The sequence below is a fragment of the Dipteris shenzhenensis genome, chromosome 17, assembly GCF_047967505.1.
Source record: "Dipteris shenzhenensis isolate YYH24624 ecotype China chromosome 17, Dip_SZ_1.0, whole genome shotgun sequence".
In the NCBI taxonomy this organism is placed as follows: Eukaryota; Viridiplantae; Streptophyta; class Polypodiopsida; order Gleicheniales; family Dipteridaceae; genus Dipteris; species Dipteris shenzhenensis.
The window spans coordinates 38,246,159-38,318,247 of record NC_141612.1 but is presented as its reverse complement, the minus strand read 5'-3'; the positions used below and the strand labels follow the sequence as shown (position 1 = coordinate 38,318,247).

Below are 72,089 nucleotides of genomic sequence, written 5' to 3'. Positions count from 1 at the left end.
TGTTTTCACTAATTTGAAGGCTTCCATTTCCAACCTGAAGCTTCCAAGAACAGAATGAATCATTATCACTTATATCATGTCTAAGATTTCTTTGGACACGCATATTGCGTGTCAATTGAGGAACTTTTACATGATTCCAGAAGCTTGATTTTACCAAACATGCATTTACAATGTCTTGACGTGATCCCTTGCGTACAACTGGTAATATTTGACGAAAGTCACCTCCAAAAAGGATCACTTTGTTTCCAAATGGCTTATAAGAGTCTGAGTTGCTATTGCTTCAAATGCATATCTATGTGTCATGGGCGCTTCATCGCAAACAATCAAAGATGTATTTCTTATGAGTTTTGCCAGATGGCTATTTTTAGATATCTTGCAAGTAGAGCTCTCATCTGGATTTAAAGGTAGTTTAAATTGAGAATGTGTAGTACGACCACCAGGCAATAGTAATGCAGCAAGACCTGAGGATGCAATTGGCAAGCAAATTTTTCCAATCCCTTGAAAGTAGGCATCTATAGACAAATGTTTTTCCTGTGCCTCTAGGTCCGTCTAAGAAGAATAGACCTCCTTGCTCTTTGTTTACTGCATCTACAATAATATCAAATGCCGTCCGTTGATCTAAATTGAGTGTTGAACACAATTTGCGAGCTTGAAGGGACATCTCCTCATTATTATAGCCAAGTTCCTCAATTATCAAATTGTTATTTGATTCATTTGAAATGTTCTCATCAGGCAGTGGTAGATCAGGATAGTCATTAAGGCTTTTATTGCTTGCTTACATTATTCTTTGGAGATCTAATAATGCACCATTGATAGCCATATTTTCAATATCTCTAACATCAAGATAATTATTTTGTTGTTGGAACTTATAAATAAAATCCTCAGAAAAGAATGCATTGAAAGAATTCCATAAATCTTTGGGATATTTGGTTCACAAAAGAGTAGTATAGTAGCAAATAATTGTCGTAGTTGTTGCCCTAATTGTACTTGAGAAGCCTCGTGCAGACATTCATGCGACTCTTCATCGGATTCTAATAATCCCCTGGTTGCACATGCCTCTTTGAATGTGTTATACATAACACCTTCAAAAGTTCAGAGATATTCAAAAGAGGTGGCTCCTATAATATTTTTGTAAAATAATCTATTAATATCTATAAACTATCTATTTTATAGGAAATTAGTTTTTAAAATGTATAGCTTTTATATAATTAACATCTTTTCTTAAAATGTAACATTTATTAATAGTTTTATACTAATTGATTATAATTAATACTTGGAACAACGCAAAGTAGCATGTGTAAGTAGTAGCGCTCTCCTACTGAAGGTGGTACAAAATACATCCTACCAATTGTATTTCCTTGTCTTCTGAGTGTCCACACTCTATCCTTGGTTAACCAAACCAAATATTTTGGAAAATCTATGTATAATGTTGACCTTTCTTGTATATGCATTGTATTACAATGAAACCATCCTGTTACTGTTGTATGCTTCCCTTCTTCATTCTGAATAACATCATGAAGATTTTCATTGTCTGCAAAAGTCACATTCTGCTCATTTGGAAGATGAACTTGAAGCCTTTGAATGTCTGGTTTCTCATCATGCAATGGAAATCCATAAATTCTGCAAGTTGCTTCTAGTGTGGACACATAGCATGCATCAAGATATTGCTTAATTTCATCATTTTTTTCAATTGTTTCTGTCTCTCGATCACCTCTTTGTATTTGCACAGTTGCATGCTCATGTCCCTTGTAAACATACTTGTAGACATATTTAATGGCAGATTTAGTTGAACAGACTTCAACATTTATGTGTGCATTATATTCTGTAGATAATGTTGGATTGTATGGCACAACCCAATGATTATCTATAAGAGGCCCTCTTACTTCTGTTATTCTTCCATTTGAACGTCTATAAAGTGGGTAGCCATCTGAATCAACAATTGTGGATTCTAAGAAAGTCTTAGGATATCACTTTGAACATTTTCCATTTTGCATGCAGCTTGATTTTGGATTAAATGATCCACAAGGTCCATGGATAGAAGTCTTTAAAATGGTCTCATATAGCAGTGGGTAACTATTGTGGCAAGGAATCTCTGCACAAACAAATTTATCATAGTCATTCACATTCTTGAGTTTTTGCACACTTTCTAGAATTACCAAGATGTGAGAATGTGGAAGGCCAGGTTTCTGGAACTCTATGACGTAAACATGTCCTTTCACTTTTCCAAATAGTTCATTCTTTACAGTGTCATCCATAAGAGTTTTTTGTTTTTGAGCAAAAACACGTGCTATTATATCAGGACGATTGTTAGCCGTTTGTCCAAACAACAATTCACGTTTGATTTCTGGCCATTGTGGGTTACAAGTGAATGTGATAAACAAATCTGGTTTTCCACCATATCTAACTATAGCCATTGCATCCTGATGTAATTGATGCATTTGTCTTGGTCCGCCGAAAAAAGATGAAGGCAACACTATTTATTGCCCTATAGTGTTTCCAAGGATAGGAAGATGACTGTATGCTCTAGAGATCATGTCTTGAAGTCCTCTATACATTTCAACTCGCAGTTTATGTTCATTGTTACAGATCCAATTCAATCTACATTGTTCGATGCTAGCATATGCATCAACAATATATTGTTGTAGCAATCTTCTTGCTAATACTAGACCTTCACAGTCGTCTTAACGAACTTGGAGCCTTGCAGAATAGAATTGCATTTGTGGCACATTATTTCCTGCACTTGAACTTTTTGAGCAATTTGATGTATTTAGAACCAATTCTGGGTACCATCCATCATCTCTATAAGGGAATAAAAGAGCATAATGTAGGGCCATGTAAGAGGGGTGTAAACTTGACACATGATGCAAAACATTGTCTTTTGTTTCGTAGCACTATATCACGATGGTTTGTTGTTTGATCATTTTCTCCAATCATAAGAACAACAATTTCATTATTTGTTGCAATATTATATTGATGATTACCTCTTTTTGCCAAGAGTACAAGTTTCAACGATTCATTAGGCTCTTGTTCCAAAATATCTCTCACTTGGCGAAAAAAACGTACATAAGGATTTACTTCATGCATCATGTTTTGTAATGACTCCAATACCACAGGGTCCAATGTTGGCATCAAAGACATTCTGTTTTCCAATTCATGTTTAGTGTCATATATGTACATTTGTGCAAATCTTGGACCTTGAAATTGGGGTTGATTTTCATCTGTATTCAAAGATGGTATCAATGATCCAATGCGATGATACAATGATCCATGTATCTTGAAAGTGTATATTCCTCCGTTCCAACAAACACTTTCATCTATCCTTGCTCCCAATGATGAGAAAGCTAGAATGCTATTGTAAGCTCGAATTATATTTTTGAAATCTTGGCTTTTTCTATCATTACCACACACACAATAGCATCCACAATGAAAGTGGAGGTCTTTTGCTGTATGCAAGATCACTCTTCCATCAAAGCAACATAGCTTTCCAAAGCATGTATCATTTGATGATTTATTATGTTTCTCGCCTTTCCAGAACTTGGCTCCACAAAGTAAGCAAATTAAGTTCATTCCACCAAGATCATTTCAACCATTGACATTTTTCAACTATTCAAATGAAGGATGTGATTGTCCCATGGATGGATTTGTGCTCGTTTCCTGTCTTGAATAAGTTTCTTCTCTTTGGGATTCTTTAATCATTCTATAGAAGCTCTCGTATATATTTGTACTTTGTGAAGGGCCTTGAAAGTTGTTTATCTAATTTCAAAGAAAGATATTTCTAAATAAGGGATTAGAATATCTATTTAATCTTTAAAAATTTATATACTGTTAGATGAGTAAGGCTCTAAATATATTTCTATTCATCTATACTACGAATACTGATTATGTGCAATATGTATGAATAATATCAGTCTTGGCATATATATAGACCTCATCTTGCATATTATTGATGATATCATTGCTATTGTATATATCGTTCAATTGTCTTGAGCGTTGTCTACGTCCACTTTGGGATGTTATATTAGCCATTTGTTTTGATTGATACAACTCTCTACGTCTTTTGTTCCTTAAATTTCGATCCATGTCTTTTGTTCTGTGTGAAAAAAATATTTATATAAATTTTCAAGTTTTTTTCTTAAAAAAATTAGAATATATATGAAATATATATATATGTATATGTATATATATATATGTGTGTATATATATATATATGTGTGTGTATATATATATATATATGTATGTATATATATATATATATGTGTGTATATATATATATATATATGTATATATATATATATATGTGTATATATATATATATATGTATGTATATATATATATGTGTGTGTGTGTGTATATATATATATATATATATATATATGTATATTAGGAATGATTATGAAATTCAGAATTCAAAATGAATATCTTTTTTGAAATTTTATTTTTTAAACCTTATATTGGATAACAAAAATGTGCATCTCTTTTGAGTTTATTCAACATATAACTATGAATCATCAATTTCTGATTGAATAAGATTATTCTCTGGTTTAGATAAATTTTGTAGAGGTATCCTTTAGTGTTGAAAACCAACTAAAGGTACATATTTGGGTCCATTGTAGAAACGTAGCTTTATATTTGGCAAGAAAGTGCAAAATAAGTTCAATGCCTCTACCATGGTTGGATTGCTCCAACCATCAAATGAGCATTTTATGTCAATCCAATTAAGTACTCCAAGTTGTTCTATGGTCATGATTGTACCTATGTATGGAGCCACACTATAGTTCCATTCTAATTTGTCAACATCAAATATCAATCATCCTTTGACGCATTTGAAGCGTAGATGCACATTCTCTCACCAAGTAAGTTGCTTGGGTAAGAGATATACAATGAGAATGATCATTGATTTTGTGGACAATATGAAATTTTTTTTTGTGAGAGATCAAGGTTGTTTTCTTTTGTAATATGTTGAGCTTAAATTTTCCTACAATATAAATCTTCTTCCAATTAAGCTTCATGAGGTAATTTCCAAATTTAAGAGCTAAATGCTTAGCTAAATTCTTAATCCTCTTGAAAATATTTGTAAAATGGTGAAAAAGATTCCTAGTTATTTTTGTTTTATTATTTTTCTTCTCTCCAAGGACTTTTTAAGTCTTCAACATATGAACCCATGATGGGTTCTTCCACTTCATCCTTGTTAATGAAGGACTCTTACTTGTCTTCCTCACATATCTCTTTCCTTTATAAAGTAACATCTTCCTATTCATACAGATAATTTTTTTAGTCTATATTTGAATGGAATAATAATCTAAGTCATAATTTTTTGGTTTATTATTTTAAATCTAGCAACCACGTTGGATCTATTTGGTGTTTTGGTGTTGTGTATGTTTGTTGGTCTCTTTAACTAATCTTAAAGAAAGTGTTTATGTGTTTTTATAATTTATATATATATATACTTATTTCTTTTTATCTTTATTAATCTTTTTTAATCTCTTAGTATAGATATGTATATTTACATGGCACGTAGGTTGTTTTATTAAGGAAATATAATATAATCATAAATCTTTTTATAATAATGAAACAAACTAAAATTTACCTAAATAAATGAATTGCAAGAAGGCAAGTATTATTTATGTTTAAAATGATATCTTTTAATATATTTCATTATTTTTAAACGCAATGTATATATATTTTTAAAAGATACATTTATAAAAAAGAAAGAAAGAGAGAGAGAGAGAGAGAGAGAGAGAGAGAGAGAGAGAGAGAGAGAGAGATGTCTAAAAAATTTGTTTTGTTTTGTTTTTTGTTTGTGTGTGTGTGTGTGTGTGTGTGTGTGCATGCGTGCATGCGTGTGTGTGTGAGAGAGAGAGAGAGAGAGAGAGAGAGAGAGAGAGATGTCTAGCAAAATTTGTTAAAAAGAAAGAGAGAGAGAGAGAGAGAGAGAGAGAGAGATGTTTATTAAAAATTTGTTTTGTTTTGTTTTTTGTTTTTGTGTGTGTGTGTGTGTATTTGTGTCTTTGTTTGTGTGTGAGTGTGTGTGTGTGTGTGTTTCTATTTATGTATGTTTGTGTTTTTTTTTTTATGTGTGTGTGTGTGTATTTGAGAGAGTGTTTGAGATAGATTGAGAGAGAGAGAGATTTGTTTCACCAACTCGATGTAATGAAGGAGGCAATGGGATGTAATGGTTTATTGAGTGCTAGAGATCCAACAATGTTTACACGAGAATAACTACAATAAAAAAATAATAAAGTTAGAGCTAAGTTGATTATGAAGAGATACATATAAACATGGCATCTTTTTTGTAGTAATTAAGAAATAACTGATGGAAACAAAATAAATAAATTTGAATTGCAAGAAGGCAAACATTATTTATGTTTAAAACTATTTATTTTACTACATTGTATTAGGGAATCCTTTATTTTATATATCACTGATGGTGAGTATACGGGAGTACCTACATGTAAAACCATGCATTTTATGTTGTGCCAAAGAACATTAAAAAAACCACAATTTCCTATAAAAACAACATTTGAAAATACATTTGAAATTACAATCGCTTACAAAAAGCCAGTAAAGGTGACGATCATGCAAAGCTCACCTAAATTTTATTTTATGAAAACACAAATGTTAGTCAACTGGCTGCATATGCTAGTACATGTCCTTCTAAGGTGCTTACCTTTAGTAGCAAGAATTGCTACGTATCGTAGCAAGGTGTACTTGAGGTAGAAATGGCAGGGAAAGCATGTTCCCGTGAAGTATTTCTCATGCCAACATCCATTTACGTGTTCAATGTTCATAAGATAGTTAATTCCGCTCTCTATGGATTCTACCTTGAACTTTCCCAGAGCTTCTCCAGCAGCCATAAGACCCTGGACTGCCTATGCAGTCTGTGATGCGTTGCTGTCACAGCCTTCGGCCCATCCTCCGTCAGCTGTTTTTTTTTCCCTTTGCGACTTCACCAACCACCTCGCTGGGTGCCATCACTGAGAACATGATTTGAACTCACTGTCATGGGAGAGTGGACAAAGCTATCATTCCGCTAAGCCTTAAGCTTGCCCATCATATCTATCACCCTGATCATTGTCTTTGTCGAATGCTTCCCAACCTCCCGCTTTGCATTGCATGCTATTTATTCATTCCACCGCCCGTCCTATAGCCTCTTGCTTCAGGGCCTTGTTGGGAAGCTTTATGGCAAGATGCATTGCGCTCCTTGCAGCTCAATTTCACCACGTCGATCCCTGCTCTACCTCGGAAAGTACCCTGCTTTGTTGTTAGGATATAGATAAGACTAATGTCTTCACTCACCTTCACATACACTTCCGGGTGTAAACTCACCCTTCATAACCAATCATAACCACTCCTTCTATAATAAGATGTAATTGCCTCATGCAATACAATAATCGAGTTCTTTGTGTATCTGCGTCTCCTTGCATGGTCTCTTCTCGTCATGTCGTTCCTGCTTAGTTCCTTGAAGCCTTATGCTTCTCACATGGTATCAGATGTCCAACAAAAGATCCTCCCTGTGGCAACCCCCACGCTTCCACAAACTACCTTTGGTTCTGATTTAGGCGCCACTCTTGATGAGCACCAGCAGAATTGCTACATCGTCGCAGATTTCATCGCATCTCTCTCTCGGGACATTGAAGAACGTCCCGTGCTTGAAGCAAGCGCACGGCCCTTGATTGAATCAACAGCGCCAGATTTTGGAGCCTCTCAAGCCATGCATGAAGCTTCTCCGTAGGCTCCAGCGCAAATGACTGTCGACCTCGACGTCCCAGATTCTTGGACCTCTCCAACCCGGACCGCTGCTCAATTCTATGCTAATCCTGCTACTTCCAAGCTTCACGCCTCTGTGTCCCTCGCACAATTATGTAGGCCAGTCTCCTATCTGAGACAAATTCGAGGTTCCTTCCCATGAAAGCGATCCATTTGACGGTCATTCGGCAGCCTTTCCTCAGGCCTGTGCCCAGCCCATCTCTCCCGTTGTTCCTGACAGGCTTGTGGCTATACCCTCCCTCACTGATGCACTGCGCTCTTTCACACGTAACTCCCTACTTGTTCATGCAACTCCCTGGCGTAAGTTTTCCAGCCCGCATGACGTTTCATATAGGTCTTGCTTCAGCCACCTTTGTAGCTTGCCAAGATGGACCTTCTTTACTTCCATCACCCTTCCAGCCTGCGAAGACGGACATTCTTGCTAAATTGCCTCTACAGCAAGCCTTCGGAGGCAGCATAATTCTGCAAGGCACATCCTTCGACAGCCTGCCTGCACTTGCACCCCATGCCAGCCATGCCCTTCCCATCATAGCGTCCTCCAAAGACCATGGCGTCTCTCTCCACGGGCTCAATTTCTTGCATCTCAAACCTAGCTATTTCGGGCATACACCAGATGATCTTTTCCTGGCTTGTGATCTTGCTCACGGAATACTTCAGACATGCGCTGCCTTCACCACCTGCCAAGGCAATTCCCTCCCCAACTATTCTAGAATGGTGTGGAGCACAAATATTACAATTAATTTAAGGCAATTCCCTCCCCAACTATTCTAGAATTGCATATGCTGCTTTCAACAACTTAATCGCCCTCTCCAACGACACAGGCACTCTGGCTGTCGACCACTTCCTGCCTGTGGGGAAAATTATCATGTTCGACGGTCTATTCTTAGCATTAAGTTCTGCCTCCATGCTATCGGCCAAGCTGTCTTCTCTTGTTGAGTTGCTCCTCCCTTGCGCGACAGACAACGGATACAATAATTTCTTACTCGACAAATATCCTGGGATTAGCCCTCATGGGCCAGTCTGCAACGACAACCATAATCTTGGTGGATCGACCTTGTTGGACGAGTGTAAAGTAAGTCCATCGAAGGCTTATTGGATCAAATTTCCACTGCAAGCGTTTCCAATAGCAAAGACATTCTCTCCTTTGACGGATCTAATGGCAATGCTCTCGGCCTTGATGGATTGCTCCAACATTTTTGGCAACTCTCCTTTGAACGGAGTTCCCCTGATAAGCAGATCTCCCTTCAACAGTGAAATTTTTGACAATTTCTTTGTCACAAACAAAACTGCTTCTTGCATGACAGAAATGTTTCCTGAAGATGGCAGTTTTCTTTGCAACTCCTTTGCATACATGCCTCGCAATGAGAAGATATGCTGTGACAACACAATTCAAGCTTCAACTCGCCTTATGCATGTGAATACCTCCATGCCCTCAATATTATGCAGATGATCATGTAGACATCGCTAGAGCTTTTGCAGCTGCTCCTGCACTTATGGACTTCCTGGTGGTTCCGCTTCAAGTCCACATTGATGATTATACTATTGAGTTTTCACTCCTCTCTCACTTGCGGGGGAGCAATGATCGGGTTCAAGTTCGAGTGAAGCTCATTCTAACAGTAGCTCAAAAGAAAAGAGCTAAAATGAAATTTAAATTAATTGTAATATTTGTGCTCCACACCATGCTAGACCCTGGCTAGATAGTTGTAATCATCAATGTTATCAACCAAATCTTGAGCACATGTGCACTCACATGCTTCATTACTCGTTCAGACGTTTAGTCTTACGGGGGAGTGTTAGGATATAGATAAGACTAATGTCTTCACTCACCTTCACATACACTTTCGAGTGTAAACTCACCCTTCATAACCGATCATAACCACTCCTTCTATAATAAGATGTAACTGCCTCTTTTGAAGTATGCTGCCTTTGCTCTGTAGTGTGATTTCTCCATTCCTTGAGTATTCCAAATGGACAGAGGGCCCCATTGCTCCACAAACCATGGTGCATGTGCGTAAAGAATATGCTGTAAAGAAAAACATGTGAAAAGAGTGGGAGAGAAGGAAGGAGTCTCACGTGTAGCTTTCTCACATACACAATGGGGGAATATACACAAAGGTGGAGGTTGAAAACAGTTTTCCTCTTCTTAGTTGTGAAAGCCAAAAGAACTCTCTCTTAGTACAAAAGCATAGGTGAACCCTATATGTGGGTCTCAAACCAAAGTCAACTAACTAAGGTGGCATACTAATTGAGCCACTAACTAGAGTACATAAAGATAGATGTCATCCAGCTATTAAAATAATTCATGGGCGGTGTACCAACCGCATCTGTAGCCAACAAGTCGGTGACATAAATGCACAATGGTCACCCTGGCATATCACGAGTGTGGAGCTCGATATCTCAACACTCGCCCTTGAGCTCAATCCCAATTCTTGCACACCAAGGAGGTCTTTGAACTTGCGCAACTTCTCTGCACCCAATGCCTTTGTGAATATGTCAGCTACCTGATCCTCTGTGGTGACATAAACTAGATCAATAAAACCTACTAGAACCTTCTCTCACACATAGTGATAATGCACCTCAATGTACTTTGTTCTAGCATGATAGACTGGGTTATTTGCCAAGTGTATACTGCTCATTTTGTCACAATAAATGACAACTGGCCCATCTGTAGACTGATGCATATCATAAAGTAGCTTATGCAACCAAGCTACCTCACATCCAGCCATTCCTGCACCCCTGTACTCAACCTCTGTGCTCGACAAGGCAACTGTAGGCTGTTTCTTGCTGCTCCAAGTGATTGCAGCACTCCCAAAAGGGAACATATATCCACTTGTAGATCCTCTATCAGAAATAGTACTAGCCTAATCAGCATAAGTGTATCCATGCAACTGTATCTGAACTCCAGTTTCATAAAATAGTCCATACTGTAATGTGGACTTCACATATCTCAGTATGCGTCTAGCCGCATCCAAATGCGACTTCCTTGGAGCCTGCATAAACTGACTTACCAACCCAATAGCATAGCTCAAATCTGGCATGGTAATAGTCATATAAATTAAACTTCCTACTATGCATATGTACATAGTAGGGTCTTCCAGAAGCTCACCTACATCTGTGCTCAACTTCACATTCTGCTCCAAAAAAACTGAAATAGGCTTACAGCCTGTCATCCCATATTTGGATAGCATGTCCAATCCATACTGCCTCTGCAAGAGCCATATCCCACTTGTGGATCTAATCACCTCAATGCCCACCTTTCCTAGACCATTCAAGGTCACAGAAACTAAATCATCATCTTCCACTGGTGACCCAATAGAAGCAAGTGCATCTATAATCTTCTTCACCTTCATGTGGTAGTCATTGATGCTCATATTTTCTCTTTGGACATTATGCAACTCCTGCTTGAGCTGCATTTTCCTGGCTTGCGTATTTGTGCTATACATTTTTGTCAAAGTATCCCACGCCTCCTTCGGTGTGCTTGCATCCTGAATATGCACAATCATAGAATCTGAAATACTAATAGACAGCCAGTACATAACATTTCTGGCTCTCTCATGCCAGCCTTTAAATGCCTGCAACTCCTGTTGATTGGGAACATTAGGAATAACTGGTTCTTGTTCAGCTCCAGTAATGAACTCCCAATAGCCCTTTCCCTTAAGGAAATTCGTTATTCTAAACTTCCATTCTTAGAAGTTGTTCTTGTCAAGCTTTTCAGTGACAATCTATGAAAGAGCATCAGACGCCATTACAGAACACTGCAAAATATTCTGTCACTGCAAAAAAAAAACACAACTTCTGTCTCACAAGGGCAAATCTGCAAAATTGACGAGAGTGGTATTTGACCACACAGTCACTTCCTAGTGACGATTATACATCAACAGGTAATAAGAATGATTCTGTCACTCCCAATATCTCTGTGCACAGGCATACAATGTAATTTCTACGATAACTTTTCACCGACCTGCAGAACAGTGGTCGCACAACAAAAACGGGGCACTTTCCTGAGTGCCTGCGGAAAACTTCTGCCACCAAAACGGGCCCCAAAATGGCCTCGAATCAAAAAAATAATTTCACCTAGGGCTTTGCCCTATCCCATAGCATATATTGCACCCTTATCACACCGCGAAGGGTGTCCCAATCTGAGACAATGCACTCTTGCACTTTTCGAGTGTGCTACCTGTAGAGATTTGCTTCCAAACTCGAAAAAAAAGAAAAGCAACACTGATCCTCTTACTAGGACACCGCGAACTCAGTTTGCTTTCTTGAGTTATGCCATTATCCAAGCCACAGAGAAAGGCTCACAGATTTCATGGGCCAATGTCATCTACAAACGGTTGATGGCCAAGGTGACCAAGAAGGAGTTATCTCTGCCTCCGACCAACACTCCAAGATCAGGCCATTTATTTTAGCTCTCCTAAATTCCATTGGTAGTCATTGGTGTGAATCAAGGAAATTCCAAACGTAGAGGTGCGCTCCAAGAACAAACAGGATGCAAACAGGGAGGCTAGGAAATGGGAGACAGTGAAAGACCTCACAGCCACCACATATAGCACCAAACAAGTGCATCAGATGGTCTTCAATAGAACTTTGGCAGAGTCCCTGTGGGAACTACCACTTGGAGGAAGAGACCTCTTGATAGAAATGCCAAGCACCAAGAAAGACAAACAGATTAGAATTAATCTGAAGAAATCTATAGCAAGCAACCTTCATGCCAGATTTTGAATGCCCAGAAACTTGGTGAAATCCCAACAGCCCTAGCTTCTGACCTTCAACCTTGACACCTTCAATCGATATTAGCTTACTAGACACAGTGTCTAGAATAGAGCTTGAATGTGCAATGGGAATTGTCCACAAATTCCACGAGCAACAGAACATCATCCAGGAAAAATTCATCATACAGATGTAGACCTACAAGGAAGAGAAACAACAATTGCTATCCCACATTGCAGAATTAGAAAAGCAGGGTGATCAGCTGGCCAAGATACAAGAGTAGATAATGACACAGACAAAATCCCATGAAGAGGCAATGGCAGCCAAGTAGATTGCAGCAACTTAAAAGTCAAGTGACCGTGCAACAACAGTGCCTCCCAACAATCACAAGATGGCTTGTTGAAATGAAATCTGAGTTTTTTCTACAATTTGAAAGGCTCACAAGTTATACATGCACATCCAGGTGGAGAACACATTACTGAAGGACAGGGTCAAGTCCTTGGAAGCTACCAAACAGTAGCTTAAAGCAATGGTGGCTGAGGAAGATGTGAAGATTGATTGTGTCTTTATGTCACCAACGGAGCTGAATGATATGAGGGTCCAACTATTGGAGACCTCACAAGAATTGTGGGACACCATCAAAAGCAAAATGTTGATTATTGCTAAGAGGCCTTATGAAGAGTTCTCCTCGACTGCCTACACACATGACATCATGGCCTCACAGATAACTGAACTGAAAGCAACAATTCAACATCTTACTGATTTCCTTACAGACACTAAAATAGACTAATCCTATTGATTCAAACAAGCTAGAAGTGTTAGTTGCTTATACTAAAGCCCAGGAGGACAACACAGAGGAGAATATGCACATCAACATGTTCATAGCAGAACAACCCCACACTGTAGATACAATGCACAGCCCATAATCCATGGTAAATTTTAGAGATGCTTCACCACCAACTCAATGGGAAGAGATTTAGAATGACACAGAGGGTCCTGCACATAAAAAACTTGAGGAGCAAGAAACCTCGGATGGGGGAGTGGTAGACACCAATTCAGTGGACTAAAGCATGGACACAGGACAACAGAGTGGACCCTCTATTGCAGCAGTCCCACATCCAGAGATGCCCATAGTAGAACCAGCAGACCTGCTAAACATAAAGGAAGCCCTTAAATCACGTGCACCCACACAATGGACTTGAAATATGTCAAATAATATTTCATGTAAAGAACATTTTTTGAGGGGTTCGAGTCATCACTTTTTTGTTCCAAGAAAAGTGGTCCACCGGGAGTGCCAAGTGTTAGGGGATAACCTAGCACCAAGTGGAACACACTTTTGCAATCAACATAAGTAATAGTAGTAGCTTGGAAGAACAACCATATGGGCAGTTATAACTATTTGGACTGTTACAAAACATAGTCATGGTAATATGATAAGGATTAGACTGAAGTGTAACAACCTTCTCTCTTCACTAGTTGAAAATTATGAGGAGAAGAGCAAGTTGTATTGTTGGTTATTGGAAGAAGAGAGGCTTTTTCTCCTATCTTTCTTTGTTGTATTAACTCTTACCTTGAATGATACATTTTTTAGTTAATACACAATCTGACTACCTTCTATTTTTTGCATTATCATGTTACCTTGCATAGCTGATATATCTTTCTGTTCTCGGTACGGTTAGCCCATAACAATCTTTCATACAGAATCATCTAGGTAAAGATGTAAAACATATTTTTACATTTTCCATTGATTTTGGGAAGGGATAATGATAATACTTTGTTGTGTTATGTAGGATATTAATTTCCATTAATTTTGGGACATGTTAGATATAACTTCATAAAATCCTAAGTCATGAAATTAATACATTACAAGTTCAAGCATAAATAATAGTCGTGAAGTTAATGCATTAAATATTCAAGCCTAAAGAAGCATTAATCAAGACTTAATGCACTATACCAGTCTTTGGCCTTACCCTCATTCCATAGACTTGCCAACGTAAGGCCAAAATTTTCATTCTTAAGAATATGTGGAAAGACCTTATGTTTGGCCCACTTTTGGCAAAAAAATTTCATTCTAAAGAATAGGTGGAGTGAAATTGTGTTTGATAAATACAAATCAATGCTCAAGTCTGGACATAAATAAAGGTATCCTTTTGAAGATATTGGAACACATGAGAGAAATAATATTGAAGATACATGAATTTTTAGACATACTATTAAAGATAAATGAACATATAATGGATGAAATCCTATTGATGATACATGAATTTTCAATAGAACTGTCATTCAAAAGATTTGATGGATTGAATGTAGCTTTAACACATTATCCCTTTTACAAGGGTGTTTGAGTTTGAGGCTTGAAACATAAGAATGAATCTGTGTTGAAGCCTAGTGGTTTGTTAAGGATATGTGAAACTTATAGTAAAAGTACTTACAATGGAATGGATTATATCAAGATCCTATTAAGGACATGTGAACATATAGTAGAATAATTCTACATAAAATCAGTGGATCAAACTTAATGGCTCAAAAGCATAAAAGGATGATGGTGCAACCTAGGGGCTACTCTATGGCACTATGGTAGCAATCTTTGTAGTTACTATCAAAGGTAGTGTAACTTTTTTATCAAGGAAAGAGACACGAACCACTCCACATGACCTAGATCTGTATGACCTAGGTTGTACCGACTTGTTTCTTTCATGGATAAAAATTGATCCTACTCCCTTTTTTGGTCCATTATTATAGCACAATTGGGGCCTTTTGACCTAATACTAGCTACCCACCAAATATTTGTTGTAGATGTTAGGGGTAATTACCAAACTACTAGTGGTAGTTTTGTCACTACCATTAGTAGTTTTATTAGAGTGTTCCTTAATGGTAGTTCTCCTACTACCACATACAATATTACCAATAGTAGTCCTAATCCCAATGATAGTACACATAATATTATTACGACCGTCCAACTTTAATCATCATTATATCTATGAATGCATATGTATAGGTCTATCTATATCTATACCTATTTATTCCTCATCCAATATGTTTGCTTTTATATTTGGTGCTTTGCTTGCTTTGAAACTAAAGATAATGTGATTTCATTATTGTTTGCATTGTTGTTAAACATGAGGAGTTGGAACGCACAAGAGTTAGGAGGCACATTATAATTTCTGTGCAGATTTGAGCCATTGAATAGCCTATTGATTTTGATTGTTTTCTTTCTTATTAAATCCTTAATTTGGTTATTTCACACCGAACATCGCCGTATCAATTCATATATTTTTTGTTCTAGTAATGTTCTATCACAACATAGTCCAGTGGTGCTCACATTTAATATATTTTTGAGAGTCAGAGGATAGTGGCTGTAGACTACAAAATCATCACTTTGAATAAATTTGGAAAGATTCTTCTGATAGAAGGAATAATTTCTATTGCACTAACGATGAAAGAAAATTATCGAAAGGCTGATACAAGGCTCAAAATCACACTAGTGCTACTAGGCTTAATAGTCATAGGCTAGTAGTAGTACTAGTGTATTTACTAAGTAGTGTGCGTGCCTCTCCTCATTAAAATTCATAGTCTTCAAAAATATATAATACATAAGTCAAAATATTCTAATTAGTTTTATCATCCTAATGTTGAAATTGACTTAAATTCATAGTCTTCAAAAAGGTATAATACATAAGTCAAAATGTGTTCTATAAAACTATTAGATACCTCTTAGTGGTTAAAGGGAAGGGGTTGGAAGTATGGGCAAAATCTCTAGGAACTATAGGATGGTTGCAAGATTAATTTTGAATGTCATAAATGACACTTGGGTTTTTCAACATATGGGTGAACTATTTTTAAACATTCACTTCTTTCATGGTTGATAACACTTTTAATAAGAAGAACCATTTTGAATGTCATAAGTGTTGATGCAATCCCATGCTATGAAGTCTACAGACAGTTTTTTTTCCCCGCATATAGGTGAAGTGATGTTTACGTTACTAAGTTCAACATATCAAGCAACGCATTTGTTTTGATTATTGAAGGAGTTTGATAATAAGACCCATTTCAAATGCAAAAGAATTGTTATATCAGTAATGGAATCCGCTTTAGAGTGGAAATTCGGTTTCTTTCAAACCCACATACTATTGTTGCATAATGTGAGTATGGCTCCAATTGGAAGTTAAGGTAGACTATAATTCACAATGTTGGTATAGTTACACATAGTAACATAAGTTTTATTTTCGAGAATCTTCCTAAATAGTGGTTTTCACAAAGCTATGTTGAGTACCTCGATAAGGAAATTGTGGAAAAGCTCACTCGCTTTTTTGGGCCCGCTCGCTTTTCCTCGCTCGCTCTATCGACTACCTCACCAAAATATCATTGGTATGTCTAGGAGCTTTGGAAATATCAAAGACCCGCACTCCTCTCCATAATATCTGTAACTCCTCTATCAAAGGTGCCATATACACGTCCATATTTTTTGCTTTGTACTTCCTTGGCACAAGTAGTGCAAGCATGAGGTGTCCCTTTTTTATTGTTAGCCATGGTGGGATATTGTAATTCACCATGATTATGGGCCATATCAACCAAGATGTCGAGCGTAATCCGAAAGGATTCACGCCGTCCATGGTGAGCCCAAGATGTAAGTTGTGTGGCTCCCTCGCAAAGTCCGGCCACTGATTGTCTATGTGCTTCCAAGCTGCACAATCTGTGGGAATCCTCAATGTGTCATCAGTGGACCGATGAGATGCATGCCATGTCATCAACTCCGCTATGGATTTGCATCGGAACATGTGCTGTATTCTTGCAATGATGGGAAAGTGTCTCAAGACCTTTACCGGTATCTGCTCATTCTGCAAGTCATCTCTATATCGTTGTTCCCCACACTTCGGACAACTAGCCAAATCTCCATGCTCACGACGAAAGAGAATACAATCATTACGGCAAGCATGGATGGTATCATAATCCATACCCACCGTTGTTAGCATCTTTTTTGCTTCATCTCTTGATGCGAGCATGGTATTTGGTGTAGGCAACATCTTCTAGAGCAACCTAGCATAATTTAAACATACAGAGGCTTCGAATAATGATGATTCGGTACACTAATCCATACATGATGATTCTCAAAACAAACAATATCCAAATAATGAGTTAAATTAATGCAAGAGCTAACCTCGTTAAGGCCGAGACACTTGTATTCAACCACCCATACTTTACTTACAGATTCAAGATTGAGAGACAAGCACGTAGTTTAGACATCCTAGCACCCTCGTACAATTGTGTTGATTGCAACTCTCGCATTTTGACCTCAGACTCTGACATCACATGTACATGGGATGTAGTGCCCCTAAAAATAGAATCCATCATGTCGACCATACCCTCATCATCATCCGCGGGAGACTATAGTCTTGCTCAAAGTGTGAAGGTATATGCGTACCCTCGTCAGCCTCCTCATCCTATTTTAAGATTTCATGTAAATATAAGATCTTGTCTCAAGGTTTCGTACCATAATGGTATCCAATATTAACTGCAAACTTAAATAGCTTTGACTTACCGATAATCCATCAACACGTGTAACACCAACGGTGGGTACTGGTTCAGGCTCCTCCCCATACATCCGCAAGTGGCACATGATAATATGACGTTGATGTTGTACTTCTCGCTTGCAATGAGTGCAATGACAATATAACCTCTCCGTAAGCCACTTTGTACTCCCAGGCATTGGCGCATCATCGGACGAGCTTCCACTCGTCCCTTCCATCTGCACTTATAAAATCACAACATAAGTTGCAAGGAAATATATTAATAGTTATAAAACAGCATCTATGAGCTTCTTTTTTAACTTTAAACATAAAGTGTCCTGAAGCGTCACTATATAGCGACGTTTTAACCTGTTCCGTTGCTATATAGCGACGATTTGCTCTGTTTCGTCGCTATATAGCGACTGACCAGCATTGCTATATAGCGATGATGTGGGGTTAAAACCCGAACCTCACGACGCGCAGCACTTTCTTTACAATCTCTATTGTAAGCTACAATCTCTCCTCCCACCTATTTCCGATGACTCCCACTCTATTCTCCACTCCTCACCACACCTCACCCCTCTCCTAACACTTGTGCTCCCTCTCCACCCTTCTCCCTCTTTCTTTTCTTGAAAAGAAGTTTTTCAAGAAGGTGAGTCTCTTTGAACAATGTAGGCTCTTTTTTTGTGAGATTTCGTTTCGTGAGTGTTGAAGGATGTTTCTCCTTGTATTGCTAAGGCTATGTGTGTTGAGAGTTGTGGTGCCATGAGCACTTGTAGAGCAAAGGTATGAGCAAAGGGTAAGCTGCCACATGGCATGGAGGAGATATCCCACATGTGTGCAAGCAAAATGGATGTAAGTACCCTCACCTATAAAAGGGAGGTTTATTTGAAGTAATTCAATCAAGCACTTTGCACTATCTCAAGATTCTCTTTATGAGTCCAAGCTAATCTATCTTGGAACCTAATTGACTTGAGATACATGTCATGAGCACTCTCTTCATCATGTTTCCACACAGGTTCCATCCACCTTAGAGTGCTCCATAGATCCTGAGGCACACATGTTTTGTCATGGTATCAGAGCATAGGTTTAGCTCTCCTAGTTTAGCTCATTAGTAGTTCACTAGGATTGCTTCCATTTCTAGATTAGTCATAGGCATGTCTTAGGAGCTCATGTTTTTCTCCTATGTTAGTTTTAGTTTTAGATTAAGAACAAATTTCCATCCCTTGAGAGAGAGAAATTTCCATCCACTTTGAGAAAATTTCCGTCCATATTTTCATTCATCGCTTGAGTTGTTTGTGAGGATTTCTCTTCATTCCATTGAGAGATTGTGAGTGATGCTTTGAAAAGAAATATAGGGAGAGTTTGAGAGTTATTCCGAGAGAATTCCGAGAATTCCTTCTTCTCCAATTGTGAAACAGAGCCTGAGAATGTTGAGAAAAGGGGAGATAGAGCTTGTTCCTTCATCTACTCCAACTATGACTCTAAGCAACTACTATAGCTGCGACCAGCCAACTACAATGACACTCTGCTTCTACGTGCAAGCAGGCTCGTGCAAGCAGGCTGCAGGAAGCGCACACAACAACAAGGGATGACCTCTCAGACTTCAGCCTAGCACACGAGCTCTAGAAGCCAAAGAACGGCGGCTCTCTCTGCCCGTGTGCTCCATCTCTTGGAGACCCAACTCACTAACAACTCTGGTGCCTCCATACTCCTCTCCAAAACCTGTGCGTCACAAGGGCGGAGTTCAGCATTCTGTTTGGACGCTGCGGGAGCTGCAATGGAGGAGTTAGGTGGCGAAGCATCGAAGGCAAGCAATGTGGGAAGCAAATGTTGTGAATATGGAAGATTTGAACACGAGAGCAAGTGAAATCCTGGCAGAGGAAGAGACGAAGCTGGCAGCAAAGAAGACGAAGACTAAGGCAGAGGCGATGGTGCTGGGGAAGAAGGAAGCTAGAGCGTAGGCAACGAAAAATCGTGAGCTCTTTTGAGAAGAAGAGGTCATCACGAAGATGGAAGCAGCAGCAGCAAGGCAAGGCGGCCTCTACGAGCCATCACACCGCTCCTCCAATTGATCTCAGCCAGCCGCGGCGTAGACGAGATCTCTGCTCAGACTTATCTTCTCTTCACAAAGTCTCCCAAAGTTTTCCACAATTAGACACGTGGCAGAACATAAACCGTGGTTAATTATAGGTTTAGTTTAATGATGTTTGGTCAAAGTTTTGCCACATGGCAGATAAAACTTAATCATGGTCTGGTTAGTTTAACCCACCATAGTTAGAGTTAGGGTTGGTTAACTGCCACATAAGCATGCACAGTCAGCAGTGCCTTCTAAGCACACAGCCTCTTGTTAAGCACAGTTTGAATTCTGCATGTGAATCCCTGTGCCACATCATCAAAGGTCCTCTTCTTCACAGAACCTTTGACAAGCCATAACTTCCAATCCAGGAAGAATTTGCACACGCTCCAAAAAGGAAAAGTGATCGTCTTTCCGAGCTCTACGCGCCTGTCAGATCAGAATCATTGTATGCAATTAGACACTGCCAATATTGAAAGAAATCAATTGGTAAGACCTTTGCAACCATTGGAAAAAGCAAAGCATGAATGCAAACATCGATGTAAAAAGCAAGCCAAAAGCACAAGTACATGAGATGACCATAGCAGGTAGCATGGCATCCACACACAAAGCATTAAGGCACATGGAAGAAGAAAGCATCATGCAGGTAGCTACACCAAGCAAAGAAGCAAACGTATCGTCATCAAGCCATGAGCCAAAAGATGACATCAATGGAATGTATTGAGAAGCAAATACCTTGCCAACCTTGCCTATTATGTTTTGTAATCAAACCTGACCACCTGAGAGTAGCTATGAAAGCACCCAGGGGAGGTATAGACATGTAAAAGCCACACTTGACCACCTTAAGTAGCAATGCATGCACTAAGGGGAGGTGATGGAATGTAACTCACATCTGACCACCTTGCAGTAGCCAAAGGATCATGGCACCAAGGGGAGGTGTTGAGAGTTGTGGTGCCATGAGCACTTGTAGAGCAAAGGTATGAGCAAAGGGTAAGCTGCCACATGGCATGGAGGAGATATCCCACATGTGTGCAAGCAAAATGGATGTAAGTACCCTCACCTATAAAAGGGAGGTTTATTTGAAGTAATTCAATCAAGCACTTTGCACTATCTCAAGATTCTCTTTATGAGTCCAAGCTAATCTATCTTGGAACCTAATTGACTTGAGATACATGTCATGAGCACTCTCTTCATCATGTTTCCACACAGGTTCCATCCACCTTAGAGTGCTCCATAGATCCTGAGGCACACATGTTTTGTCAATGTGCTAGTTTTCATGCTTGATTTCAAAGGATTGAAGCCAAAAAATGAGATTTTGTGAAAAAAAGAAGACTCACCTCCTCTAGTCTTTTTTGTATTTCTCTTCCTTTACTTTCTCCTTGTCTCCTCAATCCAATCTCTTTAAGAAATTGCTTCTTTAACTCCTCCTTCCTCTAACTAGTTATTTGAAATGGTATGTTTCCTCTCTTTTGTAGGGCCAGTCCACAAAACACTGAGCGAGACGTACTATTCCAGGTAAGAAAGTGCTTCCTCTTTTTTCCTTTTGTTATTTTTGTTATTTGCATTGGCCTGCAGCTAGCGCATTAAGTGCTAGCTGCAATGATGGGCGTAGGAATTCTCTCTTCCCTCTTCTTTCCCTCTTCTCTCCTCTTCTGTCTCTTCTTTTTCCCTCTTCCTTTTCCCCTCTTCTTTTTCCCCCTCTTTTAATCTCTTTTTCCCTCCTTTCCTTCTCTTCTTTTTTTCATCTTTCAATCTCTTTTCCCCTCTTCTTTTTTTCCCCTCTTTTAATCTCTTTTTCCCTCCTTTCCTTCTCCTTCTCCTTCAATCTTTCAATCTCTTTCCCCCTCTTTTTCCCTCTTTCCTTTCCCTCTTCTTCTCTCTTTCCCCCCCTCTTTCCCCTCTTCCAATCTCTTTCCCCTCTTTCATGCTCATGCTCTTATGCTCATGCATAAGCATAAGCATAAGCATGAGCATATGTCTCCTTCTCTTATGCTTATGCATGAGCATATGTCTCTTTCTCTTATGCACAAGCATGAGCATAAGCATAAGAGAAGGAGACATATGCTCATGCTTATGCTTATGCATGAGCATAAGAGACATATGCTTATGCTTATGCTTATGCATGAGCATATGTCTCTTTTTCCCTCTTTCCTTTCCCTCTTCTTCTCTCTTTCTTTCCCTCTTTCCCCTCTTCCAATCTCTTTCCCCTCTTTCATGCTTATGCTCTTATGCTCATGCATAAGCATAAGCATAAGCATGAGCATATGTCTCCTTCTCTTATGCTCATGCATAAGCATAAGCATGAGCATATGTCTCCTTCTCTTATGCTTATGCTTATGCTTATGCTTATGCAGGACTCAGTAAGAAAATCTGCAAATATCTCTCTTCTACTGAAACTCCAAACAAAAGTAGTCTTGTTGGGGCATATTGTGTCTGAAGAAGGCCTGCAAATGGATCCTCACAAGGTTCAAGCAATCATGGCATTGCCAAGTCCTGAGAGTGTCACTGGTGTTTGTAGAATTCTAGGAAAGAGCAAGTATTATCAACGCTTTTGTGATGATTTCATAGAGATAGTGCATCCCATGAACTTGTTGACAAGAAAAGGAGTTTCTTTCCAATGGGGTGTGGAGCAACAAGAGTCTTTCCAGCAACTTAAGGAGGCCATGAGTAAGGGCCCAATATTAAAGCCCCCTGATTGGTCTCAAGACTTTTATGTAAATCCAAGTGTATCTTTGCATTCAGTTGGTGCTGTATTGCTACAAAAAGGAGAGGCAGGTAGAATGCAACCCATCTATTATGCGAGCCGACAACTTACAGATGTGGAAACAAGGTATGAAGAAATGGAGCAACAAGCTCTCTCTTTGGTGTTTTCAGTTAGAAAGTTTCGCTCCTATTTATTACCTCGACCATTTTTCTTCCTTACCTCTCAGTCTGTATTAGCATATCTAGTTCGCAAGCCTAATCCTAGGGGGAGATTTGCAAAATGGTTGTCAGAGCTTCAAGAGTTATCTTTCTCTTTGCTGTATTCAGCCCTTTGGGCATTCATTATTCAGTTGTATCTATCTTCTTTTCGGAGGTCCACTACATTCTCTCACTCACATCCACATCTCACTTTGTGTATTGAGTGCATCATCTTGTAGTTGCAGTTAGTATTGAGCAGGAGAGAGAGTGAGGATAGTCTATCTCCTGCTACATTGGTACATTGGTATCACAGCTTCAGATTCTTTCCTGAGACAGAGCGTTATCCTACAAAAAATTATTTTTATTTTGTATTTTGCTCCTACCTTGGACTAGTGGTAGTACCATACTCCATTAGCCGCTCCCTCTCTTACTTCATTGCACATCTCGTCTTCACCCGCTGGTCTTTACACCTTGCATTGTGAGGGGAAAGTTCGTTTCCAAAAGTCAAGGGGATCAATTCAACCCCACCGTTTATGGTCCAGACACACCATGAGCACCAGTGAGCTGTCCAACATAGGGGGGGAGGGTTCAGTGCCTCCACCACCGCAGAACCCTACAGACACTTCCATGTCTGCCATGACAGCCATGTTGCAGGCTATGATGTAGATGCAACAGCAATAGTCCGAGGCTCTCTTCACCCACATGACGTAGGCTTAAAGAGATGCGAGAAGATCGTGAGCAAGCCGCCAGAGAGAGTGAAAGCCTAGCTCAGGAGGAAAAAGAAGAACGCGATCGGGAATATCGGGAGGCAAAAGAAGAACACGGTCGGGAAGTTTGGGAAGCAAAAGAAGAACACGATCGGGAAGCTCCAGAAGTCGAAAGGCTAGCTCGGGAAGCAAAAGAAGAACGTGATCGGGAAGCTCTAGAAGCCGAAAGGGCAGCTTGGGAAGCAAAAGACGAACGTGATCGAGAGGCTCAAGAAGCCAAGGAGCTCCAGGACCCATGAGGCTCAAGACGCCAAGGAGCTCCAAGAACATACTGTTTGAGAAGAGAAGGAAGAACGAGATCGACAACTTCTCATTTCTCTACTCCGACCAACGGGGGGAGAAAAGGAGAGACTTCCACCTTCAGCTAAGCCTTCCTTTCCAAGGAAGCTCAACTTCACATGGTACGATGGTAAGAAAGAACCTTTAGTGGTGACTTCATGGATCAATCAGTTTGAAAGTTGTTTTTTAGTGATGCCTACGAAGGACAATGAGCGGTGCATCCTAGCATCCATGCACGTCATAGGTGACGTGGCCACCTGGTGGCTCAAGTGGTAGAAGAACCACTATGATACAGATGAGGAGACATCTTTCTACAGTTAGACGAAATTCATGAAAGATCTTTAATCACGATTCTTGCCACCACAGTACCTGGATAGGCTTCAGGGTCAGCTCTACGAACTACGCCAAGGAGACACCGAGACGGTGAATCATTATGCCAATAAGTTCACTCAGGTGTTCATACAGTTGCAGCTCGAGGAAAATCAGAAGCCAAACAAGTTTCTTCATGGGCTGCGATAAGACATTCAGTGGTATGTCCATAGTTTTCGGCCACAGAACTATGAGGGTGCATACGAGCTTGCTTAGAACTTTGAGCTCATGCACAAGGGTCAAGGACCAAAGCCATTCAATAGTAAGAAGCCCCTGGACTCCTCTGCCATAGATGGAGGAAAGAAGGCCACAGGGCAACAAAAGAAGAACTTGCCAGAAAAAGATAGCAATGGCTCTGGAGGATACTTAGATGCAGCCACCCGAACGACCTATGCCAAAGAGAACCGCTGCTTCTTTTGGCATGAATAGGGCACAAAAAGAAAGATTGCCTGCATTTCAAAAAGCAACAAGCCATTGGATCCATGTCTAGTGGACCTTTTACAACTTTAACTCTAACCAAGACAACCTCAGTGGTTATAGAGGAGATTGAAGAAGATCAGCAGAAGGGGGACTCTCACCAATTTCCCACCATGTTCCAGTTATATGGACAAATCAACAGCTAGAAAGTCCTCATCCCCATAGATTCAAGGAGTTCTGAGGACATCATTTGTACCAAAGCTCCTCAGCAAGCCCGGTTGACTCTCACCCTGTTAGGTACCATCGCCCTAAATGGGGCATTCATAGGACAGTAGGCGGAGAGCAACAAGGTGGCCGCAGGAGCCACTCTAAAGATAGGAGGATGGGCCGACACCCATAACTTTAGGGTCGCACCAACTCAAGCAGCGGACATCATCTCTCCATCATCTTGGGAGCCCGATGGTGGCACCAATTCGAAGTTCACCCAAACCATCAGAACCAGGGTTTGGACCTCAAAATTCCAAACCATGGGGGCAAGTACATCGGTTGGCTCAACGACACTTTGCCTTGCCCTTTGATTTCCACAATCCAGATAGCACACGAGATTCAGAAGGGAGGAGAAGCATACATCGTCTATGTCAATGCGACCAATACGGAAGTTCCAAGTAGGACCCCCGAGTAGCAGGAAGCTTTATTTCAGCAGTACTAGGACATTTTTCTCACATCGAGCTTGCCTCCAGCCTTACCACCCAGTCAGCCAGAGGACCATCGTATTGAGCTTTTGCCTGGATCATCACCTCCCAGCAACAAGCATCCTTACCGTCTCAGCAAGACAATGGAGGAGGAGCTTGAGTAGCAGTTAGAGGAGTTGTTACGCAGTGGCTTCATCCCTGCCCTAGTAACTCACCATATGCAGCTCTGATCCTCTTCATCAAGAAGAAGGACAATTCAGCTTGGATGTGTGTGGATTACCACGCACTGAACAAGGTGACCATCAAGAGCAAGTTTCCCATGCCACGGATCGACTACATCTTGGAGCATCTGAACAGAGCCAAGATGTTCTCGAAAATTGATCTGAAGAGTGGATACCACCAAATTTGGATTCATGAGCTGGCTTTTCGCACAGAAAAAGCCCAGCATGAGTTTGTGGTGATGCCCTTTGGTCTCACAGGGGCACCTCCATCCTTCAACCATATGATGCTTGGAATCTTCAAACCATTGATTGGTAAGAATGTCTTTGTATTTCTCGATGACATTCTGATTTTCTTGAAGGATCTAGCACAGCATGTGAAACATGTTCAGCACGTACTTCAACTTCTGAAGGACACCAATTAGTAGTTTTTTCTTGGAAGAGATACATTACTTGGGCTACATCATCACTCCAACAGGTGTTCGCCTGGATCCAGCCAAGGTGAAAGATATTGTGGAGTGGGAGGTGCCTACCACAAAGCAAGAGATTCTTTTAGTGTAGAACACTAAAAGAGCTTCAAATATGTCTTTACACCTTGAAATTTGGGTAACACATGAAAAAGTTACATTAATTTGAAAGATGGGTTTTCATATTTTAGTGTGTTTTTTGTTTTACCCCCCTCATCCAAAAGACCGCCCCCCTTGGGCCTCACATATTATGAAAAATATGTACAAATCTAAAAACCTTGCATATTTTTCAAGGTATATACCTTATATTTTGTGGGAGGGGGGACATGAAATTTTTATATTTTTCCCTTGCATATATGAAAATTTTAAAGAAAATACATGCATATTAAATATAGACCTTGTCCCCCAATAGCCTAGATTTGCGGACGAGGGTAGTAACATATTACATATTGAGTTGGCGCCCCAGGACACAACCATGTTAATTTGAATAATTTCTACTCATGGCATATTGTTAAATTCATTTCATACTCAAGATTTTGATAGGATTTCTTACTAAAGGGACTTGGCACCCCCACAGATCATCAGGCCTTGCAGTGGCTTTAGACCATGCCTGCCGCTCAGTGGTCCGATCGACGAACCAGATGGAGCCAAAGTTTTCAACATTTTGGCGGCATGATTGAGTATCAGCCCGGATCAGAGAATGTTTTGGCAGATGCTCTTAGTCGATGAGCAGGAATGGTCACCTCTATTTCCATAGTCCAGGAGTCTTCTATCGAAGAAATGCGCAACCGGTGATTTCAAGACACCTTGGTACAAAGTCATGCTTGACGAGCACCCAGGCGACTATGCTATACATGACGAGTGGTTATTCTTCAAAGGATGACTTTGTGTGTTGCCCTCATACCGTGCTACCATACTCCATGATATGCATGATTCTCCAAGCAGACATAGAGGCGTCGTAGGCACTCTCGAGAAGATAGAGCACAAGATTTTTTTGGCCTCATTTGCACAGTGATGTTCATCAGTATGTGTCTCGTTGCCAAGTGTGCCAACAAGTGAAGGTGTCTCACGGGAAGCTACCAGGATTACTCCAGCCCCTTGAGATTTCGAACCAACCCTTTGAGCAGATCAGTATGGATTTTGTTATCGACCTTCCACCGGCTATATGTACCAGGAAGAACATGTGCCTAACCATCATGGACAAGTTTAGCAAGTTTATCATGCTGATTCCATGCAAAGGTACCATCGACGCACATGGCACAACTCGTTTATTTCTCCAATGGTGGTATCCGATGTGTGGCATGCCCCGTATCATTGTGTCCGATAGGGATTCCAACTTTACGAGTCAGTTTTGGAGAGCCCTGTTTGACAACTTTGGTACCAAGCTTAGTTTCTCCAGAAGTTTTCATCCGCGGTCCGATGGCAAGACAGAAGTCTACAACAAGTTAGCTTTTGATATTCAGAAATGCTATGTTGCGGATGCTTAGCCCTGCTGGGAACAATACTTACCCCTAGTTCAAGGGATCCTAAATGACACCCATTCTTCCAACATGGGTCGGACTCCCTATGAGGTATATTTTGGCAAGAGGTTCAAGTCCCTTCTCACCGGGACATCCAAGAAGGTACACGAAACCGATCGCATCACATAGACCTATGAGCAGATCATGGAGTCTATAAAAGACCGCATTGCAAAAGCCCAGGAGATGTACTGGATGCAAGCCAACAAGCACATGTGTGATGTAAGCTACAAGGAAGGGCAGTGGGTTTATCTACAGATCATGAAGAAACGTCTCAAGCAGATGGGAAGGAAATGTCCGAAGCTTTCTCATCGAAGTTTTGGATCCTTTCAAATCATCAAGGTGGTGAACGACATGAAGTTGTAGTTACCTTCGACATGGACCATGCACCCAGTCTTTCATGTGTCCTAGCTCAAACCACATATGGTCCGGCACTCACCACAGTACCAGATGTGGAGCAGCCTAAAGTTGTGCTAGATATCAATATCTGCAACTACACCGGTCCCATGTGCAAACATTGCTGCACTCAATTCAGGCATGTCCGCATCCAACGTAAACATCCTGCCCTTCTTCTTCCCTTTTGCTATCAAGTGATCTTTATTTTTCATATCCTCAACAAAGCATCCATGAGGATTAAATCTGACCTGCAAGCCCTGCTCAACCATTTGACCAATAGAAACTAGGTTCTTGGTCATATTCGGGACATGAAATACATCAGACAGGTATTTCTTTTTTCCATCTTGCATAGATAAAGCAATTTTACCAATCTACACAATAGGATGTGCAGTATCATCACCAGTCTCCACAAATCCTGGTCTTTCCATTTTCCTTGCATCCTGCATCCATTCTGCATGACTTGTCATGTGGTTTGATGCACCTGAGTCAACATACCACACATCATTGCTTTCTTCTACACTTGTCACAGAATTGGTCATGTGATGCACCATAAATAGATGCTCATTTCTATCATCACCCTGTCTACTAAAGGATGCATAATTGCCTTGCTGCAATTTTCTAGTCATGATGTCATTCTGCTTTTTATAGCAGTCTTTAACCATATGACCCATTTTACCACAGTAGTAGCATTCAACATTGTTGTTTGCATTTTGGCCTCTCTGCCATCCACCACGACCTCTTTGGCTCCCCCTGCCTCTAAAGTTACTATGTCCTCCTCCATAGGACTGGTTTTCTTGAATTTGCTGCATATTTTGATTTCTACGACAGCCTCCAAATCGGCCTGCTCTACCTCTGCCTCTACCTCTTCCAGCATTTGAGTAGAAGACAGCTTCTTTTGAAGTTCCTCCTGAAGAAGATGCACCACCATTTCTCTGCTCTTCAGAAATTAGAAGAGCAATCAACTCCTCAAAATCAAAAAAATTCTCACAGACGGCAATGGATGTCCGGAATTGTGCATAATCCTTTCCTAGACCATTCAAAGTCACATAAACTAAATCATCATCTTCCACTGGCAACCCAATAGAAGCAAGTGCATCTGCAATCTTCTTCACCTTCATGTGGTAGTCATTGATGCTCATATTTTCTCTCTGCACATTATGCAACTCCTGCTTGAGCTGCATTTTCCTAGCTTGCGTATTTGTGCTATACATTTTCATCAAAGTATCCCACGCCTCCTTCAGCATGCTTGCATCTTGAATATGCACAATCATAGAATCTGAAATACTGATAGACAGCCAGTACATAACTTTTCTAGCTCTTTCATGCCAACCTTTAAATGCCTGCAACTCCTGTTGATTGGGAACATTAGGAATAACTGGTTCTTGTTCAGCTCCAGTAATGAACTCCCAATAGCCTTTTCCCTTAAGGAAATTCGTCATTCTAAACTTCCATGCTTGGAAGTTGTTCTTGTCAAGCTTTTCAGTGACAATCTGTGAAAGAGCATCAGACGCCATTACAGAAGACTGCAAAATATTCTGTCACTGCAAAAAAAAAACACAACTTCTGCCTCATAAGGGCAAATTTGCAAAACTGACGAGAGTGGTATTTGACCACACAGTCACTTCCTAGTGATGATTATGCATCAACAGGCAATAAGAATGATTTTGTCACTCCCAATATCTTTGTGCACAGGCATACGATGTAATTTCTACGATAACTTTTCACCGACTTGTAGAGCAGTGGTCGCACAGCAAAAACGGGACACTTTCCTGAGTGCCTGCAGAAAACTTCCGCCACCAAAATGGGCCCCGAAATGGCCTCGAATCAAAAAAATGGCTCGTAGCATATACTGCCCTCTCGCCACACCGCGAAGGGCATCCCAATTTGAGACAGTGCACTCTTGCACTTTCCGGTTGTGCTACCTGCAGAGATTTGCTCCCAAACTTGAAAAAAAAGGAAAGCACTGACTTATCCTCTTACTAGGACACCGTGAACTTGGTTTGCTTTCTTGAGCTCCTTACCACGAACTGAGCTCTGATACCATGTGAAGAGAGTGCGAGAGAAGGAAAAAGTCTCACTTGTAGCTTTCTCACATGCACAATGGGGGATCGCAAAAAAGGCACCACGTCAGCACCCAACCGGCTACCACATGGACTGGTCAGTGCCATGTCAGCCCAATCGATGGGCAGCAGTACAGTAGCATAGTCAGGCCTCCCTATAGTAGACCAGTAGGAGGGTAGCTTCAGCCTCTTCAAGGATCTAGTGAGGATTCACCTCCTCTAGGTAGTCTAGCCTTCCAGTATTGCAGTGAGGGTTTCAGCCCTTCATATAGTTGTATTCAGCCCTTTGGGCGTTCATTATTCAGTTGTATCTATTTCCTCTTCGGAGGTCCACTACATTGTCTCCCTCTGATTCTTTCACTCACATCCATAGCTCACTTTGTGTATTGAGTGCATCATCTTGCAGTTGCGGTTAGTATTGAGTAGGAGAGAGAGTGAGGATAGTCTATCTCCCGCTACACTCCCACTAGTCATCAACCTCTTCCTTCATCCAAGGATAGCGTGTGGGAGAGTAGCCAGCATTACGACATGGAACATTTGGGTTGCTCGCTGCAGCTGGGTTATGGGCCAGCACCATGTTCCACCGTCGACCACCTTGGTAGCCATCTGGTAGGACATCATCTTCACGCTTCGTGCCATTTGGGAGCGAGGCTCTCTAGGTTCTCGAGCTATCGTCGCACGATGGGAACATTTCTGCAAGGCTTGACCTGCAGGTGTTTTCCACAACATCACCCCGAGAGGGATCAGATGGTTGTATAGTCCGCCACCCTAGTTGTTAGCGCCTGTTACAGAGAATCCTTAGATAGTGAGCTGGGATCTCTGGCAGTAGGAATTTGTTCTCTAGATCATCAATACATATTGCCTGTGCTAGAATTGGCTAATTACATCATTATATCAAATTGCAACTTGCTATACCCACATCGCTATAGCAAATTTGTATTACCAAAACATGCCAGCGTAAACGTTCATGTATTCACTAGCTATCTTGAGCAATTTGGCATAGGCATAACTTATTACTTGGCTTAGAACTCCGAGCCATATGATAACTTATTACTTAGACTATTACCTTGATTAAGAATCCACGACAATGATTAGGTAACTGGACCCCTTAGGATTGAGCTAGCGAGCTTACCTCCGAGCCATATGTTCAGTACCTCAAAACACCCTAAGCTTTGAGGTCTAGATCAACACGGAAGCTAGTCCACTAAGGGTTAGGTCATGCATCCCATACCACATGTCCCTTCCACCATCCTACCACTGCTTAACCATACTAGTCCTATGGTCTTTGTGAACTCCATCTCCCAGCATCCCCATAAACTAAGCCCTTGGCTTGTTTTTATAAGCCTAGCTCATACTTTTCTTAGCATCCTACTCTAATTGTAGAAGTCTTCATAAAGCCTGGCTTTTCTTGGATAAAGTTTGGTGAGGGGATCTAAAGCTCATCAATTCTAGTCAAAACATCTTTGAACCTTACAGATTTATACTTGTCGTGATTTTATGACCACCAATCACTGTTTTGCGAGCACAAATCATGGCAAAGAATAAGTGTCCATAGATAATATGAATCGCTCAAGGTGAGCCGAGGAGCACCCGAATAATAATGACACTCTATAGTCCAAGGACACTATTGTACTTTCTTCAATAATGTTGCCACTAGAGAATGCACCAAGACATGCTAAGTTGAGGCCAGGCGTCTCCACTTCATGCGAATGCACATATAGGAGGGCATGAGGTCCGTCTAGCATGACTACTATCAATAGTTTGTGAGTTAAGTAGATTTGAAAGAAGGAGAGATTTGTCTTTGCGATTTTGGTTATTCTTGGAGCTTGGAGCCAAGGAAAGATGTAGATATGAACTTGCTGCTTTCTCTAGTGTAGTTTTTGTATACATACTTCTTGTGTCTGCTTTATTTATTTTGGTTCTGGCTTGGGAAGAAAGCAAGGTGCGCTTTCCATAGCTCTGGTTGGTATACTTTTAAATTCCATTTAGCTCTCTAGGAATTTAGTTGAAAGTGTTTTTTCTACAGGATTTCAGGCTAATAAAGCTAGGAGTAGACAATTTTCAAAGAGCAATGGGCTCTTCATTGTCAGAAACACTCATTGCAATAAGCTTTGGTCTATTGCAGTGGCCAAAGTTGTGTACCGTAGTTGTGCTGCTAGTACTTACTGGTCCCAATTTGGAATAGGTTCTTTCCTGTTTGTAGCTCACATTGGGTTAAACTTTATTCAGTGCTCAATTTACACAATTAAAAAGAAAAGCTATTGAATAATGAAATCTATATGCAGTAATCTTACTTCTGAGTTGGAATATGCTTTAACTTAAATATGCAGGATGACATCATTGTGAAAAGACAATTGCGAGATCTATGAGTTATTATGAAGGGTGTAATTGATCTGCAGAAGGAGGTCGCTCTTTCATTACAAGTTGGGGAAAAGGTTAGCATTGATGGTCTAACAATACCATGTTTCTGGTTTGGTTGGACGATGCCGATGTTGATGAATGGTCAGCCTCACCTCATCGAAGGTAGATGAAAAATTCTACCAATAGTTTTGATTGAATGTTTTGATAAGTCTCTCTCTCTCTCTCCCGCCTAGTGAATAAAAGCTGCCTGGCATCTCTGTTCTGGGTATAGGAGTAGTTTGGAGAGGCCATCGATCCCATCTATGAAAAGGCAATGGTATCGTCCATGAATCTCATAATAGACTGGGCAACGGAAAAGAAAGTGCTCCTCTGACTCCATCTCATGGCGCTCACACAAAGTGCAGATGCAACTCTCCCTGGGTATCCCCTCTGCATGCCCACTCTCGATACAAAGCCTGTGCGATGACACGTAATTGTCCAAGGGAACTCCTGAGTGAATGTGGTAGGTGGATCTGGGTGTATCTTGGTGGAATGATGAAACCCTCTGCCGAAATGGCAAGAAGTGGTCCCGATAGAAGCTGAGCTTCATAGGGACCTCTGCCTGTGCTAGCCATGTCCTAAATGTGTGTAGCTATAGGAGATCCTCTCGGATGATTGGGTTGAATTTGTTGCCCCGGAACGGGACAAATGGAGCATCAATGCTGTACTAGAAGGGTGGCAACCTGTCTATATGAAAACCCAATCTCTCAAACCATCTACATGTGCATGCGTACCAACATCTCTAATCACCCAGAGAGAGAGAGAGAGAGAGAGAGAGAGAGAGTGGTGTATCAACATCTTCAGGAGACCTCGTGGGTCTATGAGACAAGATACAAGATATATGTAACCCATATAAGCCACTATGGGCTGAAACAAAGGGCTCACTAATGCCCTTGCTGAGTACTAAGTGCTAAAAATGCAAAAAGCTAGTACAAAATATAGTAGTAAAAAAAAAAGGGGAGCAATCAACTGCTAAGAACTAGAGCTCCAAGTACATGTGGAGGCTCTATATAACCCAGATCCCTGATGGTCCTCTGATGTGATGCAAAGAGCTCACGTATCTGTGTCTGTTGGGTTGTCTCCCGCGGTGGCAGGGGGCGCTCTGTCCTAGATCTCTGTATCCGACGGGCTACATCGAGAGTAATACCTCATCTCTAGCAGTCTCCTCTGAGGAGGGATGAGATAGGTCGAACCTCAATTGTGCATGCTCTGGTCGTCCCACGTGTCGTGTGTGGTCTCCGTGTCTCTCGTCCAGCCACATCGTGGTGACGGGCCTCACTGCTGATTCATAGTGCTCTTGTCTCCTCGAGCTCCTCGCCCTCGATCTTATCTAGTGCTGGCTTAGATGCATAAAAATCAGTGATGCGTGTCTGTGCTCGGTGTAGCTTGGTGTCCTGAGGCGTCGACTGTAGCTGATGCCGCACAAGGGAATCTCTGTGTCTCTGTATCTCAATCAGGTAGAGCCCAATGCAAACCTGATTGGGGAAATGTATCAGTCGAGTGAGTGGTCCGAAGCCGAGCCCCTCCTAAAAGGGACAGTGGTGTTGCTCTCAGATCTCATAGTAGGTCGAACAGACACATAGAAAATGCTCCTTTGTCTCGACCCCCCCCATCATGCATAGTCTGCAGACTCGTTGCTCTCCAGGTATGCTGGTTGCTCTCCTAGCCTCAATCCACAACTGGTGGGACGAGACTCGTATCTGTCCGATAGCAATCTGCAAGGTGTGCAAGACTCTCCTATCCTCGAGGTACTGGGGCCTGATGATGAGACCATGCTCTGATATCCTTAGAAAGTGGTCATGATAGAACTGGGTCTTGGTGGGGAGCTCCTGATCCCCCCCCCAAGCCCGAGATGTGTGAAGTTGGAGAAGGTCTAATTGTATGATACGGTTAATCTTATCATGTAGAAGGCGCTCTGGTGGTACATCCATGCTGTACTGAAAGGGGGGGAGACTATCCATGTGGATACCATGGCTATCAAACCATGTGGACACCCGCGCATACCATGCTGTATCAAAGCCTCTCTCTACTAGGCGTCGGGATGACTCCAGTGCTAGTCTCGGTAATCTCCACTGAGGTAGGGCCCAAACTCTGTGGAGAAACGTCACGGTTTGGAATAGGGCGTCCACTTGGAGAGGTGTCATGGCGAACTCTGCCTAGATGATCTAATGGGAGATTGAAGGCTTACTCCGAATCATCCTAGACCCCATGATCACCTGTAGCCTCTCAAATTCCTTCCAGTCAGTAGCTGAAAGGTCACTTCTTAAAAAAGGTGCTGCATACAGGGCAGTCGGTCTCACACGAGTGCCAAAAAGCTAGCCCTTCGTTGGTGGATCTTGGAAATGTGTCTAGAAGCACTGTCTCTCTAATCGGGCCAGGGCTCCCTTCCCTCGTGTGAGTCGTGCTCTGGTGGCATGGGTCATCGTGAAGCTTGGTCCCGTGAATACTGCCCCTAGGTACGTGTAGGACTGCACTATCTCCACTGGCTCCCCACGGTAAGTGAAACTATGTCGATGTCAATGTTGATGAAGCACTACTTGGGATGTGTTGAAGATCATGACCTTGGTTTTCCCAAGGTTGACTGTCAGGCCCCTCTCTCTATAGAACATCTCCAAGGCCTCCAAGTGTCTCTGCAAACCCTCTATTGAGGACGAAATGAGGACTATGTCATCTGCATAAAGTAGTATCTGTACCATCAAATCAGCCAATAGGGAGCTCTCTCCTCCTAGGCAAGGATGTGATCTCATCAATGTATAGTTCGAAGAGAGTCGGTGAGAGGGGGCAGCCCTGCTTTACCCCTATGGTGCTCTCAACCCAATCTGATAGCCCCCCAGAAGTGCGGACTCACCCTCTGATGGACTCGTATAGGCTCATCACTCTCCACTCACCAGATCATGACCTTTGGGAGATGCAGCTCCTATAGTCGCCCGATCAAGTGAGAGCGAGGGACAGTGTCAAAAGCCTTCCGAAAGTCCACGAAGCAAGTGTAGACCTTCTGGCGTCTCGACTTCGCCTCCTCGGTGATGGCTCTTAGGATAAAACTATGGTCCAGTGTGGAATGTTGTCTCCAGAATCCTGCTTGCCCAAGAGCCTGCTATCCATGGTCGTGCGGTAGTTCCCAGTATCCATGGGGTCCCCTGCCTTATGTATCGGTACAATGGTGGTAGTGCTCCAAGTAGGTGGGAATTTGTGACATACTGCATGGTTGAACAGTTGCGCTAGAACCGGGGCCAAGACCTCTTGGCCATGTGCAAAGTGCTCTGTACGTCCTCATGGTCTGGTGCTCTCCGGTTGTGTAGACAAAAGAGGGTATTCCTCTGTTCTGCGCAGTGGGCAAGTCACAAGTAGTGGGTCTGGGCATAGAGGACATATCTGGTGGCATCTGACCTAGGATATCGTATAAGGAGCATGCATATCTGTGCCAAATCTTTGGGTCTGTGATGGGGATGGGCTGTTTTCCCTCTGATAGGAGTCCCTAGCCGATAGCCGGGTCTCCCCCTCGAAAGGATCTGATCACCTCATCAATCCTGCGAGTGAAAAAAGTCCACTTCTTACGTCATGTCATCCGACATGAGATGTGATGCGCCTCAAATGAGGTCAAGTGTCCCAGGGCTTGCTCACGTGTGAGGTGAGCTCTCATCTCCTTCCACTCATCATCATACTAGGGGTTCTGAGGCATCTTCCCAGCTGGGGCATGTGTGGCTCGAGTCGTAGGGAAAGATATGATAGCAGCCTCGTGTACCACTGAAGCCAAAGTGGCTGAAACCTGAGCAAGGTCTACCTCCGATCCGTGTAGGGTTGGAAGCACTTGAGCTAAGTGACTCACGTAGACTGGTCAAAGTGAACATGGGTTCGAGTGGGCACATGGAGGACTCTCTCTATGACTGGCCTAGTAGTGGAAAAATAGAATGTTTGGTGTGAGTGATCAGCACCGAGTGGGGGAGGAGGTACTACAAAGTCGTGAATCTGAGATGCGAAGGCAAGGGGTCCATCAGGTAGTCCACTGTGCTTGCCCCCCCTCCATGTGGTAAACAAGTGAGTCCACCGGATGATGGCCATCTTTGAAGGCCATTGTATATGATCAGATCATATACCGCTCCCATCATAAGTAGGTGCCGCCCATACCCTATCACATGTGGGGCATCTATTGAGTGTCTCACTATCCCGAGCTCAGCTACATCTTACTTTGGTACTATAGGGAATCAAATGCAAAGTCCAGTAGTCCCACCTGGTTGTCCCCTGTGCGTGCATTGAAGTAACCAAGGAGGAGGGTGTCACCCTGTCTAGAGAACTCTGTGATATCATCATGTATACTCTCATATGGTCTGTTCCCTTTTGTGGCAACCTCACGTGCATAGGATGATGTATCCGGAGGAAAGTAGCACACCGCAATGAAGATCAGTTGTGCCTATGGTATTTGAACTCTAATCCACATGTGCCGTCCATGTTTCTCTTTCCTAACCACTGAAAGGAGTGGCCTAAGAGATGATTTGAAGAGGACATCCACACCCCTAGAACCTCGTACTCCACTATCCCTCCTTAGTTCCCTTCTATGGGCAGACTCCCATGTGTATCCTATCACGGTGGGCAGCCCTCTCTTTGGGCTCTCGTGTGTCTTGGTGTAGAAGACCATATCTCTGTTACTGCATGTCTCCAAGAACCCTCCTGTGTCCGACCAAAGGGTGCCATTACAATTCTATACTACCGTCTTCAATTTGTTTTGTATACTCGTCCCATTGTTCAGACACCGTCAGGTGCTGTCCCCTTCTCCTGCATCTCGTACTTCTCTTTCTGCCCTTTCTCAAATGATCACCTTGCCATCTTTGTAAACTGCCCATTTCCCCTCTTGTCTTGCAGCCATCACCCGCACCATTCCTTCCCTTCTATGCTCCTACTCTAGGAGTGTGAGGTCTTCATCTAGATAGATCTTGGTCCCCTTCAGTGTTGCCCGTGTACTCATGAGGGTGGATCTATCTGTGGCTGTCCGTAACTTTACAACCAAGGGCCTCGTTAATGCATCTGCTTTACCCACTCTCCAAGCTGATTTACAAGTAAGGTTGATTCCCATCTTGTCAAAGAGGGTTTTGGCATCTGACATGGGGCTATCACCTACAGGTAGACCTCTGACCAGCGCATTCAAAGTTTTGCTGCCCCATCGTTTTTCTTCTTCAAGTGTTTGAGAGATGAGCTCCCTTTTCATTGGTGTTGTGTCTTTCTTTAGCACATCTTTCCATGCAAGCATATCTGCCTTCCCCTTCGTGATTTGTTGTATCAACTCAGCATGTTTCCCTTGTACCGTTGTTTGTAAAGCTGCCATTTCCTTTTTCAGCTGTTCATTCTCTTATTTCAGCACATCAATGATCTTGCATCCTTCCTCTAGCACCCCCTTTGCATCTTTGAGCTGTTGCATTTGTTCTTTAATGGTATTCAGCTCCCGGTGGCTGAAACTCCCCTTCCTCCCAGTGTGCACTTGCCTTTAGTTTGTCATTCTCATCTCTAAGGGCAGCAACCTGGGCTTCTAGTAGCTCAATCTTAGAGGCCAAATGACTGGTTTTTTCACCTAGAGCACAATTCATGTCCTACAACATTTTACCTTTTTCACATGTCCATTTGGTTTGCATCTCCTCTTGCCATTTCTGCATTTCATCTTGCATTTGGGCTTGGAGGTTTGAGACCTCGTCTCCTCTGGTCTCTCTCAGCTTCTTGCATAGGCATTCAATTTCAATGTCTTGTATCTTGCATACTTCCTTGAGTGTTGATATGCAAGATTTGACACTCAGGTCTTCTATCTTCTCCGCCTTCGTGCAAATGAGGCTATACTCCCGGTCCTTATCACCTCTTGTTTTTTGATCTGGTGAGCTCTCTTTTGCCTTGATATTGGCAGCCTTTCTTAATCCTGTAATCTTCTTGGAGTGTATTTTTTGCAGGTACGAATTCGGTGCAGACTGTGAGAGTTGAGGAGGGAGGCCTTGAGGTCTTGAGGGGCTGGCCACCAAGGTCAGCCTCGATGACTAGCATCCTGAGGCTGCGTCACAAGCAGCACACAGCTGCTAGGGGCCACGGGGCTCCCTATTGCACGAGTGGCTCAACTGAGCAGACGTGGGGCTGCTAGGGGGCCTCCGTGCTCACACAGGTGCCCCCGTTATCCCGGCAGCAGGCGTCACACAGAGACGTGGGGCTGAGAAGCCCCCGCAATGGCTGGAGGGCTCCCACGACAGCTTGGAGGGGTAGACGAGGCTCCCGCGACAGCGAGTAGGGTGGAGGCACACAACAAGGGTGGCGGGGGGGTGAGCGGGGAGCAGCGAGCAAGGTGGGTGGAGGCGGAGAGCAAGGGTGGCGGGGGGGGTGAGCAGCTAGCATGGAGGGGAGCAGCAGAGGCAACAGCAGCAGCATGGCGGGGAGCAGCATGGGGAGCAAGGCGTGGAGGAGCAGCAGCATGGCGGGGAGAGAGCAGGCAGCATGGCGGAGAGGCGGATATATATATATATATATAGAGAGAGAGAGAGAGAGAGAGAGAGAGAGGGGAGCAGCAGAGGCAACAACAGCAGCATGGGGAGCAAGGCGTGGAGTAGCAGCAGCATGGCAGAGGGGCGGATATATATATATACATAGATATATGCTGCTGTATCTATGTTGTTGTGTATCTATGTATATATATATATCCGCCCCTCTGCCATGCTGCTGCTACTCCACGCCTTGCTCCCCATGCTGCTCTCTCTCTCTATATATATATATATATATCCGCCTCTCCGCATGGGGAGCAAGGCGTGGAGTAGCAACAGCATGACAGAGGGGCGGATATATACATATACATATACATATACGTATACATACATATACACATACATAGAGGTATATATATGTATATGTATGTATATGTATATATACACACATATGTATAATATACATATATATATATACATATATACACACATATATATATATATGTATATATATATATATATACATATGTATATATATATATATATACATATGTATATATATATACATATCTATATATATATATGCATATATATCTATATATATATGCATATATATCTATATATATATGTATATATATCTATATAGATATATAGATATATTATATATATCTATATCTATATATATATGTATATATATGTATATAGATATATACATATATTATATATATCTATATTATACATATGTGTGTATATATATAGATATATATATATATATATAGAGAGAGAGAGAGAGAGAGAGAGAGAGAGAGAATCCAAGGCTACTCATGAGTTGGTGCGTGGCTTCTTTGAGTTTTGGACGAACCTGATGTTTTCCCATCCTTTCCCACAACTTTTTATGTGAACCCTGTTGAATGCTTTCTTGAAATCTACAAAGCAACAGTAAACAGCCTCTTTCTCATGCTTAGCTCCCTGTGGCAGCTCTTAGAGCAACCATGTGATGTACCGTGGAGTGTTTGGGACAAAAATCTGCCTGGGATGGTGCCCTGACTCCCTGTTGCTCCGCCCATTTACTAATTTTCTGCTCAAGGATAGTGCCATACAGTTTGAGAGAGAGAGAGAGAGAGATGAGCTTGCTGTAGGTGAACCACTAGGTCGCATGAATTGGATGTTCCCTTTTCACCCTTTTCTTTTCCATCTTGGTTTTGTCTCTTTGTTTACTATTGCGTTTGTAATTAATTTATTAGGCTTTTTTTTCTTGGACAGCGTTTGTTTTTCCCTTTATTGTGTTGCTTTTAATACACTGATTGTTGTGGCTTTTTGCAGATATTACTTTTCTCCGCAACCTTTGATAAAAATGTCAAACAATTTGCTATGAGCATTGTTCTCAAGGCAAATCATGTATTTGTGAAAAAAGAACTCTCACTTGATGTTATCAAGCAGTATTGTGTGAGATGCCCTGATAATATCAAGCAGTATTGTGTGAGATGCCCTGATAATATATCAAAAGTCAATGTGCTTAAAGATAGGATATTTCCTGCAGCTGAGAAGCTTGGGCAGTCAATAATCTTTGTTCGCACCCGAGCAAGTGCTAGTGAGCTGCATAGGAGATTGGAAGAAGATGGCTTCAAATGTACATCAATTCAAGGTGGTCTGTCAATTGAAGAAAGAGACTGTGTGATCCAGGAGTTTCGATCTGGACAAACAAAGATCTTGATATCCACAGATGTTCTTGCACGTGGCTTTGATCAAGCACAGGTGGGGATTTTTTGACAAGTTGATATTTTGGTTTTAAAGAAAGCCTATGGTGATCAATTTTTTTGGGAGATTATTTAACAAATTGACGTTTCATTTCTGATGTAAGCCATGACGAGTATTTTGAGGTTAATATTCAAACGGATTGACAGCAATGACCTGGTTAACAACATGCATGCTCAGACTTCTTTGAGAAAAAGTATATACGTCATCTGATTGATTATCTGATTGATTAGCATGTTCAGGGATTGAGCATGTTGACCTTGTCAACTCATGCCTACTCAGCTTTTGAGAAAGAGTATATACGTCATCTGATTGATTGCATGTTCATACTTCACTGTGATTTGTCTTGTAGGTCACTTTGGTGGTCAACTATGACCTACCAGTAAAGAATTCTCCTCCATTTGAGCCAGATTATGAACTATACCTGCAAAGGATTGGGAGGAGTGGTCGTTTTGGGAGAAAAGGTATGTTTTGTTTGCAGGCTCACAAAGCTCATGCTGTGGGTTTGAGTGGTCATTACAGACTGACTTGTATATATGTAGAGGTTGATGATTGTTTCTCATGATGCACTATGTTTCAATAGGTGCTGCTTTTAATCTTTTGGTGACTAGACAAGATGAAGAAAGTTTGAATAAGATTGGAAGGCACTTCAATCGCTACATCCCTGAGGTGAGGGCCTGGTGACAATGACATTGGAGTGTTTTTGCTCCTTTTTTTGGGGGGAGGGGTGGGGTCTAAGGTCGTACTTGATTTGCTCTTTTGGAATATTGTGTTATATTATTGTAAATGTGCATGCTGATTGTCTGATATCTGAAAAATGAAAGCATGTCTCTTAGTGTAGGGGTTTATGAATCTACAGTATATTAAAGAATTACAATGCAGATGTCCAGAATGATTTAAAGAAAGAGCAAGGGTGGGATATTGGCTTCAAACCTAAGTCCAAAGAAAATCATTAATTTATTTCTTAACCCACCAGCCTAAAAGGTGGTTTTGGATGCTTGTGTAGGACACTTAGGTTCCTTTGTGAAGATGTCCCACTTGGAAATAGGGCATTCCTCATTATCAAAATCTTTAAGAAATTAGAAGGCGATTCCTGGAGTAGAGCATGTTCAAATAAAATAGAAAAGCTTAATTATAAGTTTCAAACTCTTAAAAAATGTTGACTCTGTGCCAACATGGACTTAGGTAGAACAGAATGTGTGTGTAGAGTAGCGGCAAAGCTTCGCTTGTACTTGCATAAGGCTAGAAATAATCCCTCTTAGAAATCCAACTTGCATGTTCTACATGCAAGTTCTACATACAACTTCTACATGCAAGTTCTACATGCGAGTTGTACATGCAAGTTCTACATACGACTTCTACATGCAAGATCTACATATGACTTGTACATGCGAGTTCTACATGCAAGTTCTACATACGACTTCTACATACGACTCCTACATGCGAGTTGTACATGCGAGTTCTACATGCAAGTTGTACATGCAAGTTCTACATACGACTCCTACATACAACTCCTACATGCAAGTTGTACATGCAAGTTTTACATACGACTTCTACATATGACTTCTACATACAACTTCTACATGCGAGTTGTACATGCAAGTTCTACATACGACTTGTACATGCAAGTTCTACATGTAGAGAGAGACTACGTTACACTTCATACATGCAGAGAGAGAAGCTTTTCAACTTGTATAAATACCCTATAATGGAATGAAGCCCACACTCTTTGGGGCATTTTGTTGAGTTCTACTTTAGTATTCCAAGCAATTGTCTCAAGTGTCCATGCTTCCTTGTACTCCACGTCCAAAAGCATGTCCTAACCTTGCAACTCCTCCCCTCTCCTCCAACCTTGCAACCCATCCTCTTCCTCTCCTTCTCCTCTCTCCTCCTCCCTCCTCCTTCTCCTCCTCCCTCCTCTCTCTCCTTTCTCCCATGCTCTTATACCTTCTTCCTCTCTCACTCCTATGCTCCTCCTAAACCCTTAAACTCCATGATCTACGAGGGAGAGGAGTTCTCCACCATGTACTCTACCCTAAACCTTGGAAGCTCCTTCTAAACCTTGGAACTCCTTCTAACCCTGGAACCTTCTTCTAAACCTTGGAACTCCTTCTAAATCTTGGAACCTCACCCTGGAACCTTCTTCTAATCCTGGAACCTCCTTCTAATCCTTAAACTTCTCCTAAACCCTGCAACCCAAATATCCTAAACGTCTCACTGATGCAAAGTTTATCGAAGTACAGTCTCTTCTCACCAAGGGCACACTGATCCATAGAGATGGCATATTGCTTCGCACAATCCTTGACCATCGCCTCAAGGAAGCAGCACAATTCCTCTTCACAATCCTGTGGTTTAAGTGCAGCAAGAATCGATTCCTTCGACTCCATGCATTTGTTTTGCTAAGTAGAAAGCTAAAACAAGACTAGGTCCAGCACTTAGTCATCTTCTTTACAAAGAAACTGGAGGGTTCTTTAGGCCAAAAATGTAAAATTCCACACTTATTGGCTATAATCATCAAAAAAGAACTACAAGAAAGAGAAATGACTTTGCCCCAGTCACCAAAACCAATTGAGGCGTTGGACATATCCTTCTCATCAGTATGGGAGCCCTCACTAACTTCTCTTACTATCACATTGATATGTGCAGCTGTCTTTGAAGAAATACCTATTTTGGAGGTCGGGATTGCGGAATTGTCCCAAGAGATGCTACAGCTCGGTGCACAACTGCAACCAATATATCTCCAACAATAGCAGCAACCAGAGCCCGAGGTAAGATCGGCACCAGAACCTGAGGAAAGATTGGCACCACAGAGCCTGAGGCTACATTAGTACTAGAATTGCCCATTGACGCCATGCCAGTCGATGAGCACAAGGGGAGCTAGCGCTAGATCAACAATATGATTATTGTACACAAGGGACTAAAATACCATTGGAACAACCTCCCCCAAGTACTATAGAATCATCGGGCTGGCTACATGGACACCACTTATATCAGCAGTATCGCCAGACCTCATCCCGTCTGTCATTCTCCAATATCAGGCTAGCCAAATGATCCAAAAGTCAGAACTATTCACTAGCTTGGCCAAGGAGGAATATGCAAGGAAATTAGAAAGACAGACTGCATCAGAAATCGAAGACCGATTCTAGGCAATCGCCATAGTGGTCAAGGCACTTCGGGCACAGATAGATGAGAAGGAGTAGAAGAAGTACGCATGAACCAAGCTCTCCAAGCTCAAGAAAAGACAGTGAGGGATGTGACCTCTCTAATTCACAAAGAAGAAGAGCTCCAGGACTGCAAAGACAAGCTTGAAGAAATGAAACAATCTTTGACAAGGCGTGCCTTCAGCATTGACGAGCTTACACGAAAATGCAGAATCTTAAAGACCAACTTGCTACTGCTCAAGAGGCCAGCACTTCACAAGAACAAGTCTTGGACCAATGGTCCAATACCACTGAAGACATTCCTCAACATGCAAAGGTCACCTTGCAAATGAGAAAGCTTACGGAGGCCTATACAACCATCTACCATCAATACAAAGAAAAAATAGATGAGATGCCCTCCCAAAAGATAATCATCTCCAAGCTCAAACTCCAATTGCTAGTGTATAACAATGAGGTATTGGAAGACAACACCAATGAAGCCCCACTTCAATGCACAATAGTGGTGTACCAAGAGCTTGTGGCTACTCTACAAGTGGACGATCACCTCAATGCACACATGCTTATCCAATGGAAGCAACTCCAAATCAGGATCATATCTGCTCATCCAATAATCAAATGGGAACGTTCCGTCGGGACCAAAACCCTGCGCATAATTTGTGAAGACTTGTCCAAAGATGAGAAAAATATCTTCTGCCTATCTACACATGCCGGGTTTATAACACTCAGGATGGATGCTTTCATTGCATATGTCTGCCTCATGGGTAGTCCTCCCCTCAGGGTTATTGCAGGTTTGCTGCCCTTGCTACAAAGGCCATCCCTACTATTTGCAAGGCACGACATAATCGACATCCCACCCATGTAGCTGATCATCCCATCGCACCAGCAAAAAGAAGTGTCGGAAGATGACAAGGCCTATCTCACATCCAACTTTCCATATCTAACCACTCTCTCTGCCAATATCATAACCTCACTTAGGCTTGCTGCTACCACCCTCTTAACCTTCCCGGAGCTCCATCCTAACATCCATTCCCTCCATCGTCTCTTTGCTCATGCCTCTCACCACTTTCAACTAACCCAACAGTCACAAACTTACGAGCCCCTCACACCTAGCTTCTTCCCCTCCCTTGCTAATCCTACCCTTGAGGATTACCAAGCTGCTTAAACCATTTGCCCAGTTCTTCCCCCCCTTCCCTCTGCTCCCCCTTTCGCAACTCACATTCTGCCATATTTCTCCCCCATGTCCCCAAATTCTCTCCTTGCCCCGTCATCACCTCCGACACTACTTGTGCTTCCATCAGCAGAAAATGACACATTATTTGATTTTGAATATCAGGATTTGGATAATCCAATTCGTACGCCCATGCCAAGTTCCAATGATGGGTATGATTTTGATGAGATACCACTTCCCAGTAACCCCATCAGGGAATTTTGGAGCAAATATCTTGATATGAAAACTCGAGGTGGATGGACCCCGGACAACTTTTCGGCCAAACTTCGCATCAAATTAGTGAAGGTTAGATTAGCAAGTTGGATCCACAACCTGATTGGAACCGCCCCAAGCTCTTTGATGTAATCTTCTTGAAGGAGTACCTACGGGCACCTCCATGTCTCAGAACCCATCCAAGTTCTATGCAGTTCCATGGCGTAAAAAATGGGAAGCCAACATACACAGATCGAACCATTAATTGGCCAATGATCGAATCATACTCTGGTGTAGAATGGAATATCCAAGGCACAATGATCCGAGCACTTCAACAGCATGAGCAAGTAATGCGTGGCAACATTGATCACTTTCTTCGCCTAAGTGCTATATTCTGTAAAACATTGGAATTCATTCTGGAGGTCCCATGTTACCTTGATTCCCATTTGCCTCCACTAAGCTTTAATCCCAATGAAAGGATCGATGCTCATATTACAAGCCGACTCTATCAAAGAGTGATCTTAAAAGCACGCCACATATCTCTGTTCGAGCAAATGGTGGATACAGGCTACCTGGAAACTACGCAAGAATTATATGGTGCTGACGCTTTACAGCAGGATCGACTAGCATGACACAAGTTCCACAGCCACTGGACTAAAAGCATGGCAACCTAGGTACGTGCTCGTAATCAGCCATAACCCGAGGACGGGTAATAAAATGGATCCGAGAGTATGTTGACTCTGTGCCAACATGGACTTAGGTAGAACAAAATGTGTGTGTAGAGTAGCGGCAAAGCTCCGCTTATACTTGCATAAGGCTAAAAATAATCCCTCTTAGAAATCCAACTTGCATGTTCTACATGCAAGTTCTACATACAACTTCTACATGCAAGTTCTACATGTGACTTGTACATGCGGTTGTATATGCAAGTTCTACATACGACTTCTACATGCAAGATCTACATACGACTTGTACATGTGAGTTCTACATGCAAGTTCTACATACGACTTCTACATACAACTCCTACATGCGAGTTGTACATGCGAGTTCTACATGCAAGCTGTACATGCAAGTTCTACATGCAAGTTGTACATGCAAGTTCTACATACGACTCCTACATACAACTCCTACATGCAAGTTCTACATACGACTCCTATATACAACTCCTACATGCAAGTTGTACATGCAAGTTCTACATACAACTTCTACATACAACTCCTACATGCAAGCTGTACTTGCCAACCTTTGCATTGCTAGAGTGGTAAGAATGGAGAAAATCCTTGATGTATGTGGTCATTGTAGGGCTGTCCTCCAAGGATTTTAGGCTCTCATGCAATCTGCCTAGACCCCTTTGCTCTAAGTAAGATGTTGCTTCCTGAGAAAGAGCATAAGTCAATGTGGGTGGCCAAACAAGTAGCAGTGACTGGGCCCCTTCAATGGCTGTGTAGGTCGTTGGTGACTGGGGTGGCATTTGTTCTTCTTGGTCATGCACTGAATCCTCTTCGGAGCTATCACTCTGGACCACGAATGGCTATGGTTGTCGTGGTTGAGAGGATGTAGATGACTGCGAACTCTGGAGAGGGTCTCATGGTTGAGGCGGTGGGATCTTTTTGTGTAGTCTCTTTAGTGGCGGCATCTTTCTGAACCTGCATCCATGTGAATGTGGTGTACCATTGATCATTAGATTGGTTGGCATACCGGTATGACCTTTCTGTGTGTGTGTGTGTGTGATCTTATTTTTGTACATGCTTTGAGAGTGTGGAACGAAAGTATGTGGTACAATTATTCATGCAATCATCTATGTGTCTAAGCGAAAGCGTGTGAGTGCACGTGACCTAGGAGCTAGATATGGACTAACTATATGCGTTTTTGTTGCTGGGATTTTCATAGGGCAGCTAGAACTCAGGCATCACTTCTGAGCCCTATGTTAAAATCGATTGATGCTACCTCTATGTGCGAAGACATATATATGCAAGTGAGTGCTCGTGATATAATCTAATCCTAACTAAGGAAGGATTGGTTTCCCAAATCTTCGTTTTTGTCAGGGATGGCTTGTGTGTTGATGTAGTAGCGCTTCAATCGGCTCCCGTTTATTGTTGTGTTGAATGGGACTCCATCCAATGTTTCTAGCAGCATGGCTCCGTTGGGATTTATCTTTCGTACTCGGTAGGATCCTTGACCTAGATACTTCAGTTTCCCCTTGTATACTTTGGCATTGTATAACAAAACTAAGTCGCCTTCCTTGATGTCTTTAGCTTTTAGATTTTTGTCAAACCATGCCTTTCTTCTTCATTTTTCTATTGTCATGGCATGGTAAGCGACTAGTCTTGTCTCTGTATGCTTCTCCAACTGATAGAGCCTTTCTTGCAAGGATTCATGGTCTCCCATACGTTCTTGTACTGCTATGCGTAGACTTGGTATTACAAACTCGAGTGGGACCACAGCTTTAAGGCCGTACACCAATTGAAAAGGTGTGTTCCTTGTACTGACCTTAAATGTGGTTCTGTATGCCCATAAGGCTGCATTCAGTTTCTCTGCCCAATTAGAACGATGTGGTTCTACTACCTTGGTGAGGATAATTCATATTATTTTGTTGGTGGATTCGGCTTGTCCATTCCCTTGGGGGTAGTAGGGTGTGCTTTTTCTATGGATTACCATGAAACTAGACAAGAGTTCTTGGATTACCTCATTGACAAAATGTGTGCCTTTATCCGACACAATTTCAATGGGGCATCCAAATCGGGTGATCACATTTTCATATAAGAATCTTACTGTGCTTCTGGCATCTATCTTTCTGACTGCTTTAGCTTTAGCCCATTTTGTAAAGTAATCAGTGGCCACAATGATGTAGCGTGCCTGTGTTCCTTTTATTGCTGGATGTATGCGACCTACATAGTCAATCCTCAATTTTTCAAATGGTTTTTGTGCAACAACTGTTGTTAGGGGATTAAAGTCTTTGTGTTGTAGTTTAGTAGTCCGTTGGCATACATCATAGCCTTTTACATATTCATAGGCATTTGCCCACAGTGTTGGCCACCAGTAGCCTGCGAGGAGAACTTTTCTTGCTGTGGCTTCCTCTTGAAAGTGTTCTCCTGCAATGCCTTCATGGACTTCACTCAGGATTGGCATGATCTCATGAGGCATTACACATCTTCTTAATATCTGGTCCTTGCCCATCATGTACAGTTGTCCTACAATGAGTTGATAGGGTGTAGCCTTTAGAATCAATTTTATGACATCTACTGCTTTCATTTCAGGGGGTGGTCTTCCTACCATCAAGTACCCAATGATATCTCCATACGACTCTAGAACAGCATCTATTTGAAATGGTATGGCATCTGGTAAGTCATCTTCGACTCCAGTGGCTTCTTCTCCCGACTTCACTCGAGACATGTGATCGGCAATGTAGTGTTGGGCACCTTTGCGGACCACTATTTTAAAGTTGAACTCTTGAAGCAAGAGGAGCCATCTGGTTATTCTTCTTGTTGTACACGGACAGTTCACAAGATAAAGCAATGCTTGATGGTCGGTGTAGAAGATAAAATCATTTGCCACTAGATAGTGCCGAAATTTCTTTATACTATACACCATTGCTAGGGCTTCTCTTTCTGTGGTGGTATAGTTGATCTCTGCATCATATTTGTCGACTGGCGAAGTAGAATGGATAGTCTTTCTTATGTTCACCAGGTTGAGAAAGCACACTCCCAATTGCATACTTGGATCCATCAGTATGAACATGAAAATCAATATCCTAATTGGGAGATATAAGGATGGATGCTGTGATTAGGCGCCACTTTAAAAGCTCAAAAGCTTGGTCACACTCTTTGGTCCATAAGAATTCCACTAATAATTTGTAAAGTGGTCTAGCTATCACGGCATACCGCAATATAAATCTTCTATAATTACCGGCATGTCCCATAAAGAACTGTACACCTTTGGAATTTGTAGGAGGAGGCAATTCCATGATGATTTTGATTTTGCCAATGTCAGTTGCAATCCCATGTTGAGAGACAATGTGTCCCAAAACAACTCCGTGGGTGACCATGAACTGGCATTTTGTTGGATTTACGGAGATGCCATACTCCCTGCATTTAATTAGTACTTCTTCAAGACATTTGAAGTGGTCTTGTTTGTTTGAATAGATGCACAAGTCATCCAAGAACTCTTGTGAAAACTTATTTAGAAATGACTTGAAAGTTGTGAACATGACTTGCTGGAATGTGGCCGGGGTATTACAAAGGCCGAATGGCATGACTCTATATGCAAAAATACCCCATTCTGTAGCAAATGCTATTTTTGATTGGTCTTTAGGAGTGATTTGCACTTAGTTATAGCCACTAAAGCTATCCAAGAAGCTATATATTTCTAAACCTGCCACCTTTTCCTACACTGTTTCTATTAAGGGTAGGGGATAGTGATCCCTAATTATGGCGGCATTCACATCTTTTAAGTTTACACATATTTTGAGCTTCTTGTTGCGTTTAGGCACAATGACAATGGGTGAAACGCAATCAGTGTTCTCTATCTCGTAGATGAAACCGGAATCTAGGAGTTTTTCCAGCTCGTCATAAACCATGGTGTCATATTTAGGATTTGTGAGATAAGGTCCACATACCTTAGGGTGAGCACCTTCCCTTATAGGTATCGTGTGTACTGCCACTTCTGGTGAAATTCCTTTCATCTCTTTCTATGACCATGCTAGGCAGTCGCGATATTCCATTAGGAGTGCTTTGAGTTTGGTTTCATCTTCTTGTCGAAGCTGTTTCCCAATGAAAACCAGTTTTTCTTCCTCCCCTTTAAGGACGAGGTTTATTGTGCGTGTTTTTGCCGGTCCCTCATAAATTGGAGTTTCTCCAATGCTATCGGTTTCTTGGACTTCAGATTCCCTTAGTGGTCTTGGCATTGCTATTGGCGCACTACCACTTGTATAATTCTTGAAGTATTCCGACACTTCTCAAAGATCGGCCTTTGATGGTGTTGAACTAGCCAGACATGTGTCATGTGTACTGGGTGGCATAGTTGCATTTATTAATTTGTTAGACTCTTCTTGACCTTCTTTTTCTAAAGTCTCTTGATCGAGCTTCATCTGTACATGTGGCTTATATTTTCAAGACTTCTTACATTGGGAACTGTGGGGTAACTTTTTCACTGGTAAGGTGTTTCCAAGTAAGGGTTTATTTGCTGCGCATACTCCTTCCAATCCCTCAGGGGACCATTCAAGAGGTGGTGGTTCTGATTTTAAGGGAGCTGACTTTGCAAGGTACAATTCGACGATCCTTGTTTGGACTCATTTGAATTCATTGAAGTGCTTGCGGCCTTGGCTTTTTTGTGATTTCCTCCTTCAACTTTCTTGCAGGATCTTCTGCTATTGGAGGTTCAACTTTTGGGAGCTTGATTGCCATTAGGGCATGCAGAATGGCTAAGTCATTATCAAAGATTTGACCTTCAATTTTAGCATTCTCAGCGTCTGTTTCAAGGTCCCAAGGAAAATCTGAGTCATCATTGGTATGGGTACTTTCTTCACGTTCATTATCCCACTTGAGGTCAGCAATAAAGAATGGCATCTGTAGATTGATTGGTTCTTCATGTATGAGGGAAGGATCTACCTATAGCACCTTAGCATCTATCTGTGAGAAGATGGGGTCTAATGAATGGCAGTTGTCGATGGCTGCCAATGTTTGTATCCAGTTATTGACATTGCTTTGTGAATCGCTCGCTATGGCATGCTGTTGCAAGGGAGCTGATTTGCTTGAGATTATCGTTGAAGATGTGTCATCCAACGCCCTAGGTACAATTGGTTTTATAGCTCATGTCCCCACATTCACCTTGACTGCAGTGTCTTGATTCTGGATTGTCAGTCTATCAGTTCCCCAGTCATGGAGGACTGATGCTTCCCGTAACCAAGGACGTCCCAGTAAGATTTGATACGATTTTTTGAGGAGATCCAAGATTATGAATCGAAGGGAAAAGCATACTCCTGCGATCTTTGTGAACATGCCATTCACTATTCCCAAGGGTTTAGCCCGAGAATCATCGGCAAGGCGTATAATGAAATTAGCCTTTTGCATTGATGGGAGACCCCATTCTTCGTAGAGCTCTTTGGATAGGACATTTACACCTGCTCCACCATCCACTATGGCTTGGACTTCATTATATGCCTTGTGGATCAAAGGCACAGTAATGTTGCATATGTCATCTCTCTCACCCATCCGCACAGGGATATCTTCAATGTCATTCATAGGTGGAGGGGGATTTGCAAGTTCAATCCATCCTTTGAAATTCTCCCAGAGATTGGGACAATTCCGTAGGAGAATTCTGATGGGAATTGACACAGGGCAACTCAAGATGCTAGAGAGTGTGGCTCCTTTAAGTTGACATGGCGGTACATTATGTTGTGGAGTCTGTTGTTGGAATAGAGGCTCGAATACAGTATCAATACTTTGTGGGGCGAAGTCAAGGATTGGGTCTTCAGCTTGTTTCTCAGCCTCAAATTGAGCTTGTTCGCTTTGTACCCATTGTTGAAGTGCCTAAAAACGAGCCTTCTCCACCTCTACATTTAGGTATGGAGCTTCTTTTATTTGAGGCTCGGGAGTTGATGTGGATAAGCTCGGCTGCTCATTGCTTGGTGGAGGTGAAGACTCTTGTGCTTCTTTTTTAGAAGTCGCTTGGCTTGGATTGGAATGTTAATGTCCTTGGTGGCCTCTTTCTATTGGCGTGTAATTACATTTACAGGTTGTGATTTTACACTTGCATCTAGACTTTGATGATCCACCTTAATGATGCCGATGGGGATGTCAGGCTTAATTTTTGTTTATTCTGGAACCTTATTTTTCATGGGAGAATCCATACATGCACGTCCTATGCCACAATCTTTGCAGAGTGATTGGAAAGTAGCTGGGCTACCACGATGAGGGCACTCTGCGATCTGGTGATTTTCTCCACAACCGTAGCACTTGATTGGTGCACGATATGTGTTGGGACGTACTTGATTTGCATAAACTGGTATTAGACCCTCTGCACCTTCTACATAGTACATTGGGTACTCTGCTTCATACTCAAATGGCGAGTCTACTTCCTCGGCTTGTAATTAATGTATTGGAACTACTTGAGGAGTTGGATTTGGTGCTCTTGGATATGTTCGGATTCCTGAGTAGTTGTGGGACTTATGTCCAAATGGGAATAGGATTTAGCCTCGGAGCTAGGGGCGCTTATGCAAGTGCCGGTTGCCTGTCTACTGGCATGGATGGTGCTTGATATTGTTGAGATCGAGGCAGGTTGTTACACATGTTGAAGATGCAATTGTTTTCATCATGACCGCCGATGATGCAGATGTGGCACCATAACCTTGGCGGTGGATTTGCTTGTGCAGTGATCCTGGCTCTTAGGACCAGACACTCATTTGTTGTATGATTGGTCATGCAGTGTGGACACCAGACATTTTCTCGCCATGGATATGTCTGAGTTAGCAGCTGAGACAAGTAAAGTTTTTATTCCATGGCCTGCATCATGTCTTCTTTCAGCTTCAGGGTCATGGCCTCTAGGCGATCTTCATTTGATGTTTCGACAATGGCCTTTGATTTGCCCTTTTTCAAGCGCTTATCGCGTGTACTAGATCTGCCATCATCACTGCTAGTGTCTGTTTCTGTCATGCCATCCTCGATGTCAATGGATGCCGCATGAGCAGCACTGAACGTTTCATAGCTGCTTATCTTTTTCATATCCTTTCGGATTTTCTTTCTTAGTCCTACAATGAACCATGCCATGAGGTACTTTGCATCTGGACATGGGTTACATTTGGCGATTAATCTTTTCATCTTACCCAGATACGTGTGTACATCTTCTCGACAACCTTGTTCGATCTTGCTTAGTTGGAGAGCGAGATCATCTTGTAGCCTCTTCGTTTGAAAGTGTCTTTTAAATTCTATTTGAAGCAGGTCCCATATGGCTCGCTCTTCCACTAGAAGGTCTAGGTACCATTCAGATGCTTCATCAATTAAGGCCATGGGAAATCAAGCCACCTTGGTTTCATGGGATTGATCTCCACCTACTCGGCATGCGGCATCAAAATGCTGGAGGAACCGATTGAATCTCCCCTATCATTATATTTGGGAAGTTTTAATTTTCCCAAGGGGCGTCTGCCTTGATTGTTATTATTTCATCGATTAAAGAAATTGTCACCTCTGCATTGAGGTCAAGATTCCCATCATTGTCGCGACGACATCCAGCCATGTTGGGACGTGAAGGAGTTAGGGAGTGATTGATTTGCAGATTCAGAGTTGGATGAACAAGATGGCCCAATTTGGGTGGAAAACGTTGCTCATATAGCAAGGGATGAGATGCCTATAGCATTCACAGCTTTATGGTATGGACCAAAGCCTTTGAAAAGTCTCCCCAAAAAATATGCAATGAAACTACTGTATGACGGTTGCTTGCAAAAGAAACGTTAATGGATTCCAAATAAAGATGGCTTAACAGAGGTGGAATTGAGTAGCATTATTCATTGCTAGAAATCAAGGACTCGAAGTTACAAAAAGAAGCATGGCTATGATGAGGAAAAATGTGTCACAATTCTTGATCCTAGCCTTGCACATATTAAACATCATTTGGATAGGCTTAACCCATCAAGTGAAAACGAAATACTAGAATCTGATGACTTTGAATGAGATTCAAAAGCATAGGATAATATATTGTGTGCCTTTTTCCCTAAAAAATGGTGTATCTTTACACCACCTTTAAATATATTATTCAATCAAATGGTGTATCTATACACCCCCTATATATCGAATTCAACAAAATCTTTTCCATACAATCAAATGGTGTATGTATACACCCCCTATATATTTAATCAAACCAACTCTTTCTATATATTGCATATTGAGTGGAGATGCACAACATTTTAAGTTTTATTAGACCATATTTGTGTGGGGTGACCCATTTCTTTGTAAATTTATCCATGATGTATTGAGTAGAGGTTACCACTTACAACCTTGGGGAATTTTTAGGTTTATTATGTGGAACTCACACATCTAGTGTTCCCAAAATACCCAATTTATGAGTCTACTAAGTGATATTGAGCAGAGGTGACTAGTTTAGAAAAATAGTCCAAATAAAGTGAGAAAGTCCAATTTTTTTGAATAGTATGTTAATATGAGAAGGCAGATAACATTGGGATCATAGTGCATCGAGGGGGGTGGTAGTAGGCATGGTGAAGATGAATGGGTGAGCATGGGAGCAAATGAGTGACGAGAGTTGGAGGAGGAAGCATGGAGAAAAGTAGAGCAGAGAAGGAAAAGAGCTGGAAGAGAGTGTGTGGAGCAAAGTAGTAGAGCGTGTGGAGCAAAGTACCAGAGTAGGGTCAGATGATGAGAGCAATGTAGTAAAATGCCAAATGCCATTAATCTTATATATTATAAAGTTTGAGCCACCGTGGTGGCTAAAGCCCAAGGTTCCATCCATATTAATTGCAGTTGTTAATATAGACATATATACATATAATAATATACGTATATGTATATATATGAAATACTATAATATTTCCAAAGTGACTGAAGTGATGTTTTCTCAGCTATGTGACTAGATAGTGTCTTTTGACAGGCTAAGGAACCCTAAAATGTAAGCAATAATTTGTAAAATATCTTGATTTAAGCAACAAGTTGAGAAATTTTTACTTTTCTCAACCAAGAGGTTAAGGTACCCACAACCTGTCGCTTGAGCAACAGGTTGGGGTGCACCTAACCTGTTGCGTGAGCAACAGGTTGGGGGTGCACCTAACTTGTTGCTTAAATCAGTATTTTATAGTGATTTGAGCAATAGGTTAGATGCACCCCAACCTGTTGCTCAAGCAATAGGTTGGGGGTGCACCCAACCCAAATCACTAAAGAATATGACTTGAGCAATAGGTTGGATGCACCCAAAATTGATTATTATTATTATTAATAAAAATAATATTTTTATTAAAAAAGTCTATGTATATGAATAAATGATTATTTTAAAAAATATATAATAATAAATATTATTTTAAAATATTGTTATACTATATTATAATATTAATATTTTTAATATTATAAATGATATGCATTAAAAAAATATTATTGTAGATTTAAAAAATCATATATAGATTATTATTATTTCTTAGTATTAATATTTATTATATTATATAATAGTATTTCAATTGTAATAATGTAATTTTAATAATTTAATTTCATTATATAATATAATATAATTTAATTTTAATTGTAATAATATAATATAATTTAATTTGATTTTAGTTTGTTGTCAGACCAATATTAGAAGAGAGTTGAGAAATCAAAATGAAAGCAAAAAGGGCAACAGGTTGGAATAGGTTAGAAGAGAGTTCAAATTTTAAAATAAGAGGAAAAAGTGCAATAGGTTGGAAGGTGTTGTGTAGGCCACAGGTTGGGAAGACATTCACCTATTGCGACAGTTGGAAAATTTTGTGAATTTGAGCAATAGGTTAAAATGAAGAGAGAACAATGAAAAGTTGAGGAATAAGGAAAACTAATGAAGATGATCATACTTATCCTCAAAAAGTCCCTAAATGTGCCTAACCCTAATTATCTCATATCTTCTATATAATGCTCCTCCTTCCTCATTCTCCTCACTTTTTCAAATCTCCACGGACAACCTCCTCCTCCTTCTTGGTAATCCCTCCCTCCCTCCGCTTCCCTGTCTCCCTCCTTTGTTCCTCCTCTCCTTCCTCCCCTCCTCCTCCCTTCTCCTCTTTCCTTCTCTCCTCCCCCTCCTCCTTCAAGCCACCACCTACTCCACCCCTCTCTCCTCCTCTCTCCCCACCTCCCCTCCTCATCTGTTCCGTCCGCCACCCCTCCTTCGGGCTACTGTTGCCCCTCCTTTGGGCTACTGCTGCCCCTCCTTTGCTGCCGTCGCCCCTCTTTTACTGCCCCTCCTTTGTTGCTATGGGTCGCCACCGTTGACTCCTCTCCCTCTTCCTCCTCCTCCTCCTCCTCCTCCTTTCCCTCTTCTTCTTCTCCCTCCTACGGGGACGGTGATTGCAACGAAGTTGTATGCGAATGTGATGAGCGTTGGAGTTAGAGGCGTTGGTCGGGACGTAGCTACATGCAGATTGGGCGAGATTTGCCAAGGGTGTCTCTGCCACAAGTGCGGGTATGGATGTAGTTTTGTTGGGAGGGTTAGAGTGGTGTTAGTTTGTGTAGGGAACATCGTGTTAATAGTGTGCCTAAGATTGTCCTACCTGTGTAGGAAAATGTGCCGATGCAGGCGGATCGTTAATCGGAGGTCACGGCGTGAAGATATGAGCAAATTTGTGCAAAATGAGACCCACACGGGAGTGCGAATGATCGAGTGCTAGGGATGCCGAATTGGTGTGCAATGGGCTGAAAAAATACCCCATAACGTGGTGTTTCTGTGTGTGAAATTTGGGTTCAAACGGGGTTTAGTTTGGGTCCCAAACAGATGAGTTAGGAGGGGTTATAGAAGGGGTAAAAGTCGCTTTTTTTGGGGGAAGGGGGGCAGGGGTGGTGGAGATAAGGAGGAAAGGGAGGAGGGGATGGTGGAGATGGAGGAAGGAGGGGTGGAGGGGGGAAGGGGGTGGTGGAGATGGAGGGGAGAGGGGGGAGGGGGTGGTGGAAATGAGGGGGAAAAAAGAGAGAAAAAAAAAACTTAACGGATGAAAATCCAAAGGGAGGAAGACGTGGTTACCTGAATGCTCTCCAAGTCTTTCTCGATGTAATGGGATTATTGAGAAACAATGGACGGTGGGTGGATAGCTAGGTTATCACTGCGAGATGGGCTCGAAGTCACTTACAATATGAGGATGGGAGTAAGGTGGTGGTCGATGGAGAGGGAGGAGTGTCTTTTGTAGGGCTCAGAATGAAGAAGAGGATGGAGGCAAAATGTGAAAGATGAAAAATGAGGGGGTGGAGTGGGTTTTTATAGGAAATGAGTTTAGGTTTAGGGTTAAACCCTAAACTCTTCCCGAGCCATAACTTTTTAGAGGTAGCTCGGTTTGCTCTTCTACAAAAAGGTGAAATGATCAAAATTGCAAGCTCTACGCATTCGTGTCCACTACCTAGTCTGATTGTTCATCAAGTGGCTTTTATTTAAGAAATAAAAAATTTCTTAAGGTAGTAATCCAAGGTTGATGCTTGGGGTAGATATGTTTGGCTAGAAATGAAAAAAAAAATTTACTTTCCTTGTCCTTGAGTGTTATGTTCGTGAAAGTTCGAAGTATTTTGTTTTTTTACACATACCTGCGTATGTTTACTCATTACTTGAGATGCTAGTCTCCCTGACAACGGCACCAAATGTTGATTCTTTACTACGGCTTTCGTAGGAAGAGCAAGATATTCTCAGTATGCAGGGTTCCGATGCTTTTTGTCACCTACAGATATATCGGGGTTGTCGGTTGTAGTATATGTGTAGCTTAGGACCTCAAGTTGTGTTCCGGTGAGAGATGTAGGATTAAGTGTGGTAAGCAAACAAAGTGCATGCATATGTAAAAGGAACGTATATCATCATGATTAAGGTAATGAAGACTTTCGCCTTCATTGCAAGTTCTACATACGACTTCTATATGCAAGTTCTACATACGACTTATACATGCAAGTTCCGAGTCTACATGTAGAGAGAGAATGTGTTACACTTTCTACATGCAGAGAGAGAAGCTCTCCAACTTGTATAAATATCCCATAATGGAATGAAGCCCACACTCTTTGGGGCATTGTATTGAGTTTGACTTTGGTATTCCAAGCAATTGTCTCAAGTGTCCATGCTTCCTTGCACTCCACGTCCAAAAGCATGTCCTAACCTTGCAACTCCTCCTCCCCTCTCCTCCAACCTTGCAACCCATCCTCTCCCTCTTCTCCTCCCTCCTCCTCCTCCTCCTCTCTCCTCCTCCTCTCTCCTCCTCCCTCCTCCTCCTCCTCCTCCTCTCTCTCCTTTCCCCCATGCTCTTACACCTTCTTCCTCTCCCATTCCTATGCTCCTCCTAAACCCTTTGTTCTTCAACCCTTAAACTCCATGATCTACAAGGGAGATGAGTTGTCCACCATGTACTCTATCCTAAACCTTGGAACCTCCTTCTACACCTTGGAACTCTTTCTAACCCTGGAATCTTCTTCTAACCCTGGAACTTCCTTCTAAACCTTGGAACCTTCTTTTAACCCTAGAACTCCTAACCCTGGAACCTTCTTCTAAACCCTGGAACCTCCTTCTAACCTTGGAACCTCCTTCTAATCCTTAAACTCCTCCTAAACCCTACAACCCCCAATGAAGGCAAAAGCCTTCATTACCTTAATCATGATGATACACGTTCCTTTTACACATGCATGCACTTTGTTTGCTTACCACACTTAAGCCTACGTCTCTGACCGCGGAACATGACTCGGGGTCCTAAGCTACACATATACTACAACCGACAACCCCGATATATCTGTAGGTGATAAAAGCCTCGGAACCCTACATACTGAGAATACCCTACTCTTCCTACGAAAGCCGTAGGAAAGAGTCAACAAAAAATAATAAATGAATTCAATTGTAGCATAACTGAGATAAAAGTTGTAGCATAACTTAGATAAAAGTATGGCTTTCCAATTCATAAGAAAATAAAAGGGACCATCCCTCAGAAAACTATAGAAGAAAACAATTGCAAGTTTCATTGATTTCTAAGCCTAAAAATTTATTTGTTTAAAAAGGATTATGGTTTCCCATAGAGTGCAACAAGACTAAAAATATATTTAATAGCAACCCTTATATTCAGGGTTTTGATCCTCAAAACACTTCCAATATTCACATCCTTGCAGTCATCATACATCTCCTCTCTTCTACTTGGATATTGTTAGAGAAAAGGTATCGCTTGCTACAACGGACCCCTACGCAGTGGAACTATAAAATGTCTCGAGATATCACTATGGAAACTTCAAATGCCAACTCACTCCATGTGCTTGTATGTATAGAGAGAGGAGACTATGCATAGAGAGAGAAGACACAGATGTAGAGCCAAAGGGTTTCATATATAGATACAGATCCAAGTACAAAGCCTTGTCAAATTTGTACCATCACCTACACCAAACAATGGCTGAATCATCGCACCAGGCTTAGACTTTGTTTGCTGCTCCCACTGTGATAGAACTCTCGTAGATCACCGTGCGTCTTTCTTAGATTTCAGGGGCTACTCTAGGTGAGTCTGGTGCTGATCTTCCTATGGATTCTCCTGTGTACCACAGTATTTATTTCTACAGCATGTAGATCTGCCTCTCTATGTGCACCAAAAACTCCTTCAAAACTGACTATGGGAAGTTAATGCTGGTATTTTGGTCCAAATACTCTCCTTTAGTGTTTTATTCCATTGTGGCTACCTTCCTTGATTTGAAGATGAAAATTTTGGATACACATGCACTATGGTTCTTGATGAGCATTTGAATTGTAAACATGACTAGCTCTTATGGCCTGTCTAATGAGGACTATGTGAAGGAGCCCAAGTCAACAAGAAGGGCAAAGATCAAGGTTAAGTCCAAGAGACTTTGGGAAAAGCCGAGTGTGAAGGTGCATGGTCGAGAGGGAAAGAGAGAGAGGGTAGGCTAGGGAGAGAGATAATGATACTCACAAAGAGAGACATAGTGAAAGGGAAATGAAATAGCAAGAGCAAGGAACAAAATGAAAGTACTCACATGTAGACCAAAGAGCTTGTAGGCTTGATACTTGATTGGTGTGACAAGTGACAAGTACAGCTCTTATATAGAGTACACACACATATGAATACCAATGCATATGGGATAACTCCTAATGTGACACGTGGCATCCATAGGACACACTAGACTAAAAATCACGCTAGGACTCACTAGAACAAACCAAAACTGACTCAACTTGACTCCATTTCCTAACATAGTGGATATTTTCATGCCAAGAATTTAGGGATTTTTGAGTACCTAGCCAATAACTTGCATTTGTATGGTGAGGGAGACTTCTTTGTTAAGAAAGATTGACCATTTTTAAGAGAGTGGACACTGGTTGATTATAAAGGTAAGACCCTCTCACGGCCACCTTTAAGATAGACAAGTTCAAGGGCCAAGGTTTCCACACTTGGCAAATGAAAAAAAAATTTGTGTTCATGAAGGAGAATTTGTGGGATTTGGTCAAGCCAGTGAATCAATAATCGCAAGAAGGTGAATCCACTACAACCAAAGGTAAAGGGCAGACAAGTGACTCTACTTCAACTACACAGCAGATGCTAAAAGGCTAGAGAAAGCTTATGCAATTATTGCATTAGGATTGACAGATGATTATGTGCATCATATTTCATATTTGGAATCCCCTTCTGAGGCCTGACGTAAGCTAGATGTGTTATTTGGTACTAGCTCTCATACTTCTAAGTTGAATTCAAAAATTAATCTCTTTGAACTTAAGATGGATGGAGACACTATTGCATCTCATGTTAACACTATGCGGAGTCTTATGACACAATTGGCCTCAATCAACTCCCCAGTCACTGAAGATGATACAACGGATGTGTTCTTGAAGAGTATGCCTCAAGAATTTGACTATGTTGTGACTACCTTGAAGAATCTTCCCCAACCAACACTAGAGAGCATCATCAATGCTCTACAAGAAGAAGAGAGAAAGAATACTTCAAGGAAGGGTGAAGACATACTCAAGCACTTGTAGTGCAGTTTTCATCAAAGAGCAAGTACAAAGCATGCAAGCATTGTGGAAAGACCAACCATCTTGAAAAAGATTGCTATAAGATCAATCCTTGCACTTATTGTGGCAAAAACAATCACTTTGAGAAGGTTTGCAATGAGAAGAAGAAAAGCATGGCAAATCTGGTTGAAGAGAGAAAGAAGACTTTAAGGAAGGGTGAAGAGCAAACTCAAGCACTTGCAGTGAAGTTTTCATCAAAGAGCAAGTACAAAGCATGCAATCATTGTGGAAAGACCAATCATCTTGAAAAAGATTGCTATAAGATTAATCCTTGCACTTATTGTGACAAAAACAATCACTTTGAGAAGCTTTGCAATGAGAGGAAGAAAAGCATGACAAATCTGGTTGAAGAGAGAACTCCATCAACAAATAAAGTCACAAACTTTGTGGTGGAATAAAATAAAGATTTAATCTTAAATTAAGGTTCAATATCTTTTATCATCACTTGGCCATGTAGTCAATTTTGAGGTTCTTTGCCTGGAGTAGTACTTCAAAAAGAATGTTATGTGTTTTGTCCTTAAAGTCTTTGTAAATCACCTCTGGTCACCATATCATGTAGGCCATGTGATATGTGTTTGCCTCCATGGTACCTCTTGCAGACATGAGAAACTAGGTCCACACAAAGGCCTAAGATTAATCCTTGTACATGCATGGGAGATAACCATTTGGGAGGGTCTATCCCATTCTGTAAACCTTGAACCTTGGGCACCTTTGCTAGCATGAGATCCTAGCCATAGATTTATCCTTGACCACCATGAGATGGCATGTGAAACTATGTGACTAGATGTATCCTTGGCATTGCAAGAGGCAAACCCTTGAGGGGGGGTATGTTGGGAATTGTGTGATCAAGGGCTTACTCTAGCAGTCATATGATCATGTGTGTGTGTGTCTGAGATTGTGTGAAGCACACTTAGTGCTATGAGGTGTGTGGACCATGACATAGGTGATGATGTAATGCAAGGCTCCCTCTTGGGGAGGTGCCTTTGATTTAGGAGTTCCTATGATGTAGGAGTTATCTACTTTGATGTAGGAGTTATCTACTTTGATGTAGGAGAGGTGCCTATGATTTAGGACACCCTCTCTCTCTTTCTATAAAATGAGAGGCTTTCCTCTCAAATGAATGGAACATTTCACCCTTTGGTTCCCACACTCTCTTCCATGATGTCCTCCTTTTCTCCCACTCCCCAACAAAACATTTGTCCAATAGCTCCTAGATATGCTTGACAACTTCATCTTTCTCTGCCTTTGATAACTTGTAAGGATCTTCTTGATGTGCGTTTTGATCCTTCCTCCAAATAAATGGTATGATCAACTTTCCTTTTAGTAGGGAGACCAGGCGGAGGGTCTTGGAAAATGTCTTGATATTACTGTAGCATCCCTAGCATGTCGACATCTTCCAATACAAAGCCCTTAGTTGGTTTCTGGTTATCTCTAGCCTCAAGTTTTAAGGCATAAAGAGTGTCATCTTTCTTGAGGATTCTTCTAATTTGTTTGGCTATTACTAGCTGCAACTTTTGAGAATGAATATCAATTAAACACACTATCTTATCCTTGTCGTTGAAGGTGATTGTCATGTTCGATAAGTTTATGGTGAAGTTACCCAATATACACTATACAGAGCCAATCACAGCCAAGTATGATATCAATGGGACCGAGATCCAAATCAAACAAATCAATAATACAAGGGAAATTTAAGGAAAGGTTGTCACAGCATTAGTGTCGATCTTTTGGCAATCATCAATTTTTGAGCACCTTGAAAGTTTGATTGACACATGGTAGGATAGGATCATTATCAATTTTGGTGATAAATTTTTGCATAGAGCCACGTGGGCCTTGGGCTCAAGATGCGATGCAATGCTCCGAATTTCATACAAAACTAACCAAGAAATTTCTATAATCTGGCCTAAAATCTTCTCTATTACCAATTGTAATAGAACTAACTAAGCCCTCTACTATTTTAGCTAGCTGGCTGTTAAGGAGCTTGATAAGCAACTAACAACAATAGAAAATGGAACAAAAAAAGAAATCACTCATACAAGAGCATGGAATCAACAGCTCCCATGAAGTTGGCTCACTAGAGCTAGATTCAACTCTCCTTGCATTTGAAGCCATCCGTTGCCAATGCTTGTAAGTACTAGACAAGATATGAAACCAATGATTGCATTGAACTTGAATGAATTGCAATTACACCTAAAGCTTCTTTTATAGGTTGAGGGAAGTGGGCCAACACCTAATGGTATTTGGGATTGTGAAACAAGGAAAGAGTAATGTTACAATCCTTCAACTAAATGACTATTTTACTAAAGCTACTATTGTTATGTAGCTCGTTGCCCCTTTGTTGTGTACAGCTTTCTTTGTGTCTTTGTAGTTGCTTTTGGAAGTTTTCGAAGATGTAGCGCTCTTGGTTTGGTTATCTTTACTACTTGCATTTAAAGTTGCACGGCCTCTCTAGTTGTTGTTTGGCTTGTGTTAGCTTGGATGTTGTATGCGGCCGTCGATTGGCCTTTTTTATGCTTGCAATGTGAGTTGCGGAATGCCATAGACATTGAGCGTTTGAGTCACTGTTTGTGTTATGCCGTTGTTGTAGATGCGTGTTGTTGTAGATCTGTGAAGTTGCTACTAGTCGAGTTTTCTTGGAGTCTGCTTTGCTTGGCGTCTTGCCCATGTTGTTGTAATCTGGCTGCTTGTGTTGTTGTTGGTCGACTTAGTCTTACTTATTGTCTTTGCTGTAGATGTTGCGAGTCGATAGCTTGTCTGTTGTCTTCCAATCTGTCATCGGCTTTTGAGGTGGTTTCGCTTATGTTTGAGCATTGCAACTTTTCTTTAGTTGTTGTTGTTGTAGTCTATGCCCAAGAAGTCGAGTCTACTCTATTTTGATGAAGTTGTCTGTTAGATGCCTTGTGTAGATGCCCATTCTTGTAGCTTTGCAAGATCTTGTAGAAGATTCAAAGCAGATTTTGAGTCTCAGCAATGTCAAGGATGCTTAAAAGTCTAAGAAGGAGCCATTCTCTCTCGCGCGCTCTCACTCACTCATCATCCTGAGCATGATGCAAGTCATGCAGAAGCTTCCTTAACCACGTACATTCCATAGTGGCTGAGTTTGCAACTTTGTATTCTGCTTCACTAGAGGAGAGAGACACACGGTCTTGCTTCTTACTAAGCCATGAAATGCATGCTAAGCCCAATGAGAAGCGATAGCCGAAAGTGGACCTGCAATCATCGATGTTCCCTGACCAATTTGAGTCGGTGAAGCCACTTAGAGAAATGTCACCATCTGAAGCATAATGCAGCCCATAGGAAAGTGTACCCTGTACATATGTGAGAACCCTCCTTGCTGCATTCCAATGCGTAACTATGGGACAATGCATGAACTGGCTAAGAAGACCTGTGGCATAGGCAATGTCTGGCCATGTGAAGCATAAGTAGATCAAACTGCCAACCAATTGCATGTACAATGTGCCATCAAACTTTTCAGCTATATCATGCTTACTAAGCTTGATTCCATTTTCCAATGGAGTGGCCACAGGCTTACTGTTCTCCATCTTAAATTTTTGCAACAACCCCTTCGAATATGTTGTCTATGACATAGAAATCTCCTCGGGTTTGCCATGCCAAGACAGTAGTGTAAGAGGCCCAAATCTATCATGTCAAAAGTCTGACACAAGACGGACTGCACTGCTACAATTTGCTGCAATTTACTGCCAAGCTTGATTCCATTTTCCAATGGAGTGGCCACAGGCGTACAGTTCTCCATCTTAAATTTTTGCAACAACCCCTTCGAATATTTTGTCTGTGACATAGAAATCTCCTCTTGGGTTTGCCATGCCAAGACAATAGTGTAAGAGGCCCAAATCTATCATGTCAAAAGTTTGACACAAGACGGACTGCACTGCTGCAATTTGCTGCAAATTACTACCAAGTGAGTATGATGTCATCGACATAAAGGAAAAGCATGACCAAATCTGATTCTTGTTGCAGAACATATAAACTTGGTTTTATATGAGTGTTGATGAAGCCCTGGGACAGCAAGACTTGATGTATCTTATAATACCATGCACGAGGCACTTGCTTCAGCCCATACAAGGATTTCCTGAGCTTGTGTACCTTGTGCTCTTGTCCCTGAATAATAAAACCTTGGGGTTGATGCACATAGACCTCCTCCTTGAGATCCCCATTGAGGAAGGCGGTCTTAACATCCATCTAGTACACAGACCAACCATAAAACACAACAAAAGAGATGATAGAATGAATGGTGTTCATCTTGGCCACCAGAGCAAAAGTCTCCTCATAATCTATCCCCTCTTCTTGTGCATACCCCTTGGTAACTAAATGGGCCTTGTACTTCTCAACTGTACTATCTGCATGATACTTTATCTTGTAGATCCATTTAGTGTCAACCACATTCTTGCCAATCGGTGCATCAACCAAGTCCCATGTAGCATTCTTTTGAATGGATCTAATCTCAGCTTCCATGGCCTTTTGCCATGCCGGATTGCCCTAAGAATCCTCAAAGCGCTGCGGGCTCAATTTCAGCTTCCACAACTTGGGTCATGAGAGCAAAATTCACCTGCTTCTTAGCATTCTAAGTGCTGGCCCTAGTTCTCCCCAATATAAGCTATCTTTAGCATCTACAAATGTCAACCTAGCCCATCTAGGAACTGAATTTTTAGCTATCCCACTAGGAATAGCATCTGGAAGTGCATTTGGAGTAACATCCTTTGCACGGTGCTAATAATGCTTCCAAATATTGGGCTGTCCCTCCCCATGAGCTGGCTGCAAATCTGAAACATTCAAGGGAAAAGAATCCTCAACATGTGGCAACCCTATTGGAGTTTGAGAGGTAGAGGGAACATCAACTGGAGAACCCAAGTTAGCATCATACTCAAGCTGAATGATGTCCAGAGGTGTATCATCATATGGAGGCAACTCCTTACTAATGGGTTGTATGCTGTCATGCTCTACAAACAAAACATCTCTGCTTATGATTACTTTCTTTGTGGTTGGATCATAAAGCCTAAAGCCTCAGCTTTCAGTGCTATACCCCACAAAGTTGCTTTTATTATCAAGCTTGGATCAATTTTCAGCTAGTACCAAAGCATATATAACAGACCCAAACACTTTGAAATGATTCACCTTGGACTTGTACCCATAAATGCCTCAAAAGGCGTCCTGTCAACTAATGCTCATATATGTAGGCCCTTTAGGTGGAAAATGTGGAGGGACTATATAAGTCTCCATCCACCCACTACTATGTAGCTTTTTGATGTGACATCTAATCCTATCTACTCTCCCTCCTCCTTCCTGCTTCTTGCTGCCTACACTCACACACTCTCTCTTCTCCCTCTCTCTATCTCTCTATCCCCTCATCCTTCTCTCTCTTCCTCTCTCTTTCCCCTTCCCCTCTCTCCTCCTCCCTTCTTTTTGCTATTCTATCCCCATCTCCAAATCTGCCCCTTTCCCCTTCACTACATTGGTATCAGAGCTCTGCTCTCTGGCACCTTTGCTTCCATCCTTTACACCCTTCACTCTGAATTCTAGCAGTTGCTATGCCAATGCCTATCCCAAACTTGCAAGCTACAAACAAGCTATGCCAACTTCCGAACGACGGGCAGAAATCATGAGCGTTGCTCCAATGCCAACAAGCGCACCACTACCGTGATTATCATGCTCAAGATCTGTGATAACATTCTGGAGCATCTCGTCCCCAACCGCCATTGCCAACGAGTCCAAGGTCTTCTGCCTCAAGATGAAGGGTGACTACCATCGGTACACCTTGCTCGCCTACAAGTCTGCCTGGGTGTCTCCTGCATGACAAAGCCAACAGCGTTCCAGCTCCCTTTAATGCACGCCCAAACGGTCTTTCTTCCATGACTATCAGACTCAATCTGCCCTTTTTTGCATTAAGCCAAAGATCCACCGTACCATCTCGCTAAACATCCATCGAGATTGGAGCATTCACGCAACATCCAATCACGCGCGTGACACCTCTGACAATGTTCCTCGCCCGACCCAAGCCTCTTGCATGGCGTCACTACTCCTGTGTCCATCCCGCGTCCATCCTTTCCCGTCGGATGACCTGCGCTCCCCCATCATCGCTACCCGCTTCCATCCCTCCTGTCGTCGTCACCGCGCCACACCGTCGCCTTTATTCCTACAAAAAAACCTTATCCTTTCTTCCTTCCTTCCTAAGGTTCAGTAGCCAGGGTTAGTTGGGTCAGGTTAGGTCTGGCTAGTTTGGTTAGGTTTAGTTAGTGGAGTGAGTTAGATTAGTAGATTAGGTTAGGTTAGGTTTAGTTAGTTTGGCTCTAGGTTAGGTTAGTACTAACTAAGGTTAAACGTTGGGTTAGATTGGTTTAAGACACTGTCCTAACAGTCCTAAAGGTCCTAGGTTAGACCTATCCTAGGTGACTTAGGACCCCATCCCCCCCCCCCCCAAAAAAGAAAAGGGGACAAAAACTCAAAATTCCAACCTCTTTTAGGGGCTTTCCACAGCCCTATTTGGGCTCATTTGGACCCCGTTTTCGAAGCTTCTTTGACGACCCTTCTTCCAAGCCTCTCCATCGACATTTTTGTGTTTCCACGCACTATCTCAGGTGCTCATTACGTAGGGTTTTGTTATCCATTTCTCCTTGCCTACATTCGAGCTCCTCTTTCTAGGGCTAGTCACCATGGCACCAAAGCGTGTCCCTCGTGATATATTGCATGACATTGATGAGGCTGCTCAGTATGAGCAAGTGCCTGCCACTGTGGTTGCATCCACTGGTGGTGCAGAGGTTCCTTCCACTCAGCCTCTCTCTCCTGCATCCCGAGAAGTGCAAGCAGCACAGACGTAGTTTCTAGATGCCCTTTCGTCTATGCTCCAGGGAGCTTTCCGCCAGATAGGACAAGAGTTCAGCCAGCAGCTTACCACAACCATGGCTATGCAAGATACGGCTCTTGTCCAGATGGGACAGTAGATCACATTTGCCATTGTTATACAGGATAAGGGTAAGCAGCCCGCACCCCAGCACGGGGACCATTCAGACAGTCAGGATGTTTTGTCTACTCCATGCAGGGGTTTTATGGTAGATGCCCGTCGTGCCTAGAGCGCTACTGGACCTGTTCCCCTGCCTCCGGATCTGCATCGCTCACAGCTTTCAACAACCTACGCTCCATTCGTATGACTGTACGGACTTCCGTACGGATCATGTACAGATCCCGAGTCCTGCCGCCCAGCTACGTTGCTAACTGTTTTGCCCGTCGCATCTTCTTTTGTACCTACGCCCGTACAAAGTACCTGCGTTGTCCAATAGGGCTTGCACAGCAGTTGTTTCGTATAGGTGTACCTGCACACAGTACTTGTTCCGTATAGGTATACCTGCACAAGTACATAGTTCTGTCATGGCTATGATTCCACCAGGCTAGCAGTTAATTACCAGCCACCACATAACATCCACCACATAACATCTGCTTCATGATTACTAGCCCATCTGGGGTGGTGCCTAAGATTCCACCGCGGTGGCCTGCAATTAATATGGATGGAACCCCTCGCTCGAACTTTATGATATATAAGATCTGTGGCATTTGGCATTTTACTACATTGCTTTCATTTGCCCTTGCTCTGCTACTTTTCTTCACACGCTCTGCTACTTTGCTCCACACCCCTCCTCTAGCTCTTTTTCGCCCCTGCTCCATGCTCCCTCCTCCAACTCTCCTCACTCATCTGCTCCCCTGCTTATTTGATGCTCACCCTCTCATCTTCACCATGCCTACTACCATCCTCCCTCGATGCTTTGTGATCCCAATGTTATTTGACTTCTCATATAAGGTGATTGCATTGCACTCACCTGGAGTACAAATGCTGCACTGGTGGAGACCCTTCGTTCCCACAGTCGATTGCCCCCATATTTACATGTCACCACCTTAGATGACATGCTCACCTCTAGCCTCTTTATGGCTGTGATATATGGGTTCCCCCTAGATGTTGATGAAGGCCTTAGTGTTTTCAAAGAAGAGTACTCTCGACTTGTTGGGGGGGCTGTAATCTGAGTCCTGGCAATGTCCATTGTCTCCTCCTTTGGCCCTCTGAAAAATTTTAATGCAACAAGCTAGATTGGTGGAAATACTAAGTTGTACAAATTGCCTCTTACTTAGATGAGGCTCATAACCACTCAGCAATGGCTAGATGTAATCTTTTGGCCTTTAAGGCTCTCAATGATCTTTTGGCTCACTGGATGTAATGTTTGTAAGAAAATAGTACGCAGCGGAAGATAACAACAAAACGCAAGTGCACGATGGAAAGCTGGAGAGAATACAAAAAATTCTGATATACCAAACTGCTGATACAACTGATGGTTGGCTGTCCACCCGTGCGCAGAGCTTCGATGGTGATCTAGACAGATGCTGGACAGAGGACTATGAGCGTGAAGAACTGGTGATCTAATGATAGGGGTGGCCACTATTATATAGTGTAAGTCGGTTGACGGTCGGCCTTGTAATAGGCAGTCGGCCTAATAGACAGTTGGCCTGGAAGACCAGCCGACCCTTCAGAAAACATGCCGGCGGGCAGATGAAGGATCGCGCATAGGTCATACCGCTGGGGGCTTTGCCCCCAGACCCCCACCGGGGGCCTGCGCCCCCCGGACCCCCTGCCGCTGGGGGCTTTGCCCCCAGACCCCCATCGGGGGCCTGCGCCCCCCGGACCCCCTGCTATCGGGGGGGCTATCGCCCCCTCGAACCCCCCCTTTTTGCAGACGGGTATCTACTCTTGGCTCCTAAGCCGTCTCATAACCATCTGGTCTACTCTAAGACCCCTTCCAGTGTCTAAACTGGGGATCCCTCCCAATATCTGATACCCATCATGGCTTCTCCTCATATGGGGGCCTTACAACATTGGGTACATAGAATATTGGTGGGTTACATGAGAGGTGGACATTTGAGCTAACTCTAACAATGTTTTGGTCTCTAAGGCTCTCAGCAATTGCTGAGTTTTTTTAACATTTGTGTAACCTCTTTTTGTTCAATTTGAGGCTCTTAGTATGCATTGTTTAACTTTTATATTTGAATGGTTATGGTCGCAATCGGCTGTAATCTTTTGGCCTTTAAGGCTCTCATAGCAATTGTCGAGTTTTTATAAGTGTACGATTCTCTATCCAATTTTTTCTTCGTATAAGTTGTTAGTTTTTATATAACCTGTTATTGGACGTAGATGTACATTGTAATCTCTTTTGCTCAATTTTCACTCAATGAATTGTACTTTTGTCCTCATTTATATTTGCTACAACAAGGACTAAAATACCAGTAAACCAGGACTATAATTTCCTTGGTTTATGACCAAAATAGCGCTAGAATAGCTCCAACGACCCACCGATGTGGTTGCATGGAGATACATCTAGAAAAATACAATTAAACTTTTAGAAAATGCAATTGACGATATGGCCCTTGAGGGGTCCCCTCTAGGGGCAAGGGCTATATCAACATGCATTATACAATATCCAGGATGCCACTCGATAGAAATGGCATGTCGATATGGCCCTTGTCCCTAAAGGGGACCCCTCAAGGGCAATATCATCGATTGCATTTTGCTTGGTTGCACAAGGAAATATATTTTCCTTGGTACACAAATATATAACTCCAAGAACCAGTGCGGTGGTTATCATAGATCTCCTTTTGTTTGCCAATGCGCTGATCGTCATAGACGTCCTCCTGTAATATGTAAAAATAGGTAATTGAGCTATAACTCCAAGAACTAGCACAATGGCCTCTCCAAGACAACCTTGAATTCTAAGCGATGATAGGTTGACAGAGGCCAGAGACTACACTAAGGCAATGCTTAAAATGATAGATTGCGTCTCATTATTACGCCAAAAACCAGCACGGTGGTCTCTCCAAGCCAACCTATGATTTGCATGGGCAAAGCTGTGGCAAAAGGCTGCATGATGATAGGTGGTCAGGCCAGAGACTGCACTGCGATGGTGTTCAATGATAGATTACATCTCATTATTTCGCAAGTATTACGCCAAGAACGAGTGCAGTGGTCTCTCCAAGCCAACCTTCAATTTTAATGATTTGCATGGGTGCGGTGCCTAGTGACAGGTGGCAAAGCTACGGCAAAAGGCTGTGCAATGATGAGTGGTCAGGCGGCTTAGGCCAGAGATTGCGCTGCACGAAGCAGTGCAGAGATGCACAATGTAGTGTAGAGATGCCGTGTGTTGAGCTATGCGGTGTTCAGAATAACTAGATAGCATCTCATTATTATGCCAGTGCACCATCATGATGTCAGGAAAATTTTCAGCGAGAGCTCGGGTCCGCACAAAATTTAAATATTCACCCAGAAGCGCATTGCATCGTGGCCCCAAAAATGGCCCTGAAAATAGTTTCACGATTGGCTACACCCAAGCAAACGTTGACCCTGATTTTTAAATAAATTCAACATTATTTATCATTTTGCATTAGTTCCTTCTTGAGTCACTACCTCATAATGAGGCCCATAAGAATGCCAAAGATGGTTCCATTTCTCAATCCACAACATGAAACTCCCTAGCAAGCCATTTTACCTTTGTTTTTTCAACCATTTTAAACCTCTTGGCACTTGTTTAGGGGGCATGAGTTGGTGATGTCACATGTGTGTACAATTGCAGGCGGCAAAACCCAACTACTAATTTTTTAAGATTTTGATATCTCTGAGTTTTGGATTTGAAAATTCACTTTTGTCATGCTAGTAAATCCCAAATAAAGTACATAGCACACACTCATGTCTTGCTTGACCTATCCAAAATATTCTTATGGCATTTTGTGACTTGTCAATTTCAGACTTTTTGCTTCGTTTTAAAAACTGTGCATCTCTCTTTGTTCCCTTTAGGCTCTCTTGAAACCTACACAAGTTTTGATTCTTATCACAAAGCTTCAAGAGAGTCCTTGCTTCTCCTCACAAGCTAGCTCATTTAACATAAACCATTTCTTGTTTCTTGGTTTGCTTTCTTTATTTAAAATAAGGTGCCACATAAACCATTTCTCCTCACAAGCTAGCTCATTTGACATAAACCATTTCTCATTTAAGATAAACCATTTCTCATTTCTTGTTTGCTTTCT

At 42.0% G+C, this 72,089-nt stretch overlaps 1 protein-coding gene across 1 annotated transcript; it reads left to right on the top strand.

The window, feature by feature from the left end:
• Window positions 1-23,964: 23,964 nt before the first annotated feature.
• On the top strand, window positions 23,965-41,698 carry LOC147892084 (DEAD-box ATP-dependent RNA helicase 38-like). The gene is made up of 6 exons (XM_087388569.1): window positions 23,965-24,138; window positions 24,375-24,461; window positions 40,311-40,742; window positions 41,095-41,206; window positions 41,326-41,422; window positions 41,602-41,698. The coding sequence occupies exons 1-6, from the start codon at window positions 23,965-23,967 to the stop codon at window positions 41,696-41,698; spliced, it is 999 nt and encodes a 332-aa protein (XP_087244695.1).
• Window positions 41,699-72,089: the final 30,391 nt, after the last annotated feature.

What these genes read in the sequence shown, in the direction of transcription:
- LOC147892084 (XM_087388569.1), top strand. Translation starts at nt 23,965, where the DNA reads ATGAGGCTCAAGACGCCAAGGAGCTCCAAGAACATACTGTTTGAGAAG. An exon ending in CAACTTCACATGGTACGATG is followed by an intron (nt 24,139 to 24,374) that starts GTAAGAAAGAAC and finishes TTGCCACCACAG; the next exon opens with TACCTGGATAGGCTTCAGGG. An exon ending in ATGCCAATAAGTTCACTCAG is followed by an intron (nt 24,462 to 40,310) that starts GTGTTCATACAG and finishes GGCTTTTTGCAG; the next exon opens with ATATTACTTTTCTCCGCAAC.